The 70,660-nt window shown below is 34.7% G+C and overlaps 7 protein-coding genes across 9 annotated transcripts; 3 read left to right on the top strand and 4 right to left on the bottom strand.

The window, feature by feature from the left end:
• Window positions 1-18,031: 18,031 nt before the first annotated feature.
• LOC112051775 (AP-3 complex subunit mu-1) lies at window positions 18,032-25,834 on the bottom strand. Of its 2 annotated transcripts, none has more exons than XM_024090558.2 (11): window positions 25,726-25,834; window positions 25,494-25,624; window positions 25,305-25,392; window positions 24,450-24,593; window positions 24,264-24,323; window positions 23,771-23,892; window positions 23,093-23,252; window positions 22,337-22,450; window positions 21,789-21,978; window positions 20,404-20,555; window positions 18,032-19,158 (listed from the first exon to the last, which is right to left on the bottom strand). In XM_024090558.2, exons 2-11 carry the CDS (start codon window positions 25,526-25,528, stop codon window positions 18,973-18,975), a joined length of 1,251 nt encoding a protein of 416 aa, XP_023946326.1. In that variant the 5' UTR covers window positions 25,529-25,624; window positions 25,726-25,834; the 3' UTR covers window positions 18,032-18,972. The 2 variants fall into 2 exon arrangements, with proteins under 2 accessions (XP_023946326.1, XP_023946328.1); XM_024090560.2 differs by having other exon boundaries at window positions 25,494-25,601; window positions 25,726-25,775.
• Window positions 25,835-26,847: 1,013 nt separating this feature from the next.
• LOC112051774 (40S ribosomal protein S5) lies at window positions 26,848-31,405 on the bottom strand. 2 transcript variants are annotated; one of them, XM_024090557.2, is made up of 6 exons: window positions 31,009-31,405; window positions 30,669-30,825; window positions 30,116-30,235; window positions 28,816-29,716; window positions 27,728-27,765; window positions 26,848-27,554 (listed from the first exon to the last, which is right to left on the bottom strand). In XM_024090557.2, exons 1-6 carry the CDS (start codon window positions 31,263-31,265, stop codon window positions 26,889-26,891), a joined length of 2,139 nt encoding a protein of 712 aa, XP_023946325.2. In that variant the 5' UTR covers window positions 31,266-31,405; the 3' UTR covers window positions 26,848-26,888. The 2 variants fall into 2 exon arrangements, with proteins under 2 accessions (XP_023946325.2, XP_023946324.1); XM_024090556.2 differs by lacking the exons at window positions 28,816-29,716; window positions 30,116-30,235; window positions 30,669-30,825; window positions 31,009-31,405 and having other exon boundaries at window positions 27,668-27,822.
• A 412-nt stretch (window positions 31,406-31,817) lies between these two features.
• On the top strand, window positions 31,818-41,185 carry LOC112051783 (mitochondrial-processing peptidase subunit alpha). The gene is made up of 12 exons (XM_024090573.2): window positions 31,818-32,035; window positions 32,358-32,596; window positions 33,007-33,086; window positions 33,502-33,642; window positions 34,094-34,231; window positions 34,369-34,506; window positions 34,894-35,028; window positions 36,950-37,022; window positions 37,181-37,313; window positions 37,720-37,885; window positions 39,223-39,355; window positions 39,927-41,185. Exons 1-12 carry the CDS (start codon window positions 31,977-31,979, stop codon window positions 40,106-40,108), a joined length of 1,617 nt encoding a protein of 538 aa, XP_023946341.2. The 5' UTR covers window positions 31,818-31,976; the 3' UTR covers window positions 40,109-41,185.
• Window positions 41,186-41,632: 447 nt separating this feature from the next.
• Window positions 41,633-52,008, bottom strand: LOC112051781 (succinate--CoA ligase [GDP-forming] subunit beta, mitochondrial). Its single transcript, XM_024090572.2, has 4 exons — window positions 51,193-52,008; window positions 50,479-50,634; window positions 43,287-43,521; window positions 41,633-42,880 (listed from the first exon to the last, which is right to left on the bottom strand). Exons 1-4 carry the CDS (start codon window positions 51,859-51,861, stop codon window positions 42,681-42,683), a joined length of 1,260 nt encoding a protein of 419 aa, XP_023946340.2. The 5' UTR covers window positions 51,862-52,008; the 3' UTR covers window positions 41,633-42,680.
• Window positions 44,488-49,884, top strand: LOC128198067 (uncharacterized). Its single transcript, XM_052881327.1, has 2 exons — window positions 44,488-44,613; window positions 47,974-49,884. Exons 1-2 carry the CDS (start codon window positions 44,597-44,599, stop codon window positions 49,745-49,747), a joined length of 1,791 nt encoding a protein of 596 aa, XP_052737287.1. The 5' UTR covers window positions 44,488-44,596; the 3' UTR covers window positions 49,748-49,884.
• A 1,484-nt stretch (window positions 52,009-53,492) lies between the features above and the next one.
• LOC112051780 (tRNA (adenine(58)-N(1))-methyltransferase non-catalytic subunit TRM6) lies at window positions 53,493-55,280 on the top strand. The gene is made up of 2 exons (XM_024090571.2): window positions 53,493-54,812; window positions 55,167-55,280. Exons 1-2 carry the CDS (start codon window positions 53,589-53,591, stop codon window positions 55,245-55,247), a joined length of 1,305 nt encoding a protein of 434 aa, XP_023946339.2. The 5' UTR covers window positions 53,493-53,588; the 3' UTR covers window positions 55,248-55,280.
• Window positions 55,273-70,451, bottom strand: LOC112051776 (serine/threonine-protein kinase GA29083). Its single transcript, XM_052881326.1, has 14 exons — window positions 70,237-70,451; window positions 69,940-70,158; window positions 69,057-69,156; window positions 68,438-68,632; window positions 66,113-66,226; window positions 65,025-65,212; window positions 64,807-64,902; window positions 64,224-64,387; window positions 63,298-63,416; window positions 63,105-63,204; window positions 62,528-62,673; window positions 61,329-61,478; window positions 59,974-60,216; window positions 55,273-58,910 (listed from the first exon to the last, which is right to left on the bottom strand). The coding sequence occupies exons 2-14, from the start codon at window positions 70,155-70,157 to the stop codon at window positions 58,851-58,853; spliced, it is 1,893 nt and encodes a 630-aa protein (XP_052737286.1). The 5' UTR covers window position 70,158; window positions 70,237-70,451; the 3' UTR covers window positions 55,273-58,850.
• Between the last annotated feature and the right edge of the window lie 209 nt (window positions 70,452-70,660).

Raw genomic sequence — 70,660 nt, 5'->3', positions numbered from 1 at the left:
TATTTTATTATAATTTTAAATGAAAAAAAACACTGTTTTAAAAAATAAACTAGCTTGTTAAACATATCATGAACAATTTATGACACTAAAATTCAACTTAACATATAAAAATTATAAAAATCCCTCGCCACTTTTCATCATAAATACAACAGTTAGAAAATCGCCGATATCTTCGGATTGGCTTAGTATTCGGATTGACGTCATTATAGACCAAAATCCCAGAGCGATCTGACACAGCTTATTTACACAAAGATGAAACCTTAGGCCTTTAGTAACTGCGTGTAGAGACTTGCTCTATGACACCTAGGCAGGTATCAGGTGAGAAAGGTAAGTAAAAGCAAGTTGCATCTATGTTACGCGATTACTCGCCTGTCTCGATGCCTCGACCGATTTGGATAATTGTTTTTGTTTGATAGGGTACACTCCTAAGGTAGTCCCATTGTCATAATGTCAGAATCTGATATTGGGACGTAAACCGTAGGGACGACTAGTGCTTTTGTTAATTTTTTCGTTACACTACACGGCACTACAATGTAATGAAGGTGTGGAGTCGCTTTGGTGACGGAGCTGAAAATCAGTTGACTCCTCAATGGCTTACAGTTACTACGTTTTACGTACTTTCGTTTTTTTGGTTGTCTCTAGTGCCCCCTAGACGGGGTACCCTGCTTGAATAGCTTATAGGCTAATCCAGGACGGCATTGATCCATTAGTTAGGAGATACAGAGAGACAAAGTTACATAAATGACATGACAAACTATAATTTTTTTTTTTTTTTTTTATTTATTCGGAAGCCAACGTTGTATACAAAAAACTTATGACCAATTAAACATAACATGCATTAAAATGTAATATGCTACTTTGTACACCCCACTTACAGGCTAACTCAACATGCGTTTATTTTAATACAATTCTTAATTTACCATTCAAAAAAAAAAGAAACAAAAACTAAATCTACCTACCACTAAAAATAAAAAAAAAACAAAGAAACTAAAAGAAAGAAAGAAAAAAAAAATGTAATTACAAGAATAATAATGGGAATTAACAATAAGAAATTACATTTAAAACAAAAACAGAATGCATTTAAAGTACATTATTCATCGACATATGTTTTTTAACTTTACTTTTAAAAGAATTAGAACCGCTATTGAAAATATCCAGATTTGCCATTTTAAAAATATTATTATACGATCTCACTATTCTTTCAATAGGAGAATTTCTCCCCAGATTAGTTTTTGTGATTCTTGGCCTAAAAGTTAGTTTATTTTTAATGTGAGATCTAGCATTTTTGTTCGGCACAGCAAGTTTTACCCTATTCAGCAACTCCGAGTTGTCTATTTTAAAATTAACAATTTTGTGCAAAAAACAAAGGTCTATCAAATCTCTACGGTTAGATAGTGAAGCCGTTTTATAAAATTTTAAGAGATCATTATACTTTGTTCTTTCCTTCAATATTTTATCTTTAAATGCTAAATGTCGTAAAAACTTTTTTTGTACTCTTTCAATTCTATCCTTATGTACTTGATAATACGGATTCCATGCTACTGAACAGTATTCAAGTCTACTTCTGATCATTGTATTAAATAAGGCTAATTTTGTTGATGAATTTTTAAATTCTTTTGTATTTCTAATAATAAAACCTAATAACTTGAGAGATTTCCCTACCAAACTATCTATGTGTGGTATGAAGCTCAATTTATTATCTAATGTAATCCCAAGATCTTTTATAATTTTAACATCTTCCAATATATTTCCATTTATACTGTAATTGAACTTGAAATTCTTAACCTTACGACTGAAAGTAATACTGAAATATTTTAAATGATTTAATTTTATATTATTATTATAACACCAATTAGAAAGTCTATCCAAATCTTTTTGCATGTTTTTAGAATCATTCATGTCTTTTATTTTCGTATAAATTTTGAGGTCATCAGCGTACAGCTGAAATTGGCAATATTGAAAACAAGTTATAATATCATTGATAAATATTCCAAATAATGTAGGCCCAAGGTTGGAACCCTGTGGCACTCCAGAAGTAGCAGTAAATGTTTTTGATTGATAGCCTCCAATAACAACATTCATTTCACGATTCATTAGATATGATTCCATCCAATTGATAACATTTCCACAAACACCATAACCGATGAGCTTCTTTATCAATATACAGTGATCAACAACGTCAAACGCTTTAGAAAAATCTGTATAAACACAATCAAGTTGATCAGTATTATCTAGTACTTCAGTAATGTCATCTATAAATAATGTTAAATTTGATATAGTTGATCTTTTTTTTATGAAGCCATGTTGATTATCTATTAATAGTGATTTAAAATGCCAACTTAGTCTCTCACAGATTATTGATTCAAATATTTTTGAAAATACCGATAATATACATATTGGTCTGTATTTTGTTATATCCTTCCGATCCCCACATTTAAAAACAGGCACTACTCTAGCCATTTTCCATATACTTGGAAAAATACCATCACATAAAGATTTATTATAAATAAGAAACAATGGTTTCGATAAACTTGATGCACAGCTATAAACAAAATGTGGTGGTATATTATCGGGGCCAGAACCTTTGTTTATATCTAAACATTTTAATTTCTGTAAAACTTCTTTCTCCTTTATACTTATGTTATTTAATTGTGAGCTATAACTAGAATTTAAAGTACTAACAAATTGTGTTAATTGACTCTTAGACGATACAAAAATATTTGAGAAGTGGATTGCAAACTGATTACAAATATCTGACCCATTGGAAAATGAACAATTATTATTTGTCATTATCGCAGGATAATCACATTTATTATTACGCAAGTTTTTTACATACGAATGAAAAAAATTTGGATTCACCTTTATACTATACTTGAACTGGGTCCTAACTGAAAATCAGTGCTGCATACTTTTTTTATTGAAAGTATGCGGCAAAATGCTGAGTTGGGGCCTTTTTCTAGGTTGTGCCACATATTACAGGGCATTTATTAGTGCTCCACTGTTTGAGTGGACGTTAAGCCATAATGTTATAATTTAGATTTAATGTGATATGTGGCATTACTTAAAAATAAAGATCTTTTCTTTCTTTCTTCTTTTCTATACTCTACGTTTTCTAAATAGTTTTTATATTCCATATTTATAATAACTTCACACCTATCACGTAATAATTTAAACTCAATTTCGTCTAACGGATTGTGGTATTTCTTATATCTGATTCTATATTTGTTCTTCTCCTTCAATCTTTTAATTAGGTTTTTCGAATACCAAACCGGATATCGCGAGTTATTCTTAACTTTTTTCTTTGGAACATATTTTTCAATTATTTTACGTAGCTCAGCATAAAAAATATCTGTCATACACCTCTATTACTCCTCGAAGAAGCTAGTTGAAAAATCGCTAACCTTCATTGGAACTATAAATTGTAAATTACCCCTGAGTTTAAGGGTTGAGGGTAGATACTACTATTCATATTTCTTTACCTACCTACCTACTATAAATCATATTATCCAGATACAAGCAGTAATCCCTGATCACAGTAAAGATGATATTACAAGCAGTATAATAACTCGGCCGTATTTTTGAAATAAATACCTACAGCCGCGCGGTACGTAAACATGTCATAGGGCTGCCCGCATGCAGCAATTTAATTACATTTGCTAACTTTGTGTTTCCACTTAGTTTTGTGATTGTAAATAAACTTTTTTTATATAAACAAATAAAATACTTTGTAAATTGTAGTAAAATGGGAAGTGATAAATAAAAATGCGTGTTTTTTGATTGGTTGATTTAATTAAGGCTGATACTACGTCAATGATCTTGAAGGATTGGTCGTATTCTTAAACATATTTATTTCGGTGATGCCATCTAGGTATTACCTCCACACTACGTGAACAAATAAAAAAAAAGATAAATACCTTCATGAAATTGTAGTGATTTAAAATAGATAATGAAACAATGAACAAACGCACTAATTGTCCCTACGATACGATAGTTCCCCTAGATTTCTCTAGGATGCCATTATCAGATCCTGACATGAAAAAAATGGGACTAACCTGAAAGAATATTCATCCAAACAAAAAAGAAACGGTTTACAAATGACGGAAATATCGCTGTAAATACGATACGATTCTTTTTGGAAGTCGGTTAAAATTCTTGTCACCAATGCCAAGCTGAGCAAAAGTTTTATGAGCTTGCACATTAAAGTGCATAAAATCCGCCATTTTGATTTTTTAAGAACTAAGTTACCCAGTGACACTCGGCCTATCTAGACGAGTCTAATGACATATCATTTATCAGTATGTGTGCTTGGCAAATTTGTTCGTAATACTCCCGAAGGTCGGCGCGGTCCGGGAGGGGGTAACGATGCCCAGCGCGTACGACTTCACACCCGCGCAGTCCTTTCCTCCCGTCGCCCGCATACAACAACAAGTCATAACATTCAAACACATACTCCTCCTTTGGGCTTCGCCGCAGTCGGGTAACAAAACACAAATGATCCGAGCACAGTCACACAATACATTGTACAAGCAGTCGAGGTTTTAATACAAGCTTATCGTACCTACTGTATCGTGATTCATGAACCGCGTATAGCTACATATTTCAATCGTGTCAATCACTTTCCTTTACTCTATTCACTTTATTTACTAATCCAGATACCTACCTTTATTCTGGAGATAAAAGGAAATACCTTATCCATTAAAAAATACAAGATTATGTACCTACCTACTAATAAGTAAATTTATTTTAAAGTTAACCTTTCAGAGTTTCCAGGTAACTTAAAAAAAGTTATCTCTGGATGGGATAATTTTGAATTCATGCATCCAAAAACGGCACAGTATTTCCTACTGGTCATAATTAAAAAAAAAAATCTAATACTATTAATACACTTTACTCTGTTAATACACCGTGCGTTCGTTCGTCACCGCGGCACAGTCGCGACTGTCTTCACCCTACGATCACCCCATGTTCAAGGAGCGTAGGTATAGCTCGCGTTTCGACCTCTAGTATGAAGTCCAACTACTGGTTGTAATATCTTTTCTGTGCCCTGATCGTGAGATTATGCTAATTAAGTAATTAACATTGAAGCAATTTTAATAGCTTCGAGAGATGAATGGAGTTCGCGGATGCATCGTGATAACAAATTATTATGAGCCCCTATTCGTATCTACGAGTAGGTACTAGGAATTCCTATAGTCTTTTTGCTTATAGGTATTTCTAAACACACATAATAAATACTAACAGACGCCCGCGACATTGCTCGCGTGGAATTTCTAAATCAGACTATTACAACAACATTTCTCATCTACACATTTAAAATTAAAAAATATCTATCAAGCATACATATTTCCTGCATAGCACAGTGGTATGCGCAGTGGATGTACAAAACAAAGGTCCTGGGCTCGACCAGTTCCATCTGGGCCGATTAAGGTTTTCTTAATTGGCCTAGGTCTGGATGGTGGAAGGCTTCGGCCGTGGCTAGTTACCGACAGTCTTTGTCGGTAACTACCGCCAAGCGATTTAGCGTTCCGGTACGATGTCGTGTAAAAACCGAAAGGGGTGTGGATCTTCATCCTCCTGCTAACAAGATAGCCCGCTTCCATCTTAGATTGCATCATCACTTACCCACAGATGAGATTGTAGTCAAGGGCTAACTTGTAAAAAATAAAAAAATGAAAAATTATGTTACTCCATATGAGTCTAGCTAGCGTAGCCGTCATAGCCCAGTGGATATGACCTCTGCCTTCGATTCTGGAGGGTGTGAGTTCGAATCCAGTCCGGGGCAAGCACCTCCAACTTTTCAGTTGTGTGCATTTTAAGAAATTATATATCACGTGTCTCTAGCGAGTCGCAGGGATTCGCTGGATGCATGTGGCTCAGTATCGTAATATTTAGAAGTCCCTACAAAAGGCCTATGTCTTGCAGTGGACGTCCATCGGCTGATATGATGATGATGATGATGATGATGATGATGATGATGATGATGATGATGATGATGGTGATGATGATCTTACCTAAAGTACCTAATTTCAAGCATATCACTTACAGACGTTTCTTAACTGACTGTTAAATTTAATGATGCGTAGCTACATTTAAAACAGCAGGGCATAATTACCATATTATTAGTAGCCAAAAATTCTAACACGCACAGCATAATAATGCAAAATCTAATAACACGATATAAAAAATGCCAAAAGTGTATCTGTTTGTTCCACTTTCACGTGTTGTCTGATCTACCCATCTTGATGATATTTAGTAAACACGCGGCACGTGACTTGGAGGCTGGCTCAAGGTCAAAGTGGTCAAAGTTTCCACAAAAAGCTCACTACCTCCGAGCTTTATTTGTATGCTTGATAAACATCTTTTTATGTTCTCCAAATAATTTACTATAATACCTTATCGCAAGTTATATGGAGCATCAAGCATAGATAAAGAGTATTCTGCATTCTTCAGTGCACAATAACATAAAATTGAAAATTTTGAAAAGCCCCCGAAGGCCATGAAATTATTAATTACACTCTCGAACAAGTCATCAATATTCTCTTTCAATGCGCTTTCATTTGAGACCCCACTCAAGTATATTTGCAGACATTCGGCTATTCTTCCCCACTTTAACCTACACAACTTTTAAACGGCTCAACCGATTTTCATCAAACATGTTTAAGAACACTCGTGACTTATGTAGTGTACCTTTCATACAAAAAAATAACTAAGTTCGGAAGTTATGCTACCACAGAGACTGACAGACAGACACGTCAAACTTATAACACCCCTCTTTTGCATCGGGAGTTGAAAATTATGTAATCTAAAATCTATAATATCTTAGGCTTTCTATCAAAGTCTATGTCATTGAATTAAGTTCCCAACAAATTAAACAGCGACAATATGGAATGAAATGCACATAATGGAATACAAAAATGTACTTAATTTTTGTAATTTTCGTCTCTCTGTCAACTTTTCACAACTTTTAGTTGTTAAAAAATACACAAAAACAGACTGTGGAGTAGGTATGCGTAGCATAATAAGAATTAATTATACTTGTATAACAAAAACATATTCCCATAAGACTTCGGTATGATCAGTATTCTCTAAGATCCTAGCATAGCTCAATTGTTTTTTTATTTCCCCCACACTAAGCCACGACTGCTTTTTCCACGTAAATCAGGTATAAAATGCCCGTATGTCGTAAAATCTGTTACGCGAGGAAATATATTGTACTCAGTACTTACACTATCGTAGTGCTTTTAAGGCAGCTTGCTCTATGCTCGCTCATTGTAATACTAGTCCCTGACTGAAAAATAGTTGCTTGTATCCGTAAGTGTGTAAACGTGTAGAAGCTTAACTACTTTGTTTGGACTTTGGACTCAAAGGCAAAACAAGAAAGATTTAAGAGCTCCTTTAACAATCTAACTGATGATAATGGGGCTTACTCTTCTCTTCCTTTGTAACCACTGACACAAAAAAAGGTGTGTTTTAAGGTTGATGTGTCTGTCAGTCTGTCTGTGGCACCATAGCTCCTGAATGGATGAAGCGATTTTAATTTTTTTTTTGTATCAAAGGTGTCTTTCAAACGGGCGATAGTTCTTAGATATATTTGATGAAAATCTGGGGAAGAACAACCGAATGTCTGCAAATATACCCGAGTGGGATCTCAAATGAAAGCGCACTGAAACAGAATATTGACGACTTGATCGAGAGTGCAATTAATAATTTCATGTCATTCAGGGGTTTTTTAATTTTCAATTTTATGTTATTATTTAACATATTAAAGTGCTTAAGTTAATAACAAATTAAAGCCTAAGTTAAACATAGTTACTTGAAAAAATAATCAATTGTAGATATTACCCTTTTTTGTGACGAAAAAGACAGGAACCTAAAACGATGTGAACCATTTTACTCAATACCCAACGATTAATGCAATGCGAGACAAACATTTGATGGGAAATTTACAATTAGCTATATAAACCGAGAGACGAGTAGGTATTATAATTAAAAGAGGCGCCAGCCAAGAGGTTTTATACGACCAACTCTTATACATTTTATTGAGGGATCAATGATAAAAAGAGACATAGATAAATACATGTTTAAAAATAGAAACTGCGTGCAAAAATGACTACACAGTTTAAACAGTGCAAAATTACAGTGTCCACCTATGAGCTGTATCACTGCGTAATGACATTAGTGGTGCAATAAAAACATTGTAAAAACGTGAGACCAACTGCCTCTTTATAATCTCACTTCCTGCGGTTTCCCAAAGAGGATTTAAGGCCAAGTTCGAAGCGATACACTAGTGAAAGTTAATGTGTTGATTCGCATAATTCTCATTTCGTCTTATTTGCTAGATGTAAATCTTAAATTACATCGCTCAACATTCGGCACTTTTTTTATTTGAGCGAGATTCAATTACTCACTTCCAAAATAATTACACACAGCGCCGAAGGCCTTAGGAACACTAGCCTTAGTACGAGATTCTACTTGGCAGGTGTCACGTCAACAGTTTTCGAATCTAGTGTCAAAAGCTTTTTAAAGCTTAAATTATAAAAGTAAAGTTATTTACATTTACCTATTCATGACATGAATGATTTAGAGTTTGTGATATTGCATCGATAGCGTATATTACTGAAAATGAAATAAAATATACTATCCCATATCTCTAAGAGCATTGCGAGAAAAAACAAACATTTTTTATGATCGGCAAAGAATATATATATTTTTTATTCTTTATTGCACAGTAACAAAATTAAAAAATAAAACAATAATAAACGGAGTAAGAATACCAACCAGACAACCTTTGAATAAATAAATTACAAGTGGAAACAGGAGAAGGCGAAAATTAAATAGCAAAACCCGTTTGTACTTAATATTCTCTCGATCAGGTCGCCTTTGAATTCATCGATATGTGTATCCGTATAGCTTACAATTTCCGTATAGTCTAATCAATAATCATTGCTGCCCAAAATATTAAATTCGTTCTTATTTAGGGTCTTTTGTATAATAAATTCATATTATATTTCCAACATATTAATATACGACTTTTCCATATAATTTGCCTTTTTGCATTTGCTAACCAAAATTCTGTCCTTCTTTTGGTATCAAAATTTAAAAAAAAAATGTTTAATTCAACAGACAGACATTATTCACTTTTGCGTTTGTAATGACTTATTGAATTTCACTTACTTATACTTATACTTATTGAATTTCAGATTTTCCTGATTCGACATCCGAAAACAATAGATACTTTCGAGACGCAAATTCGTACTAAAGCTGTTGAAATAAGAATGTAAGTCATTGCAATGAGTATAATGAGTCGGTACGTCTGCGTTAAAAGGAAATAAGAAGAGAGGCGACGGCGCACTGCAGTTCTACAGAAGCGGTTAAATTGTTTTCTCTGGTTTTTAATCTTCTGAAATTAGTGCGAGATAATTCCGCTTACTGCATTATCGGTGTGAGATGATATTATTTTTTACTGTATACCGTAATCTTCATTAACTGTGAATAAATGAATAAATGAATAAATGATTTATTGAGCAAGAAATATTTTTATACAGAATAGGTTGAAACGGCAGTTGTGCTAAAATCTATAAAAGATTTTGTGTTACAACCACCATCTCTTCACGAACGAAGATTACAATATTTTTAGCTGCAGTACAAGTACAATTAAAAACTACTTAACTGTAACCGCTATGCGACCTTTTCTCTTAATAGAATATTTATAAATCCTGTATAGCATTTGTACATTGGGATTAAAATCCTTAGTAGCCCGAAAAATCATATTAACCTAACCAAAAACTACGAGTATTGTTTGTTTCTTTTTATATTTTGAACAGGCTCTGAAACAACTGTGTGAAATAAATGTGAGCTTTTTATGTTATGCTTTCCGCTAACCGCTAAACCGTTTTTATAAATTATTTCATCAATGGAAAGCTACATTATTAACGAGTAATACAGGCTACATTTTGTTCCCATATTCCCATGGGAATCGGAAGTACCACGGGTATCTAGTAATATATAGATACAATTGTCATTGGTGTGTGAAATTCCCTCCTCTAAGTACATAATTAAAGTTTATATGCCATAAATAATTGTTTACATACACAATTGAGAATCAAAAAACACATTAACGGTTTTCATCTTGCGTGTTGGTAGGTGTTATAAGTGCATTGTGCAAACCAGTAATTATTATCTCATGATCTAATTAATAATACATGAACATTAAATTAATTAACAAAAACAATAAAATAAATCTATCAAGTGTTATTTCAATTGAGATGAATGTACCACATGCTTAACTACGTTTTAATAAAAAATTTACATCAAAGGAAGGAAAATAAATCAACTGTTAATAATGATTTATTACAAAAAACGCCTGCTTCTATTAAATATTTGAAAAACAATATTGTCTATTTTTTTTCATACAGGTAGGTAAGGTACAGTAGTAAAATGTCCCTATTGCAGAAATTTAAGCAGACTTACTTGGAAGAGATTACAAGTTTATTCTGCCTATTCCTCTGACAGTTTCTTTGTGGTATTGGCACGGGTCGGGTCGTTGCAATGGCAACGCAAACTACCATCGGTTTCCAAACTATACCTACTCCGTACCAAAAAAGCTGGCAATAAAGTACATTGACCTTTTGGTGGGTACAGCAGGGGTAACAAACTTTTTTTGCAGGTAGAAGAAGGTACCTACCTAAGGTTATCATCCACATCCTGCAAAATGGGTCGACGGGCACACTGATAAAAAGTTTGTCACCCCTGCTTTACCCCTGCTTTATTGCCAGCTCTTTTGGATACAAACTTTATTCTGAAATAAGCTGCGGCAGTCGCTTTACGCAGGTCATACAATAAAGTCAAGACGCGTTAGGCGACGGGGGAGGGGTGGGAGACACGCGCGGGATTATGCCCTGCTGCTGCGCCTCTTCGTTACCGCTGATGCCTAAAATCTTGTACTGCACAACCTAACGCACGATGTTCAGAAACGTCATAAAGTTTGCATTGTACTGTACCCGCATATACAAGTTAAACAGTCGATAGCAGAGGCGTAGCTATGTACTCTCTTTTAGATACTCATCTTTGGATTTAAGAATAATAAACCAATAGGTATAATAACCCGATTAAATCCCACGGCCGATTTCTAGTCTTATTTTTTGATAGACTTTTTATGTTCTTTTGTAGTATTGTAACATTTTTACCGTTCTAGCTATGAATCACTGAACGAAATTATTTTTTCTTTTAAGAACTAAAGATAGCTTAAGATTAGTATAAAATCTAATCGGCTGTTTGAACTGAATCTTTTTCTAAAAGATGGATTATTTACTATGCGTATATGTTTAACTTATATTAAAACAACAATAAAACATGATATTTATACTAGTTACAGCTAGTTTGGTTTCCGTTCCCCTAGGAGTACGGGGATAATATAGCTTATAGCTTTCCTCGATAAATGGGCTATCTAACACTGAAATAATTTTTAAATCGGACCAGTAGTTCCTGAGATAATATTAGTATAATATTAGTATAGATTTACAGCAAATATGAAAAGCTCAAGAGATCTATATGTAGGTAAGTTATTCATATTTTTTTTTTATTATTCTGTACAAGTTAGCCCTCGACTACAATCTCACCTGGTAAGCTTAGATAGAAGCGGACTAACTTGTTAGGAGGAGGATAAAAATCCACACCCCTTTCGGTTTCGACACGACACGACACACGACATACCAGAACGCACAATCGCTTGGCGATAGTCTTTGTTGGTATGGTATGGTAGCCACGGCCGAAGCCTCCCACCAGCCAAACCTGGACCAATTAAGAAAACCTCAATCGGCACCTTGCCAACCTTGTAAATCCACCGCGCATACCACTGTGCCACGGAGGCCGTCGAAACGAACCTATGAGTATAATTCTATAGTAGGATCTTGGAAATTTTCAGCTTTTCCATAATTAAGTATAAGTACCTACCTATGTCTTGTTATCGTTGGTTCTCGGTTTACTGCTATCGATAAGGTGTTAAGCGGCGTAAGCGGCGTCGTTTGCCTGTAATTTCTCCTGAAGTCATACCCTTTAAATCGCAATATATATCTTGCTTCATAGCAGCAAAAATAAACTTTGATTTACACTTTAACCTACAAAATGGGAATCAAAATTATTCTAGGTAAATCGAAACATATATCTTATTGGTAATGGTACGCTTAAGTAAGTAATGTGTGCAAAATCGATCTCAAAGTGTATATTGAAGCAAATGCAGGAACTGGCAAGGCCAGCGGATCACATGTAAGCAATTTTCCAAGTGATATTAATGTCCGAGATGTGGGTTACCATGTTAATGGCAGCGCTTAATCCATTACACCACTACCATACTAAAAGACTGAGAATGTTGTGGACAAGGGGTCGCAGTGTACAGATTTAAGAGTATGACGAACTAGAGAGTCATGTCTAGAATGACTGTACAAAACTCAATTGAGGTTATATTGGAAAACGAACTTTGATCCCGTACAACTCAGCGTCTGACGAGGGGCAAGCAGCATGTGAAAAATAAAAGTTTTTGCCAAAATTTAAAATATTAGGTAGAAAATTACAACTAATTGATGTACACCGTCTTGGAAGACGTGGTTTGCCAAGAACCACGAAGTATGAAGATTCTTCAGCAATACTTCGCAGAGCATCCAAGAATCGTGTCAATGATCGGTAAACCTAAGGTGCAGATTTTAGTTTGAACCTGTTCCACTTCCATTCCAGTTCCACTTCAGATCAGAACACAGGATGGCTTGGTGACATAAATAAGCAAGGTAGTAGGTAAAACCATAGTGCTTTCACAAAGTGCTCTATTACTAATTTTATGCAGGTAGATCTGTCATACATTCCTATCTCCACCCACTTCTTTATCAACGCATAGGTATCCTTTCACAAAAGCACAATAAGTACGAATCCATATAAAATAAAACCTAGTTTTAAGCATATTTGTTCAATAGTCTGCATTGTGCCTTAGCCTATCCATTTCAGTTCTTTTTCACACCTTTTATATTTCGGCATTGGTGTTTTTGCTCAGCTGCGTGTTCACCGGGGTGATTTGGGTCGTTCGAACGTACACCGATACGTAGCACTTTTACTTGAGAGAGATCGACGATTATTAATTTTATTTTGGTCCGAACCTGCGTCCGAAATACACTTAACCGATTTCTGTCATGCAGCATAATAGAATCGGCTATTATTATTGACTGCCCGAACAAATAAAATGAACTAAAAAGTGTTTAGCGATGCATCATGCAAGAGAAATTTAAGTATAGAGTTCGAGCTTTTTTTTATCCATCACTGAGCCTATTTCAGTTCCCACTGTTTTAGCCGGTGGCCTACTAGACTGGTAGACATTGTAATAGACGATATTAATTATCGTAATGCTTTCAGCTGCATGATTTATCTTTTGTAACATGAAAAAAAACAAATAGTATTTCGTTCTTAAATAATATAGTAATATAGTTTTAGATACAGAAATACATATTTAATTTTTTCTTTTTTGCTTTTAATTAGGATACTTTAGATTTATATTTAAGTTGTAAAATATAAGTATTTTGTTTTGTAAAATTATTAGATGAAAGTGGTTTTGCAAGCAATGTTTGCTTTAATACGATTTTGCATACACTAAGCATGTTAGTTCATAAGTTGATTTTTTTGTATGTGTAAAAATATGTAAAAGTCGCTAGCAAACTTAATAAATAAATAAATTAAGTATTAAAGGAGGCTCAGTTTTATATCCCATCCTTCCTCTTCAACTAGGCGGAAAGACTGTTTTAGGAGTGGGCAGTGGGTACGCCAATATTTCTGTGAGTGGGGATAAAACCACCTCTCGGTGATGAGTCCGGCCCTCTACTGCTGAGCTTTTATTTTTTGGCATAAATTTTTTGCAGTTATTTTTATTAAATTATAAAAAAAAATGACGGCCTCCGTGGCGCAGTGGTTTGCGCGGTGGATTTACAAAACGGAGGTCCTGGGTTCGATCCTCGGCTGGCCGATTGAGATTTTCTTAAAGCCCGCTTCTATCTTAGACTTCATCATCACTTACCATCAGGTGAGATTGCAGTCAAACGCTATTGTAAAAAAATATAAATTGAATAAAAAAGTATTTAACTAAAAATAAATATGTAATATATAATCTTCTCCGTTTCTTCTGACTTCATATACTCGCATGCCCACGTTACGTAGATATAGATATACAAAAATATGCTTACATATCGAAATACGTACCTATACTACAGCCTTTCTTGATGAGTACTGTTTAGTAACAAACAAATTAAAAGTGAGGGTATAAATTACTAGTCATTTCACACTTAATAATAATCATAATTAAGTTTGATTGATAAGCTTAGAACAATTAGATATGGTTAATATATTTTATATAACATTTTATAGACAAATCAAAATAATTAAAAATAAATAAGTTATGAAATGACATGCGTTTTCTACCTTCATTTCTAATTTCTTTGTTGGTAAACAGTATTCATCAAGACAGGCTGCAGTATAGGTGTTATTCTATGGATAGCTAAGTAAAAGGTCCAAACACGCAAATAATTGCAGAAACTGTTAAGACAAGTGACCCAGTGATAACTAAAATGTTTGCCCGATTACGGTGTCACTAACGAATGCCATATGCTCTGCGCGGCTGCAATCACTGGAGGCACGTACCTAGTGGTAGTACGTACCTTCCATTCCATGGTGCGCGTGCGGCTTAATCGCCGCGTAACGGTGGCCAACTGTAAAGTGCGCCGCGGACCGGCAACGCGGCATCGTGCTAAATTTGCCGAAACAACGTCTCTAGAGGGAAATTCTTAAATCACTCCCAATTCGTGTCGAGGCCCTAAATAACTGAAAAATCTATTGACAATTAAAATTAGCTTGAAAGTTACTAGTTTAATGATTTTATAACACATTTGCTCGTAGAGTATCACTTATTTCACTAATTTCAATATCGTAATGTATCTCGTTACGTACATGTGCCGTAATGTAAAGTAAAATGCACATGTGCTGTAATGTAGTATAAAACCTTTATCATCCGTCTAGTAACGAACGGTACTTTTTGAAATCTTGGCAAAGAGTTTTTATGTCAGAAAAGTACTCAACATTTTTTGAATAAAATTAATTTTGTGAGAGATAAAATATAGTAAAAAACATTTTATTCTTAATTTTAATAGTTTTGTCAATAGGTAAATGTCTAATCAACCAATATCAAAAACACAAAAATATTAATTTACTTTATTAGTAATACTGGCTGTTTTTGATGCATTTGTCTAAAAAAAACAAATGCTGGTATACGCACTTCGTTATCTGTGCAAAAATGACAAGCTTATCAAAATGTCATCTTATGGAAAACAGGCAAAGATGCTAAATCTGGTGCTTCCCGGAGAAAAAAAAAACATACTTATTATAAGAAACATGCTAAGGAGATTTCCAGATTTGCCGCTCGTCTATTGGGCTCTCTAACTAATTTTGATACAGGGCCCTAAAGCCTTGAAGCTTGACTGGATCCACTGTTATCCTTTAACCATTTAACTCCATAACTCATCCTTATTACCCTGAAAAGTGCATGAAACCATATTAAAATTCGAGAACAATCGGAAAGAAGACTTTAAACTAGGTAGTTACCTAATGCGTAGATCCCAAAAGTTTTGCAATTAGTATGTACCTAAACCAAGGGAACGCCGAGCACCAAGTGAAAACCTTCCAAAAGCGACGTCGTTATATTTAGTCGTTTGAACCAACATGAAATTGCTCCAAAAAGAAAAAGTAAGAGGGTTGATCGATTCATCCTTCAGACATCCACAAATTCATCAACTTAGGATCAATAGCTATCTAATGGGAAATAACTGTAACCTACTTATTCCATTTTGCTACATCATCTAGATTCTAGGCTGTGACCCGCAAATCTTGGCTTAAATGATTTTGCGTGTTTGCAGCTACGCATGAATGTAACACATAAATAATACTAGAAATGGATTTATAGCGTCATGGTTTAAGAATCCCATTACGGTACCATGATAGGTAGGCTCTAAGTTTCTAACTAGGTATTCTATGAAATCTCCTTATTCTTCGTATTTTTTTAATTTTATCAAATCCTAACAGAACCTCGCGGTTTCCGTTCCCGTAGGAACACAGGGATAAGATATAGCCTATGTTACTCTCTGATAATGTAGCTTTATATTGGCGAAAGAATTTTTTAAATCGGTCCAGTAATATTGAATTTACTCGTTACATACAAAAACAAAAATCTTTCCTCGCCTCTTTACATATAATATTAGTGTAAAACATTCAACAACCAACCGAACAAAATATCAGCGATGTTCGCGTACCGCCTTATTAATGTCTTATTAAACATTCATTCCATATTATCTAATAGTCTACTTTAATTAATACGCCACTGGTTTGGCTTTCCTTCAAAGTGATCAGAAGATAACACATGCGATGTTATTTTTCGCTTTTTATTAATTTATTTTTGTTATTTTGAAGTACCTACCTAAGTTGATATTTTTGTTAAAGATTTTTTATGCGCCCAATCCACGGCACCGCCAAGACTATCTCTGAACGTAGATCGCAAATACTTCTACACTGCTAAAAAAAATTGTCTAGGTATACCTAACCAATTTGAACAGCCTACTAGTACTACAAGACCAAAAACAGAGCTCCCTCCTTATAAAACAGATTTCGAGCTTAGAACCACCGCACCAATGCGTCTGACGGGCAGGTTACAGGGCAAATATATTAAAATATAAGAAAATATTTAAACAAATTATAGCCTCACGACTCACATGATAACCCGCTGACTACATAAAACACATCGGTGATAACCTACCTACGTGCGAATTAACGCGAAGAAAAAAGTAAAATTACATTTTCAGTATTAAGGATGTAGACTTAGTAAAATTACAGAAATACTTACTGTGAAAAATGTCCTCATTCACGCTTTCACTGACTTTTTTTTTAATCTACTGTGTATGACGCATACGTTTTTGATAGTATGGTCAAGATTCTTATTTTTATGGTAAAGATATTTCTGTTGAGATGACTGCGTAGGTACAACATGACCTACAATAAAGAATATCTCTTACAGAAAGATGCCGACACGACCATATGTAGACAGGTTGATATGTGACGTCACGTTGCAAAAGCTTTACTAAAGTTTTTTTTTAAGTAGATAGTTGTTACACGGAAATCCTACCAAATCTTTACATTACAAGTCACCTAGTGTAGAGACCACACGCAATCAACTAAGTAGGTACTTAGTTCGTAATATTTTTTGCAAATAAAGATATTTTTATTTTATTTTGTTTCGACAAGAGAGCGATTTATCCGGTTCCATCGCTATTGGTCGACAGTATGTCATTTTCTCATCACGAGATATTAGTCCGAGTTGATGCGTCAATTCTGACGCGTATTTACTCGATAGTTACTAAGCCTACGGTCATTTTAAGAGACTAGCGGACACCCGCGACTTCATCCGCGTAGAAATCAATGTAAACTTTCAAGCCCTATTTCACCACTTTAAACATTGAATTTTATTTTTTTTGTATCCCATTATATTTCGTATTTTTTATGATTTATGAACAAATTTTTAAAACTGTATAACTCTAAAAATGAAGGACTTTCCATACAAACTTTCAACCCCAATTTCACCCCTTTCTTATTTTATTTTCGCAATAAAAAGTATCCTATATAACCTTCTCCATATTATGGTCTTAAACCATGTCAAGGTTCATTTGAATTCATTCAGTAGTTTCAGCGTGATGCCCGAATAACAAAAAAACACTTGTGATTCTTCTGTGAGATTTCTCATCTCTGATTTTTGGCGAGATCATATCTGTATCTCCCTGTAGCATCAGATCCTGACTACGAACTAAAATAGTGGATCCCAATCAATCGTGAATCTACCTTTGATCTATTTTGTCATATCATTATGTATATTTCTATTAGTTCGGTTGTTTAGTGCATTCACAGTTCATACTTATAGTACCTACCTACTCAAATGACCAGTGAGCCGAAATAAGAAAGAATAAATTCAGTATTTTTTTTAATAAACAAGTAAAATAAACATTAGCTTTTTTTGTTTATTTACAATTAAAGTAAACATATAATACACAAAATATACAAAACTGGAAATGAACTTACTTAACTAAATGCGTTACAGATCCTTTAAATAAGTAAATAATAAAAATGAGCCTTATATAATCTTATGAACTTACTTAACAATATTTTTTATAGTTACAATAACAATATTTTTAGGACTGTAGATACACAAAAAGGCAGCGAAGAAGACAAAATTATTGTTTGATAATAAATAATAATCGACTAGTGACGGGCAATCGCGGAACCCTACGCGTTGCTCGACACGATCTTAACCGGTTTTTGGTATTATAATATAATGAACGATTAAACAATATTTTAAGGGTATTTTCATGGTGTAGGATATTTATACCAGAATCATGTCCGACGGCAAACGATGATGCAGCTTATGGTGGTACTTGCTAGAAGTAAGCATTTCACTCCTGTTTTGTAGATACCCATATTGTAGAGAAAACGGAAGTTTAAAAGGCATTCCCCATCATTGAAAAATGGAAAATGTGAGACCAAACCCTCCAAAAATGTGACAAATAATAGATGGAATCTCAAGATACGGGTATGGGCTTTCGTGTTAAAAAAAAATATAGCCTTAAGTCCCTAGAACTCGTACCTACATTTTTATGAATTTTTTTTTTCTCATACAAACGGCTAGAGTCTGGAAAACCTGGCTGCGTTTCCGGATTCTTACAACGTGGTAATTTAAAACGGTACCGAATAGCATCATCTAGATAATTAGAAATCATGTATCAATCACAATCAAATATCAATCACAATCATCATAAAGGCAGAAATCATGGTCAAGCACGAGAGCCTAAAAAATATCGTCAGCATGAAAAAAAAAATGTCTTTTTATACTACCTACAGTCCTACAATCATTTACATCCTAACATGGAACTTGCCCGCCTTAGTGACGTACTTGACGCCCTTAAACGGTTTATATTTGGCGCCGTACATGTCGAGCCGGCTAACTCGGAGCCCGCTGACGGCCAGCTGCGGGATGGTGAAGTGCACGTTGATGCTGGGGTTCGCTCCTGAAGTATCCGCACCGGACGCTACTGATACCTGACAGATAAAAAAAAATTTTGGCAAACTCCCACGATAAAAATATCTTCTTGGTCCTCGGACCAAATATCTAATATGGCGGCTGTACACACTCGATGAAATCCTCTCGCCGAGTCTCGACCGAGGAATTCTTGGCGAGAGCCCGCCCTTAGGTATATACAGAGTCAGCTGCAGCTCCCGACTGAATAGTGGCAATAACCTTTCTTTTATGGCTACGTTAGGTAACCATAAGTGAGTCCCGCTTATTTTTAACTCAGGTAAAGGAATTTTAATTTGTTCGCTTATTCGCACCCAAGCGTCATGGATAGCTTGCTTATCCTTGTGTATCACATCCTTCGAGTTCCATAAAACGGCTTCTAATTGATAACACTCCAAAAACTCTAATTCACTACTATAAAATTTATAGTTGTGTGTAGTGTAAGGTCACGGGATATATTTGATTGGTGTTAAATATTTTCGATGTGTGACTTTACCTCGCCCCCTCTAAAAACTACAAGCAATAATTTTGCTGGTGGATTTGAGTGCCATATAAGTCTAATAGAAGGTCTGAGCCTTGATTTAAGTTAGAAAACCAGAACATAACCTCTTTCCTGCTAGACATAAGAAACGGATGTATTAGTGCCATCCGCGGGTGGGTCAGCCTTTTCGGAAGCAATTTTAGGAGGCAATCCTATTATCCAGACTAATTCTTCACCAACTTATAGAATATATTAATTAGATTCGTAGGGATGGTCCGGATACGCGATTATTAATGAATGAAGAAAGCCTCTGCTATCCTCTCTGACGAAATATACCCACACCGGTGAATACTAGTACAGACATGCGCTCTACGAACCAAAATAGTTTCTTATATACTAGCAGGCGTCCGCGACTTCGTCCGTGTGTAACAACTATGTAATACAAACTATGTACCTCACTGCCAAATTTCAAGTTTGTAGCCTAAAAAATTAAGGGCTTTCATACAAACTTACGAGATCCTTTAGACCACGTTCTTAGCGGCCTCTCTGCCAAATTTTATCTTTCTACGTCAAACGGTTTTAGAGATTTCATGATGAATGATCTTTGCATTTACATATTAAGATTTCCATACAAAACATTGTAGAAACAAAACTTCTAGATGCACCGGTTTCATGGTGAAACGTGCTTAGAGGATTTTTTATCGTGTTCCTTAATGTACATTTAATAAACCATGCCTGACTAATAGGCATATAATAATAGGCATCGAATAATGAAATAATAACTTACGCTTCCCCTAATGTTAGGCAGCTTGGGCAGCTCGATGCGCCCGATGTCCCACAGCAGCACCTTGCTGACCGGGTCGTACGAGTACTTGCCCTGGTTAGCTGTCAGCGAGCAGTTCAACACGCACTTCGGCATGCAGATCTCTAAAGCTACATCTGTAGACAAACATATACATTTGGAATAGAAAAATATACATGTACTATGTAAGCAATATGGCAGTGTATGGTGGAACGCACTTGCCTATAAAAGGGAAAATGGAAGCTGAAATGGCATTCCAGATCTTTGCAATACTATGTGGAATGAAAAACCGAACCTTTCAAGTCTCAGTATGTGGCCATAGGGTATCACACTAATATTATAAAGTCGAAAGTCTGGGTGTAAGTGTGTATGTTTTTTTTTCTTTCCTTGCGCTGCGGCTACAGAAGCGATTTGGCTAAAATAGATATGGAAATAGATTTTACTTTGATTTAACACATAGGCTACTTTTCATTCCAGAAAAACCCATGTTTCCCGCGGGATTTGTGAAAAACTGAATTCCTCGCGGACAAAGTCACGAGCGTCCGCTAGTTAACTATAAATCTCTGCAATGTCTGGCTGTCGTATCATAAAATAATAAGGAGAAACGAGACAGTTGTGTAAATATTTTTAATTTTCAGTCACCGAGTTAGCAATCTATACTAATATTATAAAGCTGATGAGTTTGTTTGTTTGTTTGATCTTTTGATCTGTTGATCTGATCTGTTTGTTGAATCTCAGGAGCTACTGGTCCGATTTAAAAAATTCTTACAGTGTTAGATAGCTCATTTATCGAGGAAGGCTATATTTTAAGGCTTTATTTTATCCCCGTATTCCTACGGGAACGGGAACCACGCGGGTGAAACCGCGCGGCGTCAGCTAGTTATAGATATAATGCGAAGAAGAAATGAGATCGAACTGTTCCGGAACTCACTCACTTCTCCGAAAAAACTGACATTTCAAAAGTTCTTGTAAACTATGCTTTATTATTTTTTTTTAGTCTCATTATTCTTGCACTCTATCGTGGGGCATTCACCTACATTTGTATTTATATTAAGGCGTGTTGGGTGCAAAATCCAGTGATTTACCCAAATATAGTATCTATTTCATGACATCTTGTGGTGCTCTTGAGCATTATCTAAGACCCTACTTCATAGGAGCATTTTTAATTGAAATAAATTAGTTTCGAATTTTACATGATTGTGTCTTAGAAAGTAGTTTGTTGAGGTCTACAGTCAGACCCAACTTCTTCTGTTCGTTGTTCAACCTGTTGTCTGACCACATCTGTATGTCTGAAAGATAGGAATGGCCACCACACTGACCATTTCACTGTGGTATGAAAATTAAGTAATAGGAATAAAAAAGGCAATTACTTTCTAAAACACGTCCCATGGTTTGTTTAGGTCCTACAGTCAGATCCAATCTCCCCTGTTCGCCGTTCGACCGCAGTGTAAGGTTGTGTCTCACGTAGATAGGAATGGCCACCACACTCTGTGACCCAATGTGGTATGACATCAAACGGAAGCCACCATCTGGAGGTATGAAGGATAATATTCTCTCAGACTGTAAAAAAAAATATTATTCCATTTAAATGGATGGAATGGATAGATATGACGTCGTTTTCAATTTTTACAACATAACAACGTGAAAGTAGATTAGTTTATTTTGTATCTGTTTTTGACTAAACATTAAACAATTATCATTAAAATTTAGCACAGAAATTGATAGACAATGACGATGCTTTTTATCTCAGAAACCAAAGTTCCACCTAAAAAACACTTGAAATAGCATGTATCCATGTAGGTACTTTACAAATAAATTTTTAATATACTTTTATTACGATCTATGACTAGGCAACAGTCGCTAAATGTAAATGACTGCATAACCCTAAAAATATAATAATTCATGAAATAGGACTGACCTCCCATCGCTTGAATCTTACACAGGGGTGGAATGAAACATCATCAAATAACCGCGGGTTTACGAACGTAAGAGTCAAATCTGGCATCCCACTCAGTTTGATACAGCAGTCGATCTGTAACAATATTTCATTACTTTGAAGAGACCATACAGATAACACTTGATTCTGATACTGTAGCGTAGAGGAGTATAGGGCAGAAAGACAGAAATGAAGACAAAGAATATTTGTATCATGGCAGACGCATTATCCTGATCCAAAGTTCTGTTACCTATTTAAAAATTATGAGTACCAATGGCAAGCTTAAAAAAATATTAAAAAGTCTTGATACTGGCTGAATCACTCGATATTCAGAGCCAGCAACCAAAAAAGAAGACACGTAATGCCGCCCGAACCTCTTTCGTCTCCTCTGTCGTCCTTCCCCGCGCTGGCGAGGATTATGTAGTTTGATTTTTTGAACTACTATTACTATATACAGTTATATGTATAACCAATGACAGGGCATTGCTCATTAAACATAAGTTTAGGCCTTCGGCGGCCTGGGTGATCTGCTAAGCTTCTAGAGCGAGCTAGGCTTGCTGGGATGACTCTAGCAGGACCCACCAGCCAACGGACCTATGCATAATGGCCAACATCGTGACAAGTGTGACAACGGTTGAGGTATGAAGAATAAGTGATTTGGTTTGTCTATACACTAATTTTCAATGAACATGGCCCATTATCTAAATTAAATAAGTTAGTAAATTATCTTTGTCTTACATATCCTTGTATTTCAGCAGACACAGTTGCGCCGCTCTTGTCTATTATGGCGTCAACTTCCTCGATGACATCGAAATATGCTTCGTTGTTTGCATACTTTACGCCAGATCTTCGCCAAGGGACATTTGAGAGTTGACCAGAAGGCAATATTGAAGAAACACTGAAAAAATTATGAAATTAATATAGAACATAATATTATTAAATTAGGTACAGTAAATTGTTTTTATATATGCACTACCCACAATATACCCACAAATTATTCATAGTCAAATTGTAATCTATAATTATAATTATTTATCAACCATGCATATTATGTATGTATTGTAAATGAAAAGTTATAAAATTTTGTAAGTCTTATTTGATTAATTATTATCACACAGCCAAAACTAATAAAATGCTGCAAAATTTAGGATTTTTTACAAATAATAGACATATGCCCCATCTGGGCAAACTTTGTAATCCTTGTAGTATATTATAAAGATTTGTATTTTTGTATGTTACTAATAAACTCAAAAACTAATGTACTGATTTAAAAAATTCTTTTACCAAAGGAAAGCAATATTATCAGGTAATATTACAGGCTATATTTAATCCATGTATTACCTCGGGAATAGGAATCAAGCAGGTGAAATCGTAAGATTCTTCTAGTTTAATTTAACAAAAAGATTGGGTACTTACTTGGATTTTCCAGTCACTGTGTTAGCAATTGTTCTCAATATATTGGGAGGTTTGATCAGTTCTTTGAGAATATTACTTTCTGTTGCTAGAGGGAAACCATTGTCTAACATTTCATCTAAAAGCTGAAAATATCAATAACTTTTACATTTAATAAAATTTAATATTATTGTAATATTATATTATAGTACCTAGTATAATCAGTGTGCACGAACATTAATATTAAAAAAAAATTATAATAAAATTTCAAAATATAATAAAAATACAAAATTAAATGAAAATATACATTATAATAGTAAAAATATTCCTGTTCTTTGGAATCTTTATCTTGGAAATAAATTAATATTTTTATGTTTGTATAAAATATCTTTGCAGCTCTTAAGTCCACTTCAAATGGCTGAATAGTGCAGAATAATTGCACATGCATGAACACTCATTTGAACCAACTTAGGTACACTACTTACTAGAATCAAACTGTACTTTTTAGGATACATACCTCATACACAACCACATAATTTTCTTTTATAATTGTTTCAGTACAATCTGAAAAGTAATCCTGAAACAATCAATTATACCAGTGTTAGCATATTCATCATTAGCCTATTTGAATGGCCCACTGCAGTGCAAGAACTCTCTCGAGAATCCTGTCAGAATATTGTACTAGATTTAATTTTAAATGTACCTGGAATGTATCAACAACTCGATGCAAGAACTCAATAACGAATAACGGAGCCACTTCTTCCTTGCTGACTGCTACAAGTGCCACCCCACCCCGCTGTATAGAGATCAAATAGTGATGAGGTGCCGCCAACACTGGGGGCACGTCCTATAAACAAAAATAGTCAAATTCATTACATGTAAAACAATTTACCCTAAAACTGCTTTGTTGGTCCAATGGCAAATCTAATACTGTGATTTTCTAAGAAATTTTCAATGAATTTTTGTCCAGGGTTGGGAAAGTGAGTGGAATTACATTGTTGGGTCACAGAAAACATTATTAAACCACAATTACTATCAACAATATAATATTAGTGGTTCTTACACAGTTTAACATTTTCACATAATAAAAATTATTACACCCTTACCTCATAGAAATAATGCTAGTGGAACCTCGGAACTATGTTGTGTTCATGTTTTTTTCCACATAACAAAGATTTTCTGGGATATAAAGTAGCCTATGTTTGGCTCTCAGATACCATTTAGAACTGTATCTAAATTAGATTATCAGTCAAGCTGCGAAAAGGTGACAGATAAAAAGACTCTTTTGCATTTATAATATTAGTATGGTTAGCCCTAGTTACATTATTGTGCTCCAGTTTCTCTAATGTAGAACCTTTTCCTGTAGGAATATTACCTGTAATAGGCCTGTAGGCCTACAACTTGCCTGCCTTTGAGCTATAATAGATTATACTTAGTCTATTTTTGTGCCCAAATTCATCCAGAACCATTTAATTGTACTGATTTGATTGGGTAACACCCAAACTTTCACATTTACCTAGTGTTAGTAACCAACATTTTAAAATATTTCGACACTTACATATGGGGATGCTCTTTGTGCTTCTAAGTAATAGTCACATACTGATCTTGGTATAACGCTTCTCCAGTGTTTCTCAAGAAACACATCTCTGTAAATTAAAATATTGTAGATAGTTTGAATTTGTTTACTGTTTGAATTATGGACAATCACGTACATATTCAACTATATTCGAATAAAGAAATCACTTACCCGGAGGGATTTATTATAAATAAACTGTGGATCATTTTGAAGTCGCACTCCCAAAGAAAATGTGTTTTAACTAAGTATTTTGATAACACTGTAGAAGAAAAGTGTAACCTAAAACATTTTGTTTGTATGAACTAGAAGGAAAAGAAAAATAGGTTATTTGAGAGTATAAAAGTTATAGATTTCACTTTCTCTTATATCACATTAATTAACAAAATTAAATTTTTATTTATACCTATGTAGAAATAAAAAAACCCATTTGACGTCTCAACTTTCAACTTTCAACAGTCAAGTAATAAACTTTCAGCAGCCACTTTGGCAGCCATTTTGACGTTTCACACAGATTACACAGGTTTTGAAATCATCTTTGGGAAAAAAGAAAAGAAAAAAAAAGAATAACAAGGAAAAATGGGCAATTTCCTTTTTTTACTCTACACTACACTAATTATAATAATAAAAAAAATTAAAGGTTTATTACATTTTATATTGAAGGTAGTTCTACACTAAGAATATATTACTGGTTATACGGGTTCTACGATTTTATCTAAGACCTTTCTATTGGCCAATAAGTTTTTCTTACAAATTCTCAATATTTGTTTGTTATCAAAATCAAACCTAGAACTCGAACCCAAGACCTCATCACTTCCTTATTGAACAGATAGATACAACAGCTGTTTACATTATACTCCTATAGAACTAATCTGTACCTTCTCTCTTTAAAAATCTTGTAGGTATAGGTAGGTAACTTAACTGGGTAAGTATGCTAAGGGTTATTTTTAACCTCATTAAAAAAGTAATACCAATTTTACTATAGCTTTAATAGTGAACTTGCTGATTGGGATTTCTATTTAAATTCAATAAGTATCTTTTTTTTAGTATACTAGCAGACAACCCCCACAAATCCCACCTCTATGAACAATATTCAAAACATAGACACCTATAATGTTGGGAACAACAACTTCACATACTTATCAAGGTTATGTTATATGTCCATTTCGGGAAATAATATAGCCTATGTTAACTATATAAAGTTTTAGCTTTTAGTTAAGAGATTTTTTAAATCAGTAAAGTAGTTTTAGCATAGATTTATGAGTTGGTACAAGTACCAGTTTAAGAGTTAAAATCAAAGCAAACAAAAATTTTATTCTTATCTCTTTAAAATATTACTTTGGATATTTTGCAATTAATTATTTAAAATAGACTGCAGTTAACCTTATTTAATTATAATTTAGCCAAACAAATGAGGTAAATGAACAAAATATTGTATAAGGCATCTATTAAATAACAGTAAACAAAGTAGAAAAGTTAATGTAATGTCAGGTTGTTTAGGGCATTACAAATAAATGAAATACAAAACTTTTCTTACATTTTTATTTTGTCCTTACATATATAAAACTCTTAACGGTTGGATTTAGCAACACGCTCCAGCTCGTCCTTCTTCTTAATGGCATAAGAGTTGGATGAACCCTTCGCAGCATTGATCAGTTCATCAGCAACACACTCTGCAATTGTTTTAATGTTCCTGAAGGCGGCTTCACGTGCTCCTGTGCATAACAGCCAGATAGCTTGGTTGACACGACGGAGAGGTGACACATCCACCGCTTGACGACGCACTGTACCGGCACGACCAATCCTAGTTGAGTCTTCACGGGGTCCAGAATTGATGATAGCAGTTACAAGAACCTGCAGTGGGTTTTCGCCTGTCAGAAGGTGGATGATCTCGAAGGCGTGCTTGACGATGCGAACGGCCATCAGTTTCTTGCCGTTGTTTCTTCCGTGCATCATCAGAGAGTTCGTCAGACGCTCGACTATAGGGCACTGCGCTTTGCGGAAACGTTTGTGGGCATACCTGCCTGCCGAGTGGGGCAGGTATTTAGCATACTTCTCCTTCACGGAAATGTAATCTTGTAACGACATGTCAGACACTTGGACATCGTAGCAGCTCCATCTTCCGAATAATTTTATTTCTGGAATGTCAGCTTGCGGCAGTGGCATAGAATCGACAACCATGCTGACCGGATCAGCGCCATCATCATTCCAGTTTTCTTCAGCCATTATGCTTACCTAAAATGAAATAGTATTTATATTAACAACACTTGAAAAATCACTGATTGGCCTATTGGATTCTGAATTTACATGAAACTTTTATCTATTTTTAATAATTGAAAGTTTCTAACCTATGCACGATAACCTCGTGTGTTGTCAAAAGAACACAAGAAAAAGGAAGTTGGCATCGCGTAATGTTTTGAAGTTGGCATTATTAAAATGTTGCCAACTAAAATTTTGCTTTCTACCATTTTAATATTATATTTTTATTTAAGTTTAAAGCTAAGTGAATTTATGTTTTAACTTATCTAGCTATTTACTATATTAGCTACAAGATTTTATATAAAGTTTTTCAGATACAGAACAAAAACGTAATTTTATTAAACTGCAACTTTATTCAAATACAAAATAACTATTTCGGTAGATCTTAAAATCTATAGATTAAAGAATTTATCCTTAGTCTATGGATCTGCGTTTTTTTTTAAACGCCACGGCTTGGGATTCTGGTCCTAGACAAAATAAACTCAAAAGCCGAAACAAAGAAGAGTCTATCTATCATCTAGTACTTACTTTTGATTCATATAATAAAAAACGGTTTTTGCTATTGACCCGAGTTCTCCGACAAAGATATTCTTGTGAATGTGTTGTATTGCTGTCCGGTCTTCGTAGTATGTGTTAATCCAGATTAAAATCTATGTCCATTTCACATTTCAGCTTTAAACAGTAACAAACATCCATACAAACTTTCGCATTTATAATATTAGTAGGATTAACAGCTGGAACCCTGACCACCGGTTGCTGGGGCCAGGGGCACTCATGTGTCCCGCAGCGGGAGGCTCAATTTTTTTTTATAAATTTTTATTAGTGTTTTATATTATATTTTGTTTTAATAACATTGTTAAAATTTTAAAAAAAGACAAGTAGATAAATGATAGTAGAAATATACACAAATATTCATTTTTTTTTATTTAACAAAATAAATGTTTAACCCCTTAAATTTTACTATAAATTGAATTAAAAATTATAACAAATAAAAAAAACATTAACAATATTAAACTCTAAAATTACTAAATATATTTTTAACTTAGAGGTAGATAGACATGCATAATTATGTCAATTCCTTAGCTGCTTATTCTTTAACTTTATTGTAATCAGACATCCTCATAATGTGGAAAAATTGTTCAAAATCTCATTTTATCTTATCTTTGAGCTTTTTGCTTTGATTACATTGCTATTTGAATCATCTTTTCAATTGATGTAACTTTTTCTCTTGGTTTACCTTTCTTTTTACCTTGCTCAATTTCAAAATGATCAATTTTTATCCAGCCCTGCCAATCTATAATGGGCTTATTATTTTTTAACATATTTTTTTTTAGTTCCTCAAAACCACCTTTCGATAGACCTTCATTATGCTTTTGCAAATCTTCACATATGAATTTAGCCACCTGGAATGCATTACTCATAGTGTGTAATATAACTCCAACAGGACCCGTGCCTAGCCATCCTGCTACATAGAGCTTAGCTGAATCACCATTCCCACTATCTAGGACACGACCTCTTTCATTAATTACTAAACCATTTGAAAAGTTTAAGTCTGAGTCAACTTTAATACTTCTATAACCAATACTACGAAATGCAAGACTACAGTTCAAAATTTCACTATCATTTGTTGGCAAACATTTCTGTTCCTCAATCTTATCTCCAATTAATTGATTGCATACAAGTTCTATGCCAATTAAATTCTTTTGGTCATCAACTAAAAATTTTCGTGGGCTTCTAAAGAAAATGGGTTTAAAAAATTTTTGAGCCTTATCAGCTAATTGGTCATTTAAACTATCATTTAAAGTTTTTAACATAAGCTCAGTCAATCTTTTCCTTGGCCTTGCTAGATTACTGACAACATCTGCTACACCCACAAAATCATCTTTCCTCCAAACCACAACATTGCTTTTAAGATTAATCTGTTCTCTCAGCTCTTTAATTGTGAAGGCTACATTTAAAGGTCCTCTTCTTCCAACAAGATATAATTCCTTTATTTTGGATTCAGCTATTTCCTGTAAGGCATATTCTGTTATATCTGTCTTCTTAAGTTCATCTACTGGTGACAACAGTATTCTTGCTACATCCAAAGCTACATTTCCTTGGCCAAGAATTGCAGCTGTTTGTCCAGATAAATCAACCTGAAAATAGTTTTATGTTAAAAAAAATTATAAGAGGTATACTTTAGTATCATTATCAACCTATATTTGGCTCACTGCTGAGCTCAGGTCTCCTCTTAGAACGACAGGAGTTAGGCCAATAGTCCACCACCCTAGCCCAATGCAGATTGGCAGACTTCACACACGCAGAGAATTAAGTTACTTTTCTGGTATGCAGGTTTTCTCACGATGTTTTCCTTCACCGTTTGAGACACATCATATTAAATTTCTTAAAATGCACACAACTGAAAAGTTGGAAGTGCATGCCCCGGACTGGATTTGAACCCACGCCCTCTGGAATCTGAGGCAGAGGTCATATCCACTAACCTATCATGGCTCATTACCTAATTAAAAATGAAAATTTTAATAAACCTTTGATACCTTTAAATTTGTATCTCTTGGATGGCCATTATACCATCCTACAAAATTCCTAGCTGCTATAACATTTTTTGCATCTTCATTTTCTATGCCTAACACTTTGTCTTCTTCTGCACCATAGGTCTGGAAAAAATTCAATATAAAATTGATCAATTGTTGACATCTTTATAACTATTCTTATTATTGCATTGAAACATACATATCTATAAATCTATAAATATTATATAAAAAACAATCCAAATTTCCTTAGGCTAAGTAAAACCATAACTTGTGAATCATTTGAAATTATTTCATTCATTTTGTTTTCATGTTTCCAATGTTTTGTATGTTCTTATAGAAAAAAAATTAGAATTGTACATAAAATTAAATCACAGTTCAACAGATGAACAGATCTGGATATGGCTAAGGGATAGATTATAGTTTGGTTGGTTGGTTTAGTAAATCAACTACTGTGTATCACAATAGTCTCACATGAATCATGATCAATGTGGATTGAACCGTGAGACATAAGTACTACTTAAATGTTTTATGAAAAATACATTTTTGCTTTACATACCAATAAAACAGCATCATAATGTTGTCTCAGCTGATTCAACGTTAAATCTTTGCCCAATGTTATATTACCATAAAAATTTACATTTTTTTGCTGAGCTAGTTTAGTAAATTGGTTAATCACATTTTTAACTTCAGGGTGATCAGGAGCTACACCATATCTGTAAGAAAATACATTAGGCACAAAAACATAAGCCAGAATAATTATTGAAGCTTTTATCTTAAAATCATTCAAATGGTCCAAAATCCACAATGGTATGCAATAAGAGTTTTGAGTGAGCATACTAAATTATAAAAATTAACCAAATGAATTCATGCAAGGCCAGGTGTTTTTTTACACTTACCTTACTAATCCAAAAGGAACCGGTAGTTTCTCTATAATATCAATTATAACAGAATCAAGCTTTTTGCTCAAATGTGTTGCAGCATAGAATCCAGCGGGGCCTGCACCCACAACACAAACACGCGGCACTTTTTTAGAGGATGAAGATAAACGCCTGATCACTTTAAATGAATCAGAAGTTATCGATTTACGAGTAAAGATAAACTTAAACAAGTGCATGGTGTAATGATAACTATTACAGCACAAATAATATACCATCAGCAAAGAAACTTTTCATGTAAAAAGTTTGATATACATTATCGCTTTACTCATGATATGATTAATTCAGTAAATCAAATACAGTTTTGCACAAAAAAAACAACACACACACAAAAATATTAAATAGTGTCTTGTTTGTTGTCTATTTGAATCACAAACGTCAAAATCAAATGAATCATTTGACGTTTACGTTGACGCTTCATTTCATCATTTGACAAAATTTGACGTTAGTGGTTGACGCTAGACGCTACGGCGAATGCACTGAGTACGAATAGGTATTCTTATCCTGAGGAAGATTATTCAATGCTACCAATTGCAGCTTAAAAAATTTTAGCTTGTAAAAAGATAGTAGGAAATAGAAAGTATAGAATTCACATTATTTATCATACATATTGAGTAGATTATAAGTAGATGCATAATAGAAGGATAATGATAAGTAGAAACATATTACATTATTTAATTTTATCTACAAACTACCAATACTCTCCCAGTTTAAATTCATCTTAAATTACGCCTGACAGGGTAACACTGTCAGTAAATGTCATTGTATTGTCAAGTCAATTTGTCAGTCAAAAATCAGCCGAAAGAAATAACTTTTTGATCTTCATGATAGTTTTGTTTTAAATACTATTAAAAAATTAAAAATAATTTGTACCTATAAATTCTTCAAAGCTTTTTAATATTTAGTGCTTGAACTATTTGTTGGTTATAATGTCTCATGTATCAGATATGAAAGTCCTATTTTCTAGGTTGTGTTCTGTAAAAAATGGGTGAGTTTCTTGAGGAATGCAAATTATTACAAGTTCTATTTATTTATTCCTAGAATAATATAAATAAATATTAGGTAGTTTTCTATTTTTTTATATTTGTGTATTATTAATTGATCTGTAAAATAGTATTGAGTACTTTCAGAAGATATGATGAAATAGATTAATAAAAGTTAACAGTTGATATTAAAGGCTGTATATGTATATTTTACTAATAATATGAGAATAAAAATACTGAATCATTTATTAAGTCATTATACTTGTCACTTTCTCAATAAGTTATTCTAGCACTACAAATTAAATAGTGGTTGTTATATTCTTGTAGACTGCCAACATTCAAATATGGATCAAGGAGCTTTAGTCAGAATATTGATAGACCTCAAGAGCCATTACCAAAAGAAAGTGTTTCACCATTACCACCACTATCAGAGCCAATGCAAAACCTACCACCGGTTGCATATGCATCCAGTAAATCAGAAAACTATGCTACTGAAGTGACAATACTTAAAAATGGTCTTAGAGTTGCATCAGAGAAGAAATTTGGCCAGTTTTGTACTGCGGGTGGTAAGTTAGTTTTCCCTTCTTAACATTTTTTCCATATTTGACCAGGCACTATTTTGTTTTTTTATAATGTTGTTGTCTCCCCTCTGGTGACTCTTTGGCATCGGAAAATAATTTTGGGCCAGTTTTCTATCTTAAATTACTCTATGATATGTTTCAACTTATTCTACACTTGAATAGATGTTCTCCTCTGACATCTAGTTGGCATGAGATCAGCAATATAACCATTTCTAGCTGAGTCGTTTACCTAGTGCAGTTCCATCAATCTACTTTCTTGATTTGGTTACTTTTGAATAAAAGTATCATGAAGAGAATCAAGACCAAGACAAAATTATCATCACCTTATTTATTGCTTCTACACTTTTAGCTCTGTTTTTACTTATAACTCTTAATTAATTAATATTTATTTTCAGTGGTTGTGGACTCTGGCCCAAGATATGAAGTGGCCTATCCAAATGGTATTTGTCATTTTCTTGAGAAGTTAAGTTTTGGTGTAAGTATAAAAAATATATTTATATAACTTATATATTAACTTTTTTATTTATTCCATAAAATTTACTGCAATCACACCTGATATTAGTTGATTCTTGTCTTGGAAGAGGCATAGGTTATAAAATCCTGAAGTGATCCAAGCTGGGAATCAAACCCAGGTTCTCTCAAAAAAAAAAAAAATAATAGAGTTTGACAACCTGTATGGCAAGTTGATAGTGCTGTGTTCTCAACACTAACAACTGGCTATACAGGTTGTCAAACTGTATATTATATATTATATTGTCATCTGTCAGCAGACTCAGCAGAGGTGTTGTAGGACTTTATAATATGATCTCTGTAAATAATGAAGTTAGAGAAGTGGACACAATACTGATTGGTGTAAATATATTGTTTAATAAAACTTGATAACACTACAGGCAACGCACAAATTTCCAACCCGAGATGTAATGCTGCGTGAATTGGAAAGACATGGAGGTATATGTGACTGTCAAGGCTCGAGGGATACCACAGTGTATGCAACTAGCGCAGATTCCAGAGGTCTGGAAGCTGTCACCCAAGTAAGTTTACACTATTATTTATTACCATAATTTATTAAGAAGTTAATTGAGCGGGACATGGTAAACTCACACATTGAAAATATTTAACACCAATATATATTCTTACTCTTAGTCCTCACTCTACACACTTCCATAAATTTGAAATTGTAATTTGTAATACTTGCACCTCTAAATTTAAGCACAATAGAACATCAATTCTGGAGATTCTACAGGCAGTTTGTATGAACAAGTTTGATCATGATCATATATTTTCGACAGAGGGGTAACCCCTAGCTAAGTAGGTCCTATAGAAGGTAATTGGTCTGAGCCCTTATCCCACCAACCCAAATTGAAGCAGTATGATGGGTGTAAGCTCTATATACCCTCTAGTATAAAGATGGAGAGTAGCGCTTGCCTGTAATCAAACCTGATTTATAAAGGAATAAGAATGTAAGCATTGATATTGTTTAAGGTGTTAGCAGAAGTGACCCTGAGGCCTCAGCTCTCTACAGATGAAATTGAATCAGCTCGTCAAGCTGTTGCATTTGAACTTGAAACTATTTCCATGAGACCTGAACAGGAGACTATATTAATGGACATGATACATTCGGTGAGCAATCCACTTGTATTGTATTGAAATTTTGATACTTACATTTATTTAATTTGTTTTCATTTTTAATTTTTGTTTGTTATACATATTATATAATTTGTTTATATATAACTTATTAATGAAACGTTTAATTTCAGGCTGCATACAAAGGAAATACTCTAGGTTTGCCAAAAATCTGTCCCACAGAGAATGTATACAAAATAGACAGAGGAGTGATTATCAACTATTTGAGGAACCATTACACTCCAGACCGAATGGTTGTTGCAGCTGTAGGGGTAATGTAGTTCACTATTTCTTTTCTATTTTATATATAATACCATAACACTAGAAACCACAGACTAATATTCAGCTAGATACAGCAAGCTGACAACCAAGAAAACTTGAAAATTAGTGCCAAGTGCTTATTTGCTACACACTCTTATTTTAGATTTTGAAAACTAAATTAAACTAAATTAAATAATTGTATTCAAGAAGTGGTGACACATAGATCAACTTAACTTAACATAACATTCATGCTTTTAACATGATGTGCAATAATTTTTTTTTTAATAAATCATGATTTTGAAACTGATATATGTATAGTCAGCATTTAAAAATAAAAAAATACAACATTTTGTTTTGTGAAATACAAATAAAAAATATATATATTAATCTATTGACAGGTGGAGCACAAACCTTTTGTAGAGTATGTCCAGAAATACTTTGTAGACATGAAACCCACCTGGTATGAGGACACTGAGGCATTCACACCTGTCACTGATAAATCCATAGCACAGTACACTGGTGGAATTGAACAGGTGATATTTTTGCGTATATTTATGTTAACAATGATAGCTGATCTAGATTTTTTTTTTAATTAACATATTTTTTATAATTATATATATAATATTTATTTTTTTTAATTATTTTATGTTAAAAATTAAGGCATATACAAAGTGGTGAAACGATTACGACCTTAATTTCAACCACATATGGGGTATCGTGTAAGTAGTCTGCACGCCAATATTTATTAATTTCTATGCAGCGGTTTAGCCACAGGATAATTTTTTCACTTAAACAATTTTTGAACACGCTGTAAATGTATTACAAATACCTCACGAAAATTCACTAGGTCATTCACCTTGATAAACCAAAACAACAATTTAAAATGTGCGTTTTAAAAAATATTGGTAACTTACAAAAAACAAAAATCCTATTGAAATTTAGACCTAATGCACATAAGAATAAAAATTCTTATTATCTTTACCATACTTACCTACAATAATTATTCGGCACCACAAATTTTGTACCTATTTTTAATGTAAACAAACGAAAATTGCGACGTTGTCAATTGGGCACTAATAGTCCAGGATCCGGGGAACATTTTTACAGTTGATCACTACCAAGTTAATTTTATGTGAGTAGCTTTGTCTTGATGAAGCATAAATAACATTGAATTTGTAGGACAATATGGCTGAAAAATTAATAGTTATACAACTTATCAGCCATAATGTCTTACAAATAGCGTGGTCAATTATTTCGTTCCTATGCTCAGACATTTTTGTTATCTAGTAACTCTGTTAGCTACCAAAATAAATAATTTTCGAAAATTTAAAAGTTGGGCGCCTCATCAAGACGAAGCTACTCACGGAAAATTAACTTGACAGTCTTCAACTGTTAAAATATTCACCGGATCCTGGTCTATAAGGGCTTTCATTCAATATCATATGTTTTTAGCTAACTGTAGGCACAGTAGATCTGTAGGTGTTTGGAAGATTTACTAAGTGGGAATAGGATAGAAATACATTTAGTGTTTTTGCTAGATTTGGTTCCCGGCGCGGGCGGCGTCTTTTGAATAGTGACTCAGTGAGTGATAGTCAGCGCTACCCTTGCGCATTGTTTTATACAAATCAAACATTTCTTGTGATTTGTGTAGTTTTTTTTATTGTGAAGTGTGTTTTGGTATTGAAACATAATGCCACGTTTCGGTAATACTGCTACTTAGTATTATACCGATATCTCGCGACGTTGTAACATGTGTATTTTAATCAATGGTGGACATTTCCAGCATTTAAAAATTTAAGCTAAGTACTGTAAATACGTACGAGTACCTACCTATACCTATCATGTTTAAAATGTGTGAGTTTTGATTAGTAACATTTAACAACAATATCTACTCGTCTCGTGCGGCGTATAAAATACAAATTAATTCAATTTTGGCGCTCCCGCCCGCCGCGGCGTGATTGTATGTAGATAAGTACCTACGAGTGCATGAAAGAACTTTACACACTACAAACGGACCGCCAAATAACCAAAAACTAGGAGACGCGATGTTGCCGCTTTTACCTACAGGTCACTTGAGGTTAGTTTTATATTATTATAAAGGATGTTGTGAATTTTTTAAATTATTTCCGAATTTATTTTGTTTGAAAATTTTGTTTTTTTATTTATTATACAATAATTAATTTAATCACCTAATCGTATTTTGATTGACTGTTAGCGATTGTGTATTAATTTAAGGTCGTATTCCTGGCACCACTTTGTATATATCAAACATTTTAAAAATTAGGCACAATCAACGCTAATTAAATTAATTTTTGTCAAAACTAGTTACATTCATTATACTATATTAAAACTAGTTTGTTTTGTCTATTAGTTTTATTCTCTCAATCTTATATTTTATCTGCACTAGGAGTATGACAGTCACTTCACAAACTTTATTTCTATTTTATTTTTCAGGAAGAATGTGAGATACCACTTTACCCAGGATCTGATCTACCTGAATTATCACACGTAGTTATAGGATTAGAAAGTGAGTAAAGTTCAATTTACGGGTCACTTACTGATGAAGTAAATCCAGACTGCATTGCCCGCATGCGTGAGAAATTTAAATTTTTGTTAGCTACCATAGATATTAAAGAGTTCAGTGCGTGATATGTAATAATTAAATATAGTTAATATTGGTCATAGGCTGTTCGCACGGTGACCCGGATTTCGTGGCGACGTGCGTGCTCAACATGATGATGGGCGGCGGCGGCTCCTTCTCCGCCGGCGGGCCGGGCAAGGGCATGTACACGCGGCTCTACACCAATGTGCTGAACAGGTGAGGAGCTTCGTGTGACGTGCGTGCTCAACATGATGATGGGCGGCGGCGGCTCCTTCAGAAATAAAAAAAACAAGGTTCATCGATGAGGCATAACCACATCGCAACAGGTTCTTGAAATGTTTCAAAGGTCTCGAAGAACGCCATCTACTGGCAGTTTATGTTTTTTGTGCGCAAACTATTCTGCGCACCTTTCACCATGCGCTGTATCAAAAGAATATGAGGCTAAACAGGCCGCGGCGTGCGCGCCCGGTTGCGCCTTTCACTTTTCAGGCGTGGAGTATTGAGACGTATGCTGCGGGACAACATACACCTTTTTAGACAGTCGGTCTGAAAGAGTAAACTCCATTCGTGCGTCGAAGCCGACACACACTTTTTTTTTATTCTAAAACAAATATTCCGCCAGATACCACTGGATGTTCAACGCGACGGCGTACAACCACGCGTACGGCGACACGGGGCTGTTCTGCGTGCACTCGGCGGCGCCGCCCGCGCGCCTGCACGACACCGCGCTGGTCATCGCGCGCGAGCTCGCCAACATGGCCGGCAGCGTGGGCGACACGGAGCTGAGGGTATGTTCTCTACTGCTCCGACAACTCCGGCCTACGAACAATATTATAGTTGGACGTCCACTGCTGGACGTATACCTATATATTTTCATATCTTATCTTATACATCTTAATTTTCCTGTTTCCCTGCAAACTCAAAATGCGATCCATTAATAGGGTAGTTGATACTGTTTTAAATGGTCTAAAACAGTTCTTTATCGTTCTACTACATTGAAATTAATTTTTTTCATATTTTTTTTGTGACGTTACTTTTTAAATATGTTTTTGACAATACGAGCCTGTCGACCATGATGTCTATATTTCAACTGTTTCTTGACGTCACTATGACAAATCCCTTTCAAACAGAGCGTTTGACAAAAATATTAGTTAACAATTAGTTTGACGCTTAGTACATCTAGTAACATTGTGACGTCACAAAATGAACGAGAGCGTCTTTGACGTTAGGCAAATTTAAAAAATACACGATTTTTAAATAAAGTTTTATAAGAAATCCTTAACTTTTATATTAATTAAAATCAATATATTTCGGACCCTCATTTAATTTACCTACTATGCGAATTTAATATTGTTTATATTAAAGGACATGTCCCAAAATGGGCTAGAAGATACAAATTGCTGTTGAGAAAATAATTTTACAGAATTTGTGGAATCTGCATTAGATAAATATTTTTTTTTGTTTCGCTCCCTTAAACAACACATTATAGACAATACAGTAAAAGTGTCCAAAACAGCAAATAAAACACCTGAAATTGAATTCATATCCGGTGTAAGCTGTCAATGTCATGTAATATTGTCAAATATCAATAAGACATAAGCTAAAATGAACATTAAATCGTAGACAGAGAAGCATTAAAAAAAAAATCCTTAAATTGTTTTAAAAACCCCATAAACGAACGCTATTACGCGAAGATCACTGACAATCTCAGAGTGTGAGTTATAAGCATGTTGCCATGATAAAAATTCTTAATTATTTTTGTCAGCTAATGAAAAAAATACATTTTATTTAATTAATTAAAAAAAATGCGGGTTCCAAAAATTTAAGTTCCTATATTTTATGTTCTTTTAAGATATAAATAATTTGTTCTGCTTAGTTGACACTCGGAATAAAAGCCCAGCCTCCATACAAAATTGGCATAAACAATATTTTGCTTAGTGCAGAATCGCCAATCCCATGTCTTCTAAACCTACATACATGTTGTGTTTATCGAATCCAGACCCACAGCACAGCTATATTTCGTTAGCTAGTAACAGTTTTAATTTAGTTATTCGGGAATCTTCTAGTTTTAGAGTCTATTACTCAATTTATATCATGTGACCATACTGAATGTTGTTATTTCCAGAGAGCAAAGACTCAGCTGCAGTCAATGTTGTTGATGAATCTAGAGGCGAGGCCCGTCGTGTTCGAAGACGTCGGACGACAGGTTTTGGCGACCGGCAAAAGGAAGTCACCGTCTTTCTTTATTAAAGAAATAGGTAAAGTATACTCGTAGTAAACTATAGCACTTCATATACTTATATTGATATAGACAAGTTAATATAGGGCGAAAACATCCGAGCAAGTTAACTCGTCGATACAAGTAATTACTATTAATATCTGATGGTGATTGTTACACAGTCAACTCTTAGCTCACTAGTACTAAACCCTAACACCAAGCTAACCAACCAACCAAGCTTAGCGTAACCCTACTGTAGCCATTTTATTAATCGGTTTGGTGTTTACAGGTGTATTTTGGTGTGTTTTGGCTCGGATTGTCAAAAAAATATTTAAAAATTTAATTTTTATCTTTTAAAAAAATATTATTATATTTTTTTATTTTCAATCTAATATAACGGTAAATAATATATCAAAGTGTCAACTATAGCTAGGCAACTTCGTTCGTAACACTCCCGATGTTGCGTGCGGGGCGGGGGGCGTGTACCGATGAATACCCACGACTTAACCACGTCACTTCCCTGCACGCACGATTTCACATCAGCGCATTTCCCCCTGTCGCCCGCATATCATGGGACTTGCCTGACTATAGCCTATTGTGTTTGTTCACAGAAAAAGTGACCGCCGACGACATAATCCGTGTAGCGCGTCGCATGCTCAGCAAGAAGCCGTCAGTGGCAGCGCGCGGGAAGCTGACGCATCTCCCCAGCTTCGAGGACATCCAGGCGAATATGTCACTTACTTCCAGTGAATCTTCGCCGCAGGGCAGGCGGTTAAATCTCTTTAGAGTTTAGTTATATATAGAGATAATGTTAAACCGCTAATACACTACTTCAACGCTTCAACAAAATCACGAAGTGAGCAGAGTGGTGTAGTGAGGCGTTTCGTGTTCGTACATTAGATTGGGTCGATGACGAAGACCTCGGATCGTTTTGTCAAACAAGTCAAAACCGACACAGAGGGCCTAGTGGCAGTTTGATACTGTTACTGTCACGTAACGTAAACGCGAATTTCTAATGAATTGAAAAAGCGCCATCTAGTGGCACTATTGCACAACTGTTTCAATTCCATATAAATTTGCGTTTACGTCAACGTGCTAGTAACAATATAAAATATTGAAAACTCCCACTAGGGACACTGATGTCGATGGCAGTTACGAGGCGAGGCGAGGTTGCATAAAACGAAGCGAAAAGAGAATGCCCATCCCTGACACTGGCCTTGGCCTACCTTTTCCACCCCTAAATTTACTCTAAAAAAATCTTGATAATTCTACTTTAATAATGAAATAATTACTTTATCAAAAAGTGTTTTGCTACGTTTTACGTTTTGACGGCCTCCGTGGCGCAATGGTATGCACGGTGGAATTACAAAACGGAGGTCCTGGGTTCGATCCCCGGTTAGGCCGATTGAGATTTTCTTAATTGGTCCAGGTCTGGCTGGTGGGCCGCTTCGGCCGTTACCACCCTACCGTCGAAGGCATACCGCCAAGCGATTTAGCGTTCCGGTACGATGTCGTGTAGAAACCGTCATTCTCCTCCTAACAGGTTAGACCGCTTCCATCTTTGACTGCATCATCACTTACCATCAGGTGAGATTGTAGTCAAGGGCTAACTTGTAAAGAATAAAAAAAAAGACATATTTAATTTGTCCACAAGCAAAGATCGTTGACCATACAGCCTGAATTTTATGATTTTTTTTGTAGACTGACGATTGGTTTGTTTGTTAAGCTTGTTGTTAACAAAAAAATATGGGCATTTCACTTTATGTCTACACTATTGTATTCGATTAACATCGCGTGTAGTGTATTAGGCGTGTAATGTTTATGTTTATTATGAAGGTATTAAATAAAATTTATTTTAGTTCCAATTTTCTATGTTGCAGTTTTATTTGTTCCATCCATGATCATTGATCGTTGAAGTTAATTTACGCCCTATGGAAAATATGTGATATTCAAATCTGTCCAAAACTACACTTTTAAAATATACCAACTCTCGCTATTCAGTTGTTTAACCGTAAAAAGTTGTGAGATCCATGTAATACCTAGTCAGTTACTTTATATAGCCTGTAATTGAGGGGCCTTCTGTCTCATGTTACGTACTTAGCTATCCTCTAACAACAACTTATAGTGACCAAAATCAAAACATACTAACTACCAACACAGTATCGTCATTTGCCTTCAAATATAATTTGGTAATTCATTCATTAAAAACATTGATTTGATAAGCAATGGTTAGAGTAGACCAGTCCAAAATTACCTCATTAATTTTTAATTATTAAAGAATACATAGAAAAGATACTGCTTTAAAATAAAATCAACATATAGATATTATACTTTTTTTATTATGCTAAATAATATGTACAAAACAACACTTAAAACTACACTGGGGAAATTATTATGGCAAGAATTTGTTGGTTCAAAACAAATGTAGGGGAAAAACATTTTCAAAACTCAGTCTCTAAAATCTTCAAGTAGGTATTTTATAAGTACAAATGCTACATCTTTATTACAGAATAAAGAAAAGTTTAAATTTATAAAAGTTAAAACTTAAAATATAAAAAAATTAAATAGTACATAATAATTGAACAAAAATCATTGTGCAAAATTTTAAATTGTCCAAGAAATATACATGTATCATTACTATAAATAGAAAATAATAATAATATAATTAACAAATTCATATTGTGCTGTCATTTATATCTTATTTATGTAATATGTACCTAAAAATATATTATGTCGATTTACTTCTACCTACTGGTATTTGTGTTTTCATTAACTTTGATAATATTGTCATGCTTCAAATAATTCTATTCCTGTATATGAATTATATATCTAACAACAAAAAATGTTAAAAAATCTCCCACATTCTCAACAAAACAACACAAGTTATCTTAAAATATTGTATTAAAACTTGGTTTTGATAAAATATTTAAACCTTTCTCTGCTTTCATCATTCTCACTTTCTACACAGGCTGCTAGGCCTAAAGTGGGCGCCACGAGATACCTCAATGAAGACAAAAAGACATTGGCAACCAGTATGTCTTCGAAAGTATTGCTGGCGACCAATATGTCTTCAAAAGTATTGCTCTCTCTATTGTTCCATCACAAAAATAATCACAGCAATAATTTCAATTCCATTACTATAAGTCCACAATATTTTTCACTAGATGCGTCATATCACAAGACATGTTGTGTTAAGAGAAAGACATTGTTAACCAATAGTGGCAGAATCAAAAGCAACAAAAGATATATTGATTGACAATATGAATTTCATAACGAGATATCTTACATTTCCCTTTACTCAACACACATCAAACCAATTACACAACTGGATTTGTAGAGAATGTGGTGCTCTTATTTAAGTCACATTACTGTGCAAGGGTGACAGCAGTTTTAGCTGCCTTATCAGCATCATTGATGATCTTGAAGGGGAGTTTGGACTCCTCGAGTATAGTTTTGGCTTGCGCTGCGTTTGTGCCCTCTAATCTGATGACCAGAGGGTGCTTGGGAGGGTGCTCCTTGCAGGCTGCCACAATACCCTTAGCTACAGTTGCACAATTGACAATACCTGAAACAATACATAGTTTTGTATGACAATTCATTGTATAATTGAATTTTATCAATAACATTAGTGCTATAATGATTTCAACATTTATTAAATTAGATTTAGATCATGAGGTCTACTCTCAACTCTAAACCTCATGATATATATAAAAAAACGAACCTACAACTTCTTGTCTTCAACAGATAATTGAATAAATATATGGATATTTTTTATCTTACTTCCAATGTCAATAAAACAAAGCCTACTACAAGCTTAACTTAATCATCAGAGCTTTTGAGTGAAAGTAGTATGTTACTAGAATGAGTATGAAATAAACTTGGTAGTATATTTTAAACACACTTGGGAGTATATTTATATTAGTATTGTGGAAATATAATTGATCAGAAAGTTATTTTATATACAAACTCACCAGCAAACACATTCACAAATATAGCCTTCACTTTAGGGTCAGACTCCAATATTCTCAAAGCTGCAGACACTTGAGATTGGCCAACTCCTCCTCCGAGATCCAGGAAGTTTGCTGGTCTGCCTCCACTTAACATGATGAGGTCCATGGTGGCCATGGCTAAGCCAGCCCCGTTCACCATGCACCCAATACTGCCATCCATATCTATGTATGTAAGGTTAAGATCTGCTGCTTCTTTCTGAAAATACATATGCAAATAATAATTATCATATTTTCAAAGAGTTATTGCTAACCACTACCTCCTGCCTACTCTGCTCTATAAAAAATTATTTGTCGGACCTGGGTGACATTGTCGCATGGGTTTGTCGACTTTTCGTGGATGATAGCAAAATGAATAAATCATTATATATAGCAAAATGAATAAATCATATATAAGTAGTTTTTCCAACCAAGACCTCGTTATTCGTTTATACAGAAAGGCATTGTAAACACACACAAGCCTATCAAACAGTGTAATTTAAAAAAAATGGTCTATTGAGTAATATAAGTAATAAATAGATTAGAAGCACTAAGAAAAATAGTAGCTATTGATGACTGGTGGTTGGGAAGAATGGTATGAAATAGTACAAACAACTGACAAATCATACAGCAATACACACAGACCTTTAACAAAGTAATGAATCTTCAAAAATGCCTACATTTATACAATATTCAACTGTATTTGTGATCTTGTCTTATTATTATCTATTTATCTTGGTACAAACAAACAAAGTCATAGCCATCAGTTAGCTACATTATATAATATTAGAAGAGAGGTGCTTTTAAGATAGGCAATAACTTAATCTCAAGTTTTGTCAATATTGCATATAATATTGATAAGATAGTTATGTCTGGACAACAGGCAGGTCTGGCGCCTGCCCATGCAGTAGGTCTGGCACCCGTGAGCTTCACTCGCGGATGCAGAATCGCTGAGTCTGCGTAGAGTTCCCAGAACAGGCCACCTGCACATACCGTGCGTGGGAACGCAAGCCGAGCGGCCAGTCCACACATCGACTCGATAGTAATAAGTCTAGTACTAAGTTAATATTAAGCTTCAATTGTGGAAGCACTATTTTTAATTAAAGCCTCTATAGAAGAAAGCTCTTTAATTAACATCACGCTCCTCCAAATTTGACTGGCGCAGCCGGTGCAGATTTTCGTAAACGCCGTGCAGGGTCCCAAAATCGACGCTTGCGCGAGGCCGGCGAAAGTCTGACGAACCAAAAAAATACGTCAAAGAAGAGAGAAGACTAGAAACCTGCTTAACGGGGAGGATGACGGCGTATAAGGGGTGAGTAGAACTTTTCACTTCCTGTGTGTGTCCCATCCCTTACCTGTGTAGAGTTTTTAGGATTTTAGTAAGTTAGAGATTAAGATAAAGATTTTTTTATGATTAAATTGAAAGAAAAATATAAATTGTAATGATTAATGAATGATCAATTAATGAAATCAAGTTAAATAAAATCAAGTTAAATAAATTAACTAATTAATTATTAATTTTATTAATTAAAGTTTAATTATTGTAATAATTAAAGATTACTTATTATATCAAGTTAAATCGATTAACTGATAAATAAGATAAATATTTTAAAATTAAATAAGAAAAAATAAGAGATTCTTTATTAAGTTAGTTTAGTAACGTTAAGTTAAAGTTAAGGCTAAGTGTTACTGCTACTACTAAACGAGTGTTACTGCTTAAATCGGTTTGTGTTATTTTATTTTATTTTTCTCTATCTCAAAAAAAAAAAAAATGGAAAAAGTTGAAATCGTGCCCCGAGAATTAGTTGAATTAATACCAAAATTTGATGGAGAGTCAAGTCTTCTAAACCTGTTCCTCCGGAAATGTGAATACATCATTTTAAATTATAGGAAAAGTGACACAATCTCTCAGGATTTATACCTTTTTCACGTGATAACGAGTAGGCTCGTTGGTAGGGCTGCTTCTCTTATCAGTGAAAGGGAAGACATTGTAACTTGGCAGGATTTGAGAACAGCATTTATCCAACATTTCGGTGACGCTAGATCGGAAGAATGCGTAGCTATAGAGTTAGAGTCGCTAAAAATCAAGATGGGTGAATCATATTCCGACTTTTGTAAAAGAATTCAGAATGTCCGTAACATTTTATTATCAAAAATAAATAGGCAGGATGCGCCCCTTAAAAGCTCCAAAATTATTATATACAATAATTTATCACTTAACGTCTTTTTATATAATTTACCCGAGGATTTAATTCGTATAGTACGATTAAAAGACCCCAAGACTTTAGAGACCGCTTTAGAAATTGTCACGGAAGAAGTAAACTTTCAATTCCAGTATAAAGCAAAAAATAAGAATCAACAAAAGTTTCATCAGAATCCGTTTATTCATATGCCTCACAAAAATAATTCGCAAACAGCAAGTCCGATATATGGCGTAACGCAACCGCAGCGAAATCAGTTCATTCCAAACCAGTTTAATCGAGGTTTTTACCCTCAAAATAATTTCCAACAGCAATGGAGACCCAATAATAATAATTTTAAATTTGGGATTCCTTCACAAAATAATAATTTTAGATACGGAATCCCGACTCAACAACATAATTTTAAATTTGGTATACCGAACCAACAACAAAATTTTAAATTCGGTATTCCCCAGTCAGGTCGAATTCCACAGTCCAATAATAATAATAATCGTAATTACAGTGGTAACTTTGGAAATCAAAATAACTTTAAATTTGGTATCCCAAGGCAAACCAATAATTATAATATGCCAACTGATGTATCCATGCGTACCGCCCCTCAGATAAGGCAAAATATGGCAGAGGTTCAAGAAAATGTATTTTTTAACAACGATCTTGAAATAGGCGAAAATAATTATTGTGGTGACTTTTATGAAACGTATCCAGAAAATAACTACGACGAAAATAACCAAATCCCACAGGAGTCTTACCCTGTACAAAATTCTGGCTACGAACCTGAAACCTTGTGTGATCCCCAACAAATAGATGCCGATGTAAATTTTCACATGATAGTCTCGGAAAACAGACCAGAGATCCGTGTGACGAAATATGAAAATAATGCATGTGTAGTTAACACTATTCATGAAAATTGCGAGGCACTTTCGCGAATAAAATTAAACGCTTTAGAAGACGATAGTTCCCTTGAAGTAAATATCGACACAATATCTTTAAGCAGTACCGAAGATAGAAATGAAAACGATGATAAAAAGCGTACTCCTGGATCTAACGGTTCTAACATGGCATACCCGATTCGTTCTCCGTCTGAAAGTACGATAACCTGTAGCTCACGAACTGACACTGCACTTTCTGCATTAGACATGGACGGTGAAGTTATTCCCATACTTGACGAAGCTATCGATACAAAACCATACCAATTTCTTATATTTGTATGGAATAGGGACCATACAATAGTTCAAGATTATAGTCGCGATAAGCAAAAGGTTTTCGAAGCACACATGCCTGAAGGAAATATAGAATTAATTAAAGATTTCCTGAAACAGTATATAAACCCTAAAATTAGGCACTTTATCTATTTTGAAACCGAAACTCTTCGTAAAGATTTCATAAAATGTGTAACAGAATTGTTTAGAAAGGATTCTGTCAAAATTTACGAATGTACTAAAAGAGTATCTTACGTTTTAGACGAAAATGAGCAAAGATATATTGTGATAAAATACCATCAAGGTCCTTCTTGCCACAGGGGAATTAAAGAAACCCTTATGAAAATAAAACGCACCTATTACTGGAACAATATGGACCAAACGGTTTCATCCGTAATCAATGCCTGCGAAACTTGTAAAAAAATGAAGTACGATCGTAATCCCATAAAGCCTAAGCTTCAGCTCACTCAAACACAAACCAAACCATTCGAAGAAATTTTCATGGATTTATTCTCTATAGAAGGAAAATACTTCTTGACTCTAATTGATGCGTTCAGCAAAATAGGACAAGCTTTTGAACTTAGTAACAGATCCACTCCTGAAGTCGTTAGAGCTCTTATAAAGTATTTCTCGTTTTATGGTATTCCACAAAAAATAAATTGCGATCCCGGAACAGAATTTAACAATGCACTACTCAAGGAAACGTTAAGCTTTTATAAAATCGAACTTCACATAGGTACCCCGCACAACCCTAATTCTATGGGTTTGATAGAGCGATTTCACTCTACTATTTTAGAAATATATCGTTTGGCTAAGTACGAGCACAAACTAACTGACGCATCCTCTGTTATGACTTATGCGGTAATGTCATACAATCAAACAATACATTCAACTACTGGTCTTACACCCTTTGAAATAGTTTTTGGACATACAGATTCGTCCAGCCCTTTCAACGTAGAGTTTAACCAACGATATATGCAAAAATTAGTTAGAGACCATGTTAAGCGAACAGCTTTCCTTTACGAGCACCTTACGGATAGAATGATAAAAAAGAAAGCTGAGATTAGGGAAAAACGCGGTGGCGAGTCATCATTTGATGTGAATGAGGGCGAGGAAATATTCATAAAAGGTGTCAATGTCCGACGTAGTAAGGATAAACCCCGGTATCAGAAAGCAAAAGTAACCGGAGATATTTTTAGGAACACTGTACCCGTTAGAATTAAAAATCGTGACTCTAAAGTACCAATTAAAGACATAAAACGTCCTCCACAGGTTCGCCCTTCTGCTCATTCAAGCCATCACGATCCAGGGCCTAGTCCAGAGGATCGAGCATAACCCCGGTATTCTACCTGTAAAAGAAGGTCAAGCGTATATTACATATGACAATTGGTCATATATTAAGATTTTAGATTTAGGTTTACTGAAGGAAGATTTAGATTATAATGTTAGGATGTATGAGCACTTGAATATAAATTTATTAAAATACTTTGGTAATGAAACACACTTTAGTGATATAAGTAATGTTAAAACGCAAACTGATCATTTTTTGAATATTACTGTAGAAAAATGTAGACAGCTAATTCCAATAAGTAGAACTAAACGCGGCATTCTAAATCCATTAGGTTCACTAATCAAAATTATTACTGGGAATTTAGATAATAGCGATGCTATGAGGTATGATGAGTTAATAACTACTTTTAAAACGCGACAGGAAAGGTTATCAAGAAAAATGACTATAGTTTCTGAGATGGTAGAGTCCTTCGTAAATATGACGGGAATTTCAAAGAATAATTTAATTCAGCTAGATAAAGAAATTTCTGACATTAAACTATGGATTGATAATACAAAACGAGTTTTAAGCAGTACTAGATTAATTCATACTTTTCACTTATTCTTGCATAACTTTCAAACGATCTATATTAAAATAGACGAAATTGAAACGGCTATAGCATTTAGTAAGTTGAAAACCTTACACCAGTCAGTAATCAATACAGACGAATTATATAATTTGTTATCTGATATTGCAAAAACTGACCAGCTTGTATATCCTGTAAATTTAGAGAACCTCTTAAAAATTGAGCAATCTATTGAACTAAAAGCATATTTAAAGAACAATCAAGTAACGTTTATTTTAGATATTCCTCTTGTAAAAAAATACTTATTTAACTATTTTCGAATGATACCTCTACCTGTCACCAATCCATTTAACCAAACCTCTCTTATAATACCCAAAGCTCCTTACCTATTAGTGAAAGGTTCGAAAACCGTACCGCTCAGCAAACCCTGCAAAGAAATTGAGAAATTCGCATTCTTATGCCACGATATAGACACGGAATCCGTAATAAAAGATACCTGCCTAGAAGAGCTGATGTTACTTTCACAAAATACCAGCTCGTGTGATCCAGTCCTGGTGGAGACATCTGGAGTAAAAGTAGAATCAATTCAATATAACCAATGGATTATATATAGCAAATTCGAAACACTTCTCCTGAAAATCTGTAGTACGGAAGAAACCCGTGAACGCATAAAAGGGACCTACATACTTACCATAGATGAAAACTGCAGTTTTAAAATAAATGGATTAACACTGAAAAGACACGAAACAGTAGGCAGACCGCTGAACTATTCAAGAATCCCAACTATGCACTTCCCTACAATACTTAAAGCAGATGAACTACCCAAAAGGAAACTTATGAATCTGGATGGCGTTAATCTTCAACATCTCCAGCAATTAGCTTACCGTCTAGAACAAAGTGACAGTGAAGTGTTTGCCCAAAGTGAAACGTCATATAGCGGTATAAACGTAAAAAGTATTAGTGTCGGAACACTCCTTTTGTATGTTATTTTAGCAATATGCTTATGTATCATGTTACTTTATAAGTTCCCCCCTTTACGTCTTTTTCGTCAAATTCCGCACTCCGCTGAATTTGAACTAAAGGAGGGAGGAGTTATGTCTGGACAACAGGCAGGTCTGGCGCCTGCCCATGCAGTAGGTCTGGCACCCGTGAGCTTCACTCGCGGATGCAGAATCGCTGAGTCTGCGTAGAGTTCCCAGAACAGGCCACCTGCACATACCGTGCGTGGGAACGCAAGCCGAGCGGCCAGTCCACACATCGACTCGATAGTAATAAGTCTAGTACTAAGTTAATATTAAGCTTCAATTGTGGAAGCACTATTTTTAATTAAAGCCTCTATAGAAGAAAGCTCTTTAATTAACATCACGCTCCTCCAAATTTGACTAGATAGAAGTTTGCCCTTGTTTACACAGTTCACACATATCAAATTCTGATAGCCTGTCCATGTAACATGTTGTTATCTATCGTGAAATTGTACTTATTTATATTTTACTGAAACTTCTTAGCTTTTGAAAACATATCTTTTAGTTTTAATGTACCTAGATGTAGTTAGTGTTTCGTATGCAGTTAGCAACTTTTTTTTATAGTTTTATTTTAGATCCCTTAACAAACAAGTTCAATTAAACACATTTTTTAGAGACAGGACAATGCCATATTGTCTCTATTTGCTACATTTTAAGCAAATTATATTATATTTATTAACATATATAAAGTATAAAAGCAAATACAATCTCTACATAAATATAGTAAAGTAGGACTTAAAAAGATGACATATTAATAAAGAATCTAAATTTTTGTTTATTTTAAATGTATTACCTAAATATATTACCTATTTTAAACGTATTAAGTAAATTTGTATTACCTAATTATAAGTTTTATTACCTAAATAATTATTATATATATTATATTTATATATACTTACTTCTCTTGGATCAATTCCAGAAGTATCATCCAAAGCAAAAATATCTTTTTGCCTGAACTGTGCATTGTCATCAAAGTTAATTTTTGCATCCACAGCCACAACCCGGCCATCATCAGTCTCAACCAATGGGTTTATTTCTAGTTGAGTTGCATCAACCTTGAAACAACAGAAAATTATCTTAAAATAAAAAACAGTAACATACACTAAGCTACTTGAGGCTACAGGTACAGGATCCCGGTACAATCACTTACAATCAGGCGAGACTGTAGTCAAGGGCTAACTTGTAAAGAATAAAAAAAAGGAAAACAATTTTGTAACATTTTCATACTATCTTATGTTTTGAACCAAATTGTTCAAAGGAAGGAAATTTTCGAGAGTGAGACCAATCAACATAGATTTTTTCTGTAACTTATAATTACTTTACCTTCCCATTAGGAAAGTTTTTTTGGTAAAAGAACAAATAACCCTCAATCCTACAAAGTAGCTTCATTCTCCTTGAATTGCAAGTATTTATTATTTAATACACCCATACAGACACCCCTTTGTAAATAAACCTTGTGGTGTCAAAAACCATTTTCTATTTTTGCAAAAAAAAATTACATTATTTTTTTCCTTTTTGCAAAGAAATTATTACATCCTCAAAAATCAGCTCTTTTTAGTTTAAACTACAAGTCTCGTTTACGGTGTAAATTATTAGTTGGATTGATTATTTACCTTTAAAAATAGTTGCCACAACTTTTTTATTTCCTCAGCACACTTGCTCACCAAAGGGCCCTTGAATTGTAAAAACTCTGCTACTTCTTTAGCTGTCTTATCTGTAATGCCTTCATGGATATCTATAGGCACCGTTTTGATCAGATGCGGTGTTTTCTCTGCGACTGCTTCAATATCCATACCACCAGCAGGAGATGCGACCAGCGCAGCACCATTGTAAGTCCTTTCCATTATGATACTCAAGTATGTCTCTCGCACAATATTAACGCTCTCCGCTACCATCACCTTATCCACTAGAATACCTTCTTTTGGAGTTTGTTTCGTTATCAACTTATGTCCAATCATATTTTTAGCTAAACTCAGTATCTCATTTGGATTTTTAGTTAAATGCACTCCACCTTTAAATCCATTATCGAAGTGACCTTTTCCACGTCCACCCGCTAAAATTTGAGCTTTTACTACGTATTCATTTGCCTTGAAGTCAGATAGTGAGCTTGGATTTAAGTTTGAGTCGAGTAAGCGAAAGTTTTGTATAGACACTTGGTGTTTTCTTAATAAATCCTTGCTGTGATATTCTTGGAGGTTTAAGTTCCTTCTTGATACTACACATGGATTATACGCGAGACCACGAAATACTTTAAAGTTGCGGGTTTTGGTAATAGCAGCCATGGTAAATTTTCTCCTCCTAGCACAAACTTATCTTTAAAAATATTAACTTTAGTTTGTGTTAAACCAATAACCAACGCTTAACAAATATCATAGATCATTGATCAATATGGAATTTGCAACCACATTTGCAACTTTTGTATTATTATTTCGTATTCGTTTGGGTTCAAAAGTCAATTTGCCAATTTGGCAGTGTTGCCAGTTGGATCTTATCAGAAGTTACCCGAAATATTAAAAAAAGTAACCTTTTTGTGTAAAAAGTAACCTTTTGACTACTACTACTCTTGCTTTTTGCGTTCCACAGCATGGCTAAACCACCATTTCAGCCTCTGGGGGCTAAAGTAATTTTGTTTTTTTTTTTTAATATCTGTCTGTTACGAATACTAGCCAAGTACTAAATTACTACAAACCGAAGGAGATTTTACTCGTATGTATGAAGTTTATGGGATAAGAAAAATACAATTAAAGAGCAAGGATTTAAAAAACAATAGACGTTAATTTCTTAAATTCATACTTGATTTTTTTAAGAAATTCAATGTGACTGCAACTTGCTTATTTCGCAACGTCAATTGTAACGTCTTCATTTATAGTGAGATTGACACAGAAACATCGATGAGTTCTTGAGCATTTGTCCGCATTTCTTGATTTAACGACCGTTCTGTTTTAGATATACGAAATTGTAAGTTAATTCTAAAAATTCCGAAATATCACGTAAAAGTAACCTTTTTATTAATGTAACCTAAAAGTTACCAATGCAGTAAAAAAATCACCTAAAAGGTTACAAAAGTAACCTTCTGGCAACACTGCAATTTGGCCACTTTAAAATATGTCATAAATGTCAAATGTCAACTGTCAATAACGTTCAACAATTCTCTAAAATGTCAAGCAAAATATTTGTGAAATTTTAGTCTGTGGTATAACTTTCTATGGGTTCCGATTCTAGCTTTTTCGAGGTTTCTTGTGAGACATTTCACAAAATATGTCAGCTGTTCTAAGTCTATGGTCAGATGTGTTCCACCTCAAAGATTACAGTGTATTATTGGAAATAGATAGGCTACTCTAATTTTTATCGGAACGCCTGTGATAGCGCCATCTAGTAACTAGCCACGGTATTTTTAGTACAGTATCCATTATTGTTATAAAAATAATAATGCATATTTTTTGTAAAGGAGAGAGATTTTTGATTTTGTAATAGTTGAAGAAACCAATAGAAAAAAACAAAAAAAAAAGACAAAAAGTTTTCCATTGATACCCCCAGGCTCGAACTCATGATTATTAGATTGTTCCTTTGTTATACACCACTAGGCCAAATGACTATGTGGAACGTCGTTGAAATTAATGTACACTTACTGTCTTTCTTAAATAATCCCTTTGCTTTAGAAATACAAACACATTCTTCCTATTACGCGTCATAATTAAAAGGAAAAATAATTCTTTTTTTTTCGCTTTTTTTCCGTGCTTATACGGTTTCAATCTCTAAAAACATTTTATTACATACACACCTTAAGTCATTGAATTTACTATCCTGGAATCTTAAATCTAGAATGTAGATGGCGCTGCTTCATAAAGATTTCACGTTCTGCTAAGTTCCCATGGCATGGCATGTTCCACCTTGCGTCATACCTAACCTAAAAAACTAATGTTTGTCGTTTTGACTGTTTTTGACTTTTGTTTTGAGTTTTGACTGGAGTATTGTTGTTGGTTTATTTAAGTATTTCATTTTAATTAGGATGGGTGATAATACAATTAAAGTAGGCGAGTACATTGTAATACAAAAGCAGAATTACAAGAAGTTACATAAATTAAATAAACCAAATTCAAGTGTAACTGTTGGTAAAGATAGTTTGAATTTAAATGGAATTGTGGGTTGCAAATTCTATTCTACTTTTAAAATGATAAGCAGAAGCTCAAAGCGAAGCAAGGAATATGATTTAGAATTAACAGAAGAAGCTGCAAACTTAATAGATGAGATAGGATTAAAGGTATCAGGAACAGATAACAGAAACATTTATGATGATGGCAGATCACAAAAATTGTCGGCTACTGAAATTAGCGACCTAAAGAGCGATTCCACGAAAGCGTCGGACATTGTCGAGACGTTAATAACAAATTCAAAAACATTTCACAATAAAACTGAATTCTCACAAGAAAAATACTTAAAGAAAAAGGAAAAAAAGTACTTTGAATTTATTCAAATATTAAGACCAAATTTGAGAATCATTACTGAAACATTATATAAATTGGATCCAAGTAAGGTACAAGGCATTCGCATAGACACTTTGTCTCAAATAATAACTTTATCAAATATTAGTAGTGAAGGAAATCATTTGCTTTATGATTCAGGTTCCAATGGTTTACTTGCTGCTGCTTTGTTGAGTGCTATGGGGTCAGAGGCTAAAGGAAAATTAATACACATGCATCCAGGCAACATGTCACAGAAACAGGCTTTGTTAGCTATGAATTTTGATTCTGAGCATCTAAACAAATGTCTATCAGTGAATGTGTATTCAGCTTTGAGACAAGTTTACCAAGGTTGTGACACTCATACCCAAGAGGCAGTATTAGAAAATGAGTCCAACCTAAAAAGGAAAGCTGCAGATAATATTGAACATGAAAGTAAAATACCTAAGCTTGATGATTCCCAAGTTGTCGACAGTGAAGTTAAAGAGGTAAATATGGATGATAGTCAGAGCATCAAGAAAAAACCTAAATGGCATTTTGATAATATAGCAGCAGCAGAGGTATTGACTAACAAAGTAGATTCTCTAGTGATAGCAAGCAAGGAAGATCCTCAAAATATATTTCTTGAGCTTGTACAATTTGTCAAGCCTGGTAGACCTTTTGTTATTTATTATAGTGTAGCCGAGCCATTACAAAACTTATACATGACACTCAAGTCTTCCAGCAATGTGGCTGCCCTAAAATTAACTTGTAATTGGATGAGAAACTATCAGGTTTGTATGGTTTTATCACATAGGTTCTATTTTATAATATATTTTTTAAGGTTCTTATTAAAATTGTTGCCTATTTTATGACTTTTCAGGACTATTATAGATTATGCTAATTTAAAAATTTTATCAACAGAAACATGTCACAAATTGTATAGTTTCTTATTATTCTATGTTCTCTCAAAATATCTTAAAACTTTCTTCTTAATTTTTTAATTATTGACTTTGAAAGCTTTTTTTTTTGTAGTTATTGCATTTTCGAGGGTTTTGGTCAGTTCTAACTACCTAAAATGCAAGCATTGTGTAGAATAGGTCTCGCGCTGTTTTAGGAAATCCTTTTATAGTAATTGTTTGTTGCAGATATTGCATGAGAGAACACATCCAGAAGTTATGATGAATGGATCCAGTGGGTTTCTGTTGACAGGATATGTCCTTAAATGATAATTACAATAATAAATAACACAAATTGAACAAGCTCTCTTTATTTCAAATGGCGTTACAAATCATATATCAAAAATTTGCCTCAAAGTGCAATAACACATTTTTATGATCTTTAGCTAGCCTTTCCCTAATGATATCAAGCAAAAATGATTTCTATCAAAAGAATTTATACATTTTCACTGTGACAATTTGTAGTTATTCTATCTGTATAGTCTATCTTGATTACAATTTAATTTCAGAACCTTAATGAAGTTTATACACCTTACAATAAAAAAAGTTAATTTTGTTTGAAAAGAATAAATAATAATTTACCTAAAATGTTAAACATAACTAGGTTATTTTGAGGCAGGCATCATATTAATATTTTTACATTAATACATTACTAGAAATAAAGTTAAACAATTTTTTTTTCATAATAAATAATTTATTAAGCAAATAAATCTTTAAATAGTTTTTTAACAAAGGATAACAAGACAAAAGATTTCTGTTATATTCGAAAATAGTGATAATAATCTATTAATCTGATGGAAGTATACTAACCTGGAAGATGTTTATAGGGTAGTTCATTAAACCCAATACATTTTATATTAGGCGTCATACTAAAATCGGTCAATGGCCTGTTCTTGTTTATTGTTTTCAGTATCTACTCGTACCAGCCGCCCTAGCCAAGTGGCACTTCGATTCTCTTTCTACGATCGCTAACGCTTCGAAAACTAGAAAGATGTATGGGAATGTGCGAGCGACAGGTCACGTGATCAAGATCTGTCATTTCCCATACATTTTTCTAGCGTTTAGCTTCGAAGCGTTAGCCATCGTAGAAAGAGAATCGACGTGCTACTTGGCTAGGGAGGCCGGCCAGACTCATTTTAGAAATGATGAATTTCCAAGTTGACCAGTTTGAGGCCAAACTTTTGGGCACATAGTTATCAAATTCATAGGGCACAGATATTTTACTATAAATTAAAGGAATGTGTGTGTATCAGTCTAACTAGGTTTATCTTTTAATGCAATATGGTAGAATAAAGCAGCATCTATGTAATTAAAATAATATGGTATATTCAAAAAGTAAATACATGTACCTAATGGGATGAAATTATTATTTATTTAATTTGGCACAATAATATAGTATACTGACTGCACTGTTTCAATTATTTAAAAAATTTTTACTTGGATATAAAGTACTTTTGCTTGGAAATAAAAATTCTATTAAATTATATGATTAGTAAAAATGTGTATGTTTATTTTCAATAATATTACATTTATATAACACTATAATTATATAAAATACTTTTACTTGGATATAAATAAAGTACTTTTTCTTGGAAATAAGAATTTCATTAATTTAAATATGATCAGTGAAAGTATTAATGTTTTATTAATAAGTTTATTTTTACTAATCATATTCAATTATTTAAATTCCTATTACCAAGCAAAAGTACCTTATATCCAAGTAAAAGTGTTTTATATAATTGTAGTGTTTTGTGGAAATAACTGCAGCTCTAAGAATTATTTTTACTTGCATACCTGACATATGAGAGTAAAAACATTTTTTTGTGTGTTGTTTAAGCATTTTTTTTTATCATTTTATCTAGAATTTTCTTAACTAAACAAATGTTTACTTAACTGCAAAATACATTACTTGTTATTTTTAATAACATAGCGCCAGTGTTGTGATCACTTATATAAGTATGTTGTGACAAAAAAATTCTAAACATTGAAATTAATATTATGATCTGAAATAAATATGAAAGTTATAAATCTAGTTACCTACGAAATTGAAGATATGCACCATTTAAGAGCCCAAAGCTTTATAACTAAAGCCTTACAATAGTGGTATATATTATTATTACATAGTAAATAGTTCTCATTACTTCAGCCATTTGTATTAAATCTGTGTTTCTCTCCAGTTATAGTAGGCCTCTTGGAAATTTATTACCTCAAGCTCCTTAAATCTACTTGTATGCCAAATTCATCAATGCCTTTCAAAATAACAATTAACACTGTTGGCCTACAATTCAAAATTCAGAGATCATTTTTGATTCAATACAAAAAAAAAATTAAATGCATTTAAATTTATTGTCAGATTTTAAAAAATAAATCTACGTAATACTAAATAAACACTGGTTTTACAGCCACATAAATACTAACTAAAGGCTAAGTCTCTTAAAGAAATAATAATAATTAATGTACTGAAAATAAATAAGAGAATTAATTTGAAAATCATTTTACATATTATTATTTTATAGTGTGTTATATAATCAGTATAAAAACCTGAACGTTAACAATGTTCTGCTCAATCACTGTAATTTAATTTGATAAAGTTTTTTTTTTCTGAAAATTGAACACACGTGCAGTTGCTTCAAAGTTTTTTTTTAAACATTACACCTTGATTTAATAGAAATTTTCAACTATGTAAACAAGAATAAGTTCTTTATTCATTGTACAAACTATTCTGAGTCGTCTGGGGGATGAGTAAAATTAGAACAGATGAATTAAAATCTTCTCTAAAACAATATTTTTTGGAAGTTAAGAACATAATTTGACTGCTTCATCAACCATTTTTAGATCCATCCACACTGTTAAAATTAAACTATTACCATCATCATAGGAAATATGTTTGTATTGACACTTACAGTTCCCATCAAATAACTGCCATTTTCGACTTGTCTATCTACTATATAAAAATAAATCGGGTTTTCCTTCCTGACGCTACAACTCCAGAACACACGAACCGGTTTCCACGGTTTTGCATTCGTTGGAAAGGTCTCGGGCTCCGTGAGGTTTATCTATATGTATTTAGGCGGGAAAATCTTTTTTCACATACAGCGCCATCTCTGATACATAGCATGTATAGGATACGGTAGGGTAGGGTTAGGGTATGTTTAGGGTAGGGGTAGGGTAAGGTAGGGTAGGGTCAGGGTATGTTTAGGGTAGGGGTAGGGTAGGGTTGGAGTAGGGAAAGGTAGGGAAGAAGCGCACATTAGTCAAAGCGAAGCTTGACCGGGTCCGCTAATTATTTTTAATAACTGCTTAGTGCAATCTCATTTGTAACTTCAGGGCTGCAAAGTTATTTCAAACTATTAAAAAACATTGATTTCTCCAGTTTTAGTGTTCATTTACACGAGCGGCACCTTCTACAGACGACTGCAGTCGACTGTCATTGGCTGCCGCCGAGACGTCGCTGACTTCAGTCGACTGCCGCCGAGACGTCGCTGACTGCAGTCGACTGCCGCCGACAAGTCGACTGCCGCCGACAAGTCGACTGCCGCCGACAAGTCGACTGCCGTTGGCTGCCGCCGAGACATCGCTAACTGCAGTCGGCGACCGCCGTCGACTGCCGCCGAGACGCCGTCGACTGCCGCCGAGACGTCGCCGACTGCGGTCGTCGGTAGCAGTTGCCGCTCGCGTAAATGAACTCTTAGAGTTTGTTTACATAGTTGAGAACTTATATAAAAAAAGACCTTACATACATTATGGAATAACTTTGGTATTGGTGTTAACATGAAGGCTTCGCGTAGCTGTTAGCGAATAACGCAGTAGCTACAAACTTTGCCGGGACGTCTCCGTGGCGGGAACGCAAAGCGCTTAGCGGCCGCTCCGAGGCTATGACGAGTCGTCGTCGTCGTACCATGTACGGAAGTCACAGGTTTCGTCGTAATCATCCTGACAAAAAAAAACTTTCACTCAATAAACATTGTACATAAAATTCTACTTCTATTATAAACGCGAAGGTTTGTATGTTTGTTACTCTTTAACGGCGCAACTACTGAACCGATTTAGCTGAAATTTGGAATCGAAATACATTTTACTCTATATTAACACATAGGCTACTTTTAATCCAGGAAAAATCCATGGTCCCCGAGGGATTTGTGAAAAACTAAATTTCACGCGGACGAAGTCGCGGACATCCGCTAGTCATATTTAAGTTGACGCTATTAATCTATACTAATATTATAAAGCTGAAGAGGTGTTTTTATTTGTTTGGTTGAATCTCAGGAACTACTGGTCCGATTTGAAAAATTCTTTCAGTGTTAGATAGCCCATTTATCGAGGAAGGCTATAGGCTATATATTTTCCCATATTTCTACGGGAACGGGAACCACGCGGGTGAAACCACGTCAGATAGTTTATTATAAAACACGGCTGAAACTAGTTTTTGCAATAACAACAACAAGAACCAGCTCATGACTAAGGGCACCGTATGCGTTCGAAACTACAATTCGATTCATGTAAAATGGTGCGGGTTTCAGGTTGTTACACTCTTGAAAGTTTGCCGCGATTCAACCGGCAACATCATATTATGTACATTACAGAGATCAAAATAATATAGGTAATATTTGAAAGTTCAGTTTGGGCCAATGATCCCTGTCCTAGGGCTAATTTACCCTGCGGAGATATTCTTTTGGAACATCTGTATAATTATTTTTCGCTCTACAAACTATAAGAGATCCTTATGGACTATGGCACCCTAATGAAATCGGTTGACATAGAATAGAGTAGGGGTAGGTTAGGATAGGGGTATCACTTATAAAGTATGTGTATTAGGTAGGGGTAGGGTTGAGTAGTGTTGATGTAGAGTGGGAGTAGTGTAGGCGTAGGGTTTCACGCGGACGAAGTCGCGGGCGTCTGGTAGTATATTATTATAAATATTTTAAAACTCACAACACTAAGGTCAATGACCTTTATATTACAACATAAGAGTAGCAGCAAACAAACGCGTGCTCACCGACATCCACGCATGGTCGAGCACGTCCTCGGCGTCGAAGCGCAGCGTCGGCTGCGGACGGAGCATGTTGGCGATGAGGTCGATGGCCCCGGCGGACACGCGCTCCCAGTGCGGCGCGGGGAACTCCAGCCGCGCGGACAGGATCGCGTCGAACAGCTTCTCCTGGTCGCCGTCCGGGGAGGAGAACGGGGGGAACCCGCATAGCAGGATGTATAGTATCACTCCTGCTGCCCATACGTCAATCTGTAAGCAACATCATAAACTAAGTAACCCCATATTGGTCTTACTAACTTGGTCGCTAACTTATGGCCTCAGAGCTAAGGCTCAGAGTCACACAGCGGGCGATGGAACGAGCTATGTTAGGAGTATCTCAGAGTGATCGAATCAGAAACCAAAGTCACCGACTTAGCTCAATGAGTTGCGAAGCTGAAGTGGTAATGGGCGGGGCACAGTTCGAAGAGCTAATTGGACTTTGGGGCCCAAAGGTGCTGGATAATGGTAAACAATAATTACAACAAAAAACATTATTACACAAAATCACTAACGCGTCTGGCAGCGTGAGGGCATCTACGCTGCCTAACAAACAACGGAGCTCAAGTTATCAAATACCCTCTCATTTATATCAACACTGATACCTCCCGTCTACAATAACATAAATAATGAACTTCAGCATTCATAATAATCATCACCATTAACAGCCAATATTCGGCGCACCATTGACCACGAGTCTCCTCTTAGAATGAGAGGGGTTATGCTAATAATCCACCACACTGGTTTTTGCCACCCACCAATGCAATGCGGATTGACAGACACGTCACACATAGATAATAAAAATTATCAAATTATATTATAATTAATATATAATTAATAATTATATTATTATAAATAAAAATTTCCGCGAGATGTTTTAATTGACCATTTGAGACATGTGATATTTAATTTCTCATAAATATATTATAGTGTAGGAAATAGTAGTCTGAGATGGATATGACGTCGCTCGATCACGTGTTGGCTTATGCCGACGCTAGGTGGTGCGACTTGTTTCCGTAAAGAGTAGCGAGTTACTGGCTGGGTGGCGTTCGATCCGTTCGATCTTCTAATAATCCTTCATGGGTGATTTTTTGAGATAGGCTGGAAGAGTGACTTGAGTGGAAAAGGGCAGTGTTAGTTAATAGTCAAGGAATCCCTTTATCCTTCATACACCGGTCACAAGTTCGTGACTCCACTCAAGTTCATTCTCTTCACCTTTGTTCGATATTGGTTTTCTTATTTTTGTAATCCACTTATGAGTCTGCTAAAATAGTATAATTTATAACATCAGTAAGTATGGATTTTTATTCTTTATTTTGTCTTACCTTCAACCCATACCCAGTTTCGAGCAGTATTTCCGGGGCGACGTAGGTGGGTGTGCCGCAGACAGCGTGCAGCGGTCGCCACACCTCTACTGCAAGCCCAAAGTCCGCGAGCTTTAGCCCACGTATACTGCCATCACCCGCAATGTCGACCTAGAAACAAAACTATATTAGTATAGTCAATCTAGTTCAATTGGCCTATTAGTTATTTTGATTTTAATTCAAAATTATTGAATCGGACCAATCTGAATGTATCCCTTTCAAACAAAATATATAATTTTTAAAATTGTACAAATGGTTAGTTATGGTAACAAACAAAGAAAAAAACATGTGTGGAATAGGGAATATAATACGTTGTTTTTCATTTCTTAATTTAAATCTTATGCATATTCCTTATTGAGAAACTCCTTTTCTCAAGTTGGTTAAAAAGAGAGACAGTTATACAGTTTATTTACTACACTTTATACAAAGTAAATGGTTCTTCCTTCGTTGATTTTCGGCTTTGACGATCGAAAGAGGTCAGAATCTTTTCATTTCAATTGTCAATCAAAATTCTTTTGTACCTGTTTCATCACTAATAAATATATCAGCAGGAGGTCGAGCCAACTTCTAAGCCTCTCTAAACACGAGTCGTGTGGATAAGCAGTAAACGAAATAATATCCCAACAGGGTTAATATTTACTGCGCAGTTCAGGCAAAAAAAATGCCTAGGAGAGGTCATGGTTCAATCCTCGCCCGCTGGGGTATTGTCGTACCCACTCCTAATACTAGTTTGAGAGGAATAGGATTATTCGTCATATTTAAAAAAAGATACGGCAAATATTCTTTTAAAAAAAACGAGCGTGCTGTAAACCACACAACTGAAGCGAAACTTCTTTCAAAAATAAAAATTAAAGCGCCATCTATGAGCCTTAGGTATAACAGCATCGCAATAGGTTCTTGAAGTGTACAAAAAAAGGGTTATTTCAAGGTTCTCTAAGAACGCCATCTTCTGGTGGTTTAATATAACAAACACTGTCTCATTATGCCTGTAGATGGCAACACGCATTGCCCGATTACAATTTTCATAACGCAATCACAAACTTACTCCTTAAATCTAGCGTGGGCAAGGAAGTTTTACTTTAAAAAAACCAGAGCAGGTTCGAAGTTTTCGTTATTTCATAGAAAGTTAATTTATAGGATGATTTTAGTGAAGGGCTTACCAACAGGTTTTCGGGTTTGATGTCGCGATGCACGATAGAAAGCGAGTGTAGATATGCGATAGCTGATGTTAGGTGACCTATTAGCAAACGCGCTTGGGGCTCGGAAAATTTAGAAGCAGCTGCGATACTATCGAATAAGTCGCCACCTAAAAACAATATAACAGTTCACTTTTGTTTCTTTTTAATAAAACTCAAGGTAAAAAAATCGTGACATATTTAAGTGTCAAAAATACTGGTGTAATAAGATCTTTTTTTTTAATTTTTTCCCTGTTATTCCAATAAATTAAAGATCACAAAAATAGGTCCAATCATTCTTGTAATATTAAAGATGTTGGTAAGTAATATGAATGGCTGTAACTTTTTTAATATGTATTCAGTATTCAAAGCAGATATATGACTTGTAACTATTGTGAATCTAGTGTTTTTCAATGTAATTTAATAAAACATTTAGCCTTTATACATTTGTCTAACTACCTCATCTTTACTAATGCTTAAATAAAGCTATGATTGTTGTTATATGAAAGTTAATTTATAAGTAAAATATGCAATAATTATAATAATAATATTAGACACCCACCACTGACTAATTCCATTATAAGGAACAGCCATTCTGGACTATCTTGATCTTCAACAAGAGAGACGATACGCGGGTGACATAGCTTCCTCATAACTCGTACCTAAAAAAACAATTATTAAGTTTTCCTGTTATTAACAAGTTCTGTCTGGTTCTTATATTAAATTCTCTGTTTAATAAAAAAATAGTTATTTACCTCTGCTTCGACATAGTGTTCTTTTCCTTTACACTTTGCTTTGTCTATAACTTTAAGAGCATACTCCTTTCCTGTTGATTTGTCTTTGCACATCCTGACAACAGCAAAATTGCCGTCACCTGTGTTTGTAAAAAAAATATTTTAAAAATCAACTCTATTCACTGCTGAACATGAATAATAAAAAACCCTAACCAAATGAAGTGTTTTACAAAATTATTAGTTAATAGAGACGTTTATTCTATAGTGATATCAAGTAACGTCGTGACGTTAAAAATGGCCGACAGCGTTTCTGACGTTTGGAAAATTGATTAAATAAATGATTTTTAAATATAAAAAAAAAAGTTTCTATTAAACTTTTCTTTTTTTTTTATATTTCAGACCCTTATTCCATGTAGTACACGAAATTAATATTGTTCATATTAAATTACATTGCTATGTTCATAAAGAGCAATAGGATCTACACAAATTAGTCTATATCAACCCTCATGGCTTTCTCCTATCTCCTATGGAATCGTTTCATTGTGATGGGAGGACAAGACAGAGTGATATGGGGCAAAATTATATCCTTATCTCATTGACCTCTTATAATAAAAGGACGCACAATCATGTAGAAAATATTTCACAAAAACTGGCCAGTTTTGCTTTGACTGTTTTAGAATTATTGGTAAAGAAAATTATACCTAAAGGCTTTTAAATATAGTCCAATATTCATTAAAATTCAGGAAACCTTAAGGATTGAGTTTAAGGTTGAATTTGACTACTTGAAATGAGTGCCAAGAAGTTGTGTTTGTCACTCATTGAATGGGGACGTTTTTTGGTTGTTGATTGTGCATCCACTTTTTAATAGGAGATCGATACGTTATCTCTTTGCGCGTACATACATATTTTGAAATACAGATATATATACAGAATATAGACAGACTCACCAATAATTTTGCCAACACTATACTTGAGCCGCAGCGGCTGCGGCAGAAGGTTAGCGAGCGCGGCCACGTCGCCGTTGGTGTCTCCGTCCCCGGCGGCGCCGCCCTCGCTCTTCTTTCTCGCTGCACCGCTCGCTTTTACTGGCATGCGGGGCTTAGGGCCCGATCTGCAGGACATTCGGACTAAATATCAATCCTCATCATCATCAATCGTAGAAGTGGGTACGACAATAGACCAACGGGGTGAGAATCGAACCACCACCCCTTGATGATGAGTCCAACCGCCCTTACCGTTGAGCTATTGAGGCTTATAGTTTGTTTGAGGCTTAGAGTACTTTATTGGAATTTAGAAATTTACCGCAAAAAATCGGTATTAACCTACTCCACTGAGCGCACACATGCACAATTTTGTGTTAACTTACATTATATTATATTTATGTACATATACTTTTTATTCTTCATGAACACACAACTCGACCTTGTAGACAATATTTTTTGTTTAAATAACTGAGTTTACTAAGTGACTAATATTATATAGTATAGTAATACTGTAGTGTACTAGTGAATTGAGCAATTATTTATTTACCTTGCATTCCTAGTCACAGGGTTACATTTACTTTTCCTACATTGTAATACAGCCTTACTTTCTTCAAATTCGAGTTCGAAGTCTTCTTGATTGACTCTGTAAAAAAATAATATTACATCAATTGGTATTTGGTTTTCATCAAAAAAAATTGTGGAATGTAATAGTAAAATAAATAAATTATTCGCCACATATAGTCATGACTACGCCTTGTTTATTACCTTTCGTTTCCATACGCGAAAAATACATCTTCCTCTTCGAAAAATTGATTTAAAGCATTAACAGGTGCGCCGGACTGGGAGAACACTTTCCTAACACAGCCGGTGTCCAACTTGATGCACTCGGTGATGGCCGCCAGCGCGTGTTCCAGAGTTGGGCTGTTGCGCTTGTTCAACAGCAATCTGCACACCTACAGTATAAAGGCACAAAACTTAACCTCAAAAAACCTCTTATTTAAGTGCAATCCACTCGAGTGGCCTTAACTTCAGTTCCGTGCAAAGTAAACTAAATGTCGTGAACGTTGAATTCTGCCGTAAACCATTTGACGCCATCACCCGAAGTCGTCAGCCAGCAAAGCGAGGCTCTACGACACATATCTCATCGGTATCAGCGCATCGCCCAGCTTAAAAGGTAATCACTTCCAAGGCCTTCCAACTACCTCTCAGCTCATACTCATTCCATTCATTCCTCGTTCCCATAGTTTAATCGACAATATATGTTTTTCTCTTCATGACATATCTCGTAGCGAACTTCCTAGGCGTACTGCAAATGTTTATTAGGATTCAGGGAAAGCGTGTACTCCTAGATTTGACAAAAGAGCGCGCGCGATAATAGAGTTGACCGTCGTTACCAACACATTTTGGAGGTTGGTATAGATATTGTATTTCGGAACACAAACGCGTTTCTGTTTAAAAAGCAGAAACATGTTTATTGTTTATCAATTATCTGTCTGTCTGTTAGTGGTTTCTAAGCAATGATATATTAGTGGACAGGTTTTGATGTTACACAACTTGTTCTGAAACAATCCTGGGCCTAGTTTTGTTGCACGTCGATTGTTTCTACAATCGCTAACGCTTCGAAAACTAACAAAATGCACGGGAATGACGGATATGATCGAATTGATCACGTGACCTATCGATAGCAAATGTCATTCCCGTACATTTTTTAACTTTCGACGCGTTAGCATTTGTAGAAGGAGAATCGACGTGCCAGATCGAGGCCTGGTTGACATACATATAAGTTTAGAACAAACATGCCTAGATCTATCAGAAGTGAGAAAAAATAATGATCAACATCATGAAATTTTTACCTTGCGGGGTTTCACTCCATTCCTAATTATAGTAACTATACGAGGTCGGACAACATTGTCCCCTGCAGGGCTCACTCTTGGTGTCTCATTGCCAGTAGAATTGCTACCATTTGTCTGAAATTTAAAGTAAAAGGACTATCACTTTATAATATTCACTTGATGGGAGGAAAGGATGGGATTGAAAGGGATATTACTCAGGGTGCTAGAAGGGCGACCCCACACAGGTAAGCGCAGAATTGGTCAACCCCCCATAGGTGGAGTGGCTTAAGACTGACCAGAAGTCTTTAAAGAGGGCTATGTCCAACGGTGAATGTCCTTCAGCTGATGATAAAGATAATGAAACTAATATTATAACTGCGAAAGTTTGGATGTTTGGTACTCAATCACATCAAAATGTCTAAATAAATCTGGATGAAATTTTGCACACAGATAGATTATAGTCTGGAGAATTTAGGGTACTTGGGCACTTTTATTTATTCATATATAAATACGTACATTATTACTGTTGTTTCAAGATAGTAATGAATTTTTAATACTGTTTAGTATGTGTTTAGTCAGTTTCCTGTATAAAACATAGCTCTATGGACTAACACACATCAATAGTATCAAGCACAACTCTCAAGGGACAATTATTGTTAATAATTTAAATAGAGCAATAAACTAGGTGGAGTGATAAACTCTATAGGGTGGTATCATTGAACCTATGAAATGTAGAGTTTAAAAATAGTTAAATAAAGCTTATGTCAAGCATTGAGTTCAAGATGACTGATAGTTATGTTATTCACATATAAGATCGTAGCTCATTAGACCCACCCGGGACCTGACCCGCACCGCCTCGCCTCGAGTGGTTAGTATTCTTCATATGGATTTGTTTGGGCATGCGCTCACTACATCAACTCCGGATCATCACCAGATCGCTTCGAACGCGAGGTGTCCACGAGCCAACAGTGAGTGGACCACTCGATGATAGCTCGCTGTTGACATACTTGCCTCTCGTGAACCGCAAGTTGACAATGTGGCGTCCACCTGTCGACTTTCGGAAATTCGTTGACCATGCGAGGTTCACTGGTGGACAACGCGGCGTCCACCCGTGGTCCACCTTTCGACGACAAGTGGACGCCTAGCGACGAGGCGGTGCGGGTCGGGTCTCAGGTGGGTCTAATGAGCTACGAGCTTTATACAACTACTGCATACTCACCTATCTTATCATTACTAGCCTCTAGATTAAAGTGTATTTCAGATAGCATGGGTACAGTAACAGTTCATTTCACTCTCGAAAGTTTGCCGCGATTCACGATAATAGTATGTATTAGGAACATCATACTGGCAACTGTCACTGTACCCTTGCTTTCTGAAAAACACTTAAGAGGGGCACTCTATAATCACAATTAATTTATGGTTTCCCAACTCCCCTGGCACAATTGGTAGTGCTGTGGTGATCAACAAAGAGGTCCTGGGTTTGATTCCCAGCTAAGGTCAGTTTATTTTTTAATAATTTCTAAATTGACTCATTCTGATCTGGTGGCCATACAGGCAAAGGCATACTGACAAGCAATTTAGTATTTCAGTGAGATGCTAAAACTATCAGATATGGGTAGAAGAAACTTGGACTTCTTCCAAATAAACCCACTTCCATCTTTTAACTTTGTCACATAACATTAGGTGGTCAGATAGCTGTCTAGTGCAAGCTTGTCATTAAATATACTGCATGTAACTTGATTTAACAAAAAACTCGCTAAAGCGTCGACATCACATGGCTTTGATTGGTTTAGCTTGCCTTCCATACAATGATACACAATATATAACATTACACCCACTCTAAATAATGTCCTATTAAATTGCCAACATTATTGAAACAGCACAGCTATGTACATTCTTTTGTCACTTTATTATTCTAGCCCATAATAAACTCCACTGTCGGCATCATGCAAATAAAACTTTCTAAGACATTCATTCTTTTGTTTACAAATCGGGATTGCAGTAGACTACTGTTGACCATGACTAATAAGTAGAAGTCAATGACTTAATACGTTATCATATTCTTAGTTGCTCACAAACTTTCAAACTATAACCATCGCTAATAAAAGAAAATGACTGTGTATTGAAAATTTAAAAATTTTACTCATACATTTTTCTTCTTTCCATTTAATGGACACAACTTTCTATAACGTCATAAAATGTAGTCTCTTTAGTGCCGTTATATACAATTTACACTGTATTTATTTGACTACAATCATGCCTGATGGAAAGCAATGATAAGGTCTAAGATGAAGCACCCTTACCTAGGAGAAAAGTTATATGACTTTAATAATATATTGGATTTACCTGCAAATATCGAGACAGCCTGTTATTAGCTCTAGCAGGAGACGGGCTGCAGCTATCATTTAAGGACTCTGGACCACTAAGCCTGAATGACTGTGGTGTGACTGCACTAGCCTCATAGTCTATACGCTTAAAGGGCTCTCCGAACCCACTGCATACATATGACTGTCCATCTTCTAAATCATCTAGTTTTCCTATCTGTTGATGGTAGAAATTGATTATTAATAAATTTTAGTGGAAGAAATTAAAATATTTTAGTGGAAGCCTTGTTCATAAACTTATATTTATATTCATTGGCATTAATTCTGATATCTACAATACAAACTATAATATCAAAATAGTTTCAGTGTTTATTTACTAGTAACATAAATAATAGAACATAAACATCAATAGTAATATTATATATAAATAGGCAAAGTTAGTGGATTGTAGCAGGTAATCTCTGGATCTAACTGATTTCAACGATTCTTTTACCACTAGAACACCACATTATTTGTGAGTGCCATAGGGAATTTTTTATCTCCATATTCTTACTGAAACTGAAGATATATTTGAAACCGCACGGTATCAGTAGTCTAGTAGTGAATATAATTGTTAAATGTGTAAATATAAACATACTTACTTTTCTACCTTCTAGAGAATAAATTGTTCTAACACCGCTTGGCAATGTTACATTGTCAACTAACACTCTAGTTAAATCTGCAGTTAGACTGTCAAATGATCTAAAACAAAAGAATAGCATTTTTTTAACACCACCAAGATTCAAGTAGGCTATTGACCTAACAATTTATGCTGTGACTCATTATGTTTAAGTGTTCAATGTGCTTAATAAGTGTTAATCAGCATCACAAATTATAGGTTTACATATTTTGTTGTTGCAAAATATAATTCATGTATTTATTACTAGCGACCCGCCCCAGCTTTGCATGAATGCTATGTGGTATCCACATAGCACCCATATGTTATATTATGATTCGTCTAAGTCTATAAATAGATAAATCCTGTTTAATATAATTTATGTAACAAGGTAATATTTTATATTAAGCTTGTTTTAAAGAATGCATGATTATGTGATGGTTGGATGATGATTACGCCAATAATCCACCATGCTGGCCTAACATGGTTTGGCAGACATCACACATCTAGAGAATTAAGAAAATTCTCAGGTATGCAGGTTTCCTCACAACAATTTTCCTTCACTGTTCTGAGACATGTGATATTTATTTATTTAGAGGTGCATGCACCGGACCTGATTCGAACGTACGCCTTCCGGAATCGGATGCAGAGGTCATATCTACTGAGCTATCACAGCATGGATTAGACTTTATTTGTAACAAATTTAAAAGCATCAGAAATCCATAATCTACTGGATAGAAGATTGCAAATAATAAATAAGGCGAGCAGTTGCGACACAAAACATAGTCGAAATAGGTTTCCTAGAGGAAAGTGAAAGTATACAACATGGTAAAAACTTTAACAATATCAACTAATTATTCTGCCTCTACCTGTATCTCTCTGGCAAGACTGGAATTATTACTCCTGAATAGAATTTGTCACCGTTTCGAAAAAATCTAATTCGTTTTGCTTTACGTGCTGGTTGCGACCGAATCATTACGTTACGTCGATTCGTCCTAGTTTTCATTATTTCCAAATCGCTTAAATCCTTTTCCAGTTCGCAAACAGAGCTCGAGCGGCTTCCACTGCGGCTCAAATTGTTCTCCATTCTGTAAAAGGAAGAAAGCTGTAACAAAATTAAATATTTCGATAACGGACGGTGCTAACATGATTCAGATTGGCCTCACCTTCCTTCTTGGCTTAGCTCAACGAAAACAATAAATGTTAACTTTATTTAAAGGAAATCATAACTTTAATAGCTTCTCATTTTATTAGACTCATGAAAACTAGGACTTTATATACATTTTTTGATAAATTGAATCCAATCTATTCGAGAATTCAGTTTCTGAAGTGCAGTGCACAGACCAGAAAAATAAATGATTGATGAAACACGGAAATCAAATCAGCGCAAGTTATGTATGCGACCACAGACGTCAAATACGACTCAGCACAGATGATTAATAAGCAGATAAAGCAGAATACAGATTAGGTAACTATAATATCTGGCTCAAAGTTGTATACTTCAAGGAGAAGAAGTGAATCTACATACACGAAACATTGGACGTAGCAGCGAAATTATCTCCGCATACGAAATATTTTTGAATTAAAGTC

The sequence above is a fragment of the Bicyclus anynana genome, chromosome 4 (genome assembly GCF_947172395.1).
Source record: "Bicyclus anynana chromosome 4, ilBicAnyn1.1, whole genome shotgun sequence".
Classification (NCBI taxonomy): domain Eukaryota; kingdom Metazoa; phylum Arthropoda; class Insecta; order Lepidoptera; family Nymphalidae; genus Bicyclus; species Bicyclus anynana.
This window is presented reverse-complemented; position numbering and strand designations above follow the sequence as displayed.

Bases quoted from the DNA above. Each gene is read 5' to 3' on its own strand.
- LOC112051775 (XM_024090558.2), bottom strand. From the start codon at position 25,528: ATGATCCACAGTTTATTTATAATAAATCCCTCCGG. The intron at 24,324-24,449 runs GTACATTTAAAA...TGATTGTTTCAG, and splicing joins GAGTTGTTGATACATTCCAG to GATTACTTTTCAGATTGTAC. The intron at 23,893-24,263 runs GTATGTATCCTA...TGATATTTTCAG, and splicing joins ATTATGTGGTTGTGTATGAG to CTTTTAGATGAAATGTTAGA.
- LOC112051774 (XM_024090557.2), bottom strand. From the start codon at position 31,265: ATGGTATATTATTTGTGCTGTAATAGTTATCATTACACCATGCACTTG. The intron at 29,717-30,115 runs GTATCAAAGGTT...AACTATTTTCAG, and splicing joins CAAGAGATACAAATTTAAAG to GTTGATTTATCTGGACAAAC. The intron at 27,766-28,815 runs GTAAACCAAGAG...GCAAAATTTTAG, and splicing joins TGAGCAAGGTAAAAAGAAAG to TTGGCAACATTTTAATAATG.
- LOC112051783 (XM_024090573.2), top strand. From the start codon at position 31,977: ATGTCTCATGTATCAGATATGAAAGTCCTATTTTCTAGGTTGTGTTCT. The intron at 35,029-36,949 runs GTGATATTTTTG...TTTATTTTTCAG, and splicing joins ACACTGGTGGAATTGAACAG to GAAGAATGTGAGATACCACT. The intron at 39,356-39,926 runs GTAAAGTATACT...GTTTGTTCACAG, and splicing joins TTTCTTTATTAAAGAAATAG to AAAAAGTGACCGCCGACGAC.
- LOC112051781 (XM_024090572.2), bottom strand. From the start codon at position 51,861: ATGGCTGCTATTACCAAAACCCGCAACTTTAAAGTATTTCGTGGTCTC. The intron at 50,635-51,192 runs GTAAATAATCAA...TGTTGTTTCAAG, and splicing joins TGTGGCAACTATTTTTAAAG to GTTGATGCAACTCAACTAGA. The intron at 42,881-43,286 runs GTGAGTTTGTAT...GTATTGTTTCAG, and splicing joins ATTTGTGAATGTGTTTGCTG to GTATTGTCAATTGTGCAACT.
- LOC112051780 (XM_024090571.2), top strand. From the start codon at position 53,589: ATGGGTGATAATACAATTAAAGTAGGCGAGTACATTGTAATACAAAAG. The intron at 54,813-55,166 runs GTTTGTATGGTT...TGTTTGTTGCAG, and splicing joins ATTGGATGAGAAACTATCAG to ATATTGCATGAGAGAACACA.
- LOC112051776 (XM_052881326.1), bottom strand. From the start codon at position 70,157: ATGGAGAACAATTTGAGCCGCAGTGGAAGCCGCTCGAGCTCTGTTTGC. The intron at 65,213-66,112 runs GTAAAAATTTCA...TTTATACTGTAG, and splicing joins ATGGAGTGAAACCCCGCAAG to GTGTGCAGATTGCTGTTGAA. The intron at 64,388-64,806 runs GTAAATAAATAA...AATGTCCTGCAG, and splicing joins CCTGTGACTAGGAATGCAAG to ATCGGGCCCTAAGCCCCGCA.